General features: G+C 35.2%; 2 protein-coding genes and 1 pseudogene across 2 annotated transcripts; 1 reads left to right on the forward strand and 2 right to left on the reverse strand.

The window, feature by feature from the left end:
- Window positions 1–20944: 20944 nt before the first annotated feature.
- On the reverse strand, window positions 20945–21517 carry LOC149212116 (RAF-like serine/threonine-protein kinase PRAF). The gene has a single exon (XM_089388565.1). The coding sequence runs from the start codon at window positions 21515–21517 to the stop codon at window positions 20945–20947; it is 573 nt and encodes a 190-aa protein (XP_089244691.1).
- A 579-nt stretch (window positions 21518–22096) lies between these two features.
- On the forward strand, window positions 22097–22664 carry LOC149212117 (uncharacterized; annotated as a pseudogene).
- A 24470-nt stretch (window positions 22665–47134) lies between these two features.
- On the reverse strand, window positions 47135–48430 carry LOC149212118 (pathogenesis-related protein PR-4-like). Its single transcript, XM_089390568.1, has 2 exons — window positions 48108–48430; window positions 47135–47473 (listed from the first exon to the last, which is right to left on the reverse strand). The coding sequence occupies exons 1-2, from the start codon at window positions 48372–48374 to the stop codon at window positions 47309–47311; spliced, it is 432 nt and encodes a 143-aa protein (XP_089246694.1). The 5' UTR covers window positions 48375–48430; the 3' UTR covers window positions 47135–47308.
- Window positions 48431–72089: the final 23659 nt, after the last annotated feature.

The raw sequence follows: 72089 nt of genomic DNA on the forward strand, positions 1-72089 counted from the left end.
TGAAGGCCCTCTGTTTATTAGATAAACAACAGTATCTACAGCATCTGCCCAAAATTGTAAAGGCAATCCTGCATGCAATCTCATGCACCTTGCATGCTCCATGATTGTCCTGTTCATCATTTCTAACACACCATTTTCTTGTGGTGTTCCTGGAACTGTCTTCTCTCTGTGAATTCCATTCTCTGAACAGTACCTATCAAACTGTTTGCTACAATATTCACCTCCTTTATCTGATCTAAGACACTTCAACCTTTTCCCTATCTCATTTTCAACCAAAGCTTTCCATTTCTTCAAAGTATCAAGTACATCAGATTTATTTCGAATACAATAAATCCAGGTTCTTCTGGTTGCATCATCAATAAAAGTAACATAATAATGAGAGCCACCAAGAGATGATACCTGAGCAGGTCCCCATACATCTGTATGCACAAGCTCTAATTTTTCGCTCTTCTTTTCTTTCCCAACTCTAAGGAATCTGATTCTCTTCTGTTTTCCATAAACACAATTCTCACAGAATTTTAAATCAACATGATTCAAACCTGGCAACAAATTTCTTGAGTGAAGAATCTACATCCCCTTCTCACTCATGTGCCCGAGCCTATGATGCCACAATGTCGTATCTTCTCCTGTAGAGGTTAAAGCATTAACATAATTAGAAATACCATTGCATAAATACAATGTACCAACCTTTTCTCCTTTTGCTATTACCAGGGATCCTTCAATGACCTTCCAGGTTTTATTTGTGAAAGTAGTTATGCAACCTTCACCTCCCAACTGCCTCATTGAAATTAGATTTTTCTTCAGATTTGGAACATGCCTTACCTTCTTTAATAGCCACTGATTTCCATTTTTCTGTTTTATGAAAACTATACCCATTCCAATGATTTTACAGGGTTTATCATCACCCAATTGAACTTGTCCAAAATCTCCTTGAACATAATCATGAAAATGTTTCTTATCAGTTGTGGCATGGAATGAGGCCCCTCAATCTATCACCCAGGCATCAATAATATTTTCTAATGAAAGAATCAAAGCATCTTGCAACACATCACCTGTTACATTTGCTTCATGATTAGTTTCTTGCTGCACATCTCCTTCTTTTCCCTTTTGAGACTTGCAGTCTTTCTTCAGGTGTCCTTTCTTTCCACATTACCAGCACACTATCCTCGATCTGGACTTGGATCTGCCTTCTCTTGACTTCCTGCGATATCCTGGGCTCTTTCCTCTTTCCATTTTTCTTCCCCTAGTCTCTGCAGTCAAAGCATTACCCGATGTCTCATCGAAGCTTTTCTATCGCATTTCCTCGCTAAGGATTGCATCGACAACATCATGAAACTTTAAAGTACTAGATCCAGAGATAGAGTTACTAACGGCCATAACTAAACCATTCTATCTTTCTGGCAATGAGCACAGAAATAATAGAGCCCTAACTTCATCATCAAAATTTACCCCTACAGAACGTAACTGACTTGTAACACTATTAAAATCATTTAAATGATCTGCAACAGATCCACCTTCTGACATCTTCATATTAAATAAATGATTCATAAGAAATACCTTATTTGAGGCAGAGGGTTTTTCATATAGTTTGGCCAATGCCGACATTAAACCCTGTGTTGTCATTTCCTTTGAAATATTAAACTCTACCGACGCCGCTAGGCATAGAAGTATTGTTCCAAGTGCCTTTCTATCTAGAATATCCCATTCTGTGTCTGTCATACTCGTCGGCTTCTTTGTCTTTCCGCTCAATGGTAGGTACAGATCTCTCTGATACAGATAATCTCGCATCTGCATCTTCCACAACTAGTAGTTTTGGCTGTTGAATTTTTTGACCGTAAACCTACCATCTTCTGCCATTGCTCCCACTCGAACCATGACCCTTCTCTACTGTGAGTTTATTAGCCAAATAGACCTTTGGCTCTGATACCAATTGTTAGAAAATTATATATTATGGAGCAATGGAACACATAAAATATTGCAGAAATATAAACACAGAAAATGCATAAAACAAGAGAGACACAGATATATGTGGTTCACCCAGTTTGGGCTACGTCCAAAGAGAAACAACTAGTCCTTCCTTTTATATTATCCAGCAAACTGAAGAGATACAACCTACAGCAGATCCGCCGTAACACCCTCTTCGCTCTCAATCTCCTCTCTCTTCCTCACTCAGAATACAGATATATATAGATGCAATAAGATTCCCTCATATATAGTGAGGGGTTGCCTTCTAGGGAAAAAAACCCTAAATTAAACAAAACTTCTACCTTCAGATCATCCGCCTAATGAACGGCCCAGATTGACTAGAAATTACTCGAAGCCCCGCCAGGGGACTGCTGGCCCCCGAACCCCCCAGTTGGGGGGGGGGGGGTATTTGCCACCCTGGACCCCGCAGGGGGACAAGTCCGCCCTGCACCCCCCCACGTGGAGGGGTGTACAGTCTTCTTGGGGTATACATCCAACTGAAACCTTTGAATACAAAAGATAATCAGGCTCCACACCCAACACTAGAATGAGTTCTTCTTACCTTTTCTTGTACATTTTCCCCTCTTGCTTCAAAGTATGTAGCTTGAACATAGACCTCATCAATATTCGTGGGATTAAACATAAGAGTGATATGTCGAAGATAGCTATGAAAACCTCCTATATATTTCAACAGAGTATCTTCTGTCTGTAAGTCTACTCCTAGCATAAGAGCTCTTCTCCTAAACTATTGAGTATACTCTTACACATTTTGACCCTTTAACTGTCTGAAATTTTGCCAATTCATGATAGCTTTTTGCATATGGGCTAAAGGGTAGAATTTCCTTTTTATAGCAGTAATGAAATGAGACCAAGTAATAGAGATCTTACCATGTTTTTTGATTTCGTATTTCGTCCTTGATTCCCACCATACAAGTGCTACACCCTTCATTCTCAAGGAAGCCAACTAAATCTTGATATCATCCTCTTGAAGGTTCTGAATTCTACAATACAGCTCCAACTGATGAATCCAGTTATCCAGCTTCTCTGCATTCACTTCACCATTGTACATAGGCAACTCAAATTTAACATCAAGTTTTAGAAAATGTGATTTACAAGTTTGTTTTGAATAATGATGATGAGTATGAGTAAGGGTTGTATTAGTGGAAGAGTGTGAAGATGCTTGTGAAGTAGAAGCTGAAGAAGATAGTGGATATGGTGGAGGCTTATCTCCATTCCCATTACCTCATTTTCCATCACCTCCTCCTGAAGAGCCTTATCCTTTGGGAGTTTTGGAACTTTCTTCTTGCAATCTGCTATTCCTCTCTTCATAAAGGACCTTCACCATCATTGTCATATCAAAGAAAGCCTTTCTAAAGGTCTTCTCATCCTCTATCATGGTAGGTTCTCCTTCATGAGACATAATCTCTGAAGACTCAACTGGAACTTCTGCAACTTGATGATGTACTGGTGTAGAAGACTTTGAAAACCTTGCTCTTCTTCCACTTGACCCAACTTCAGGGCGTCCAACCAACTTTCCTTCTCTTTTGAGCTTCGACCTTGTAAGCATGACATAAACTTGCAAACAATTAAATCCTTCTCTCACAAAGAAAATCTAGTAAGTAGAAACCATTGCTCTGATAGCAACTTGATCTCAAATGGAGCAAATTAATAATGTTGTGCTAATTTCCCATTCAGAATAAAACCAAAGGTGCTTATCATTTTCTTATCAAGTGCTTAAGGATTCAATATTTTTGCTTAATTAACTGATTCCCATGAAAGTTTCTTATGTAAATGCTAGAAACAATTTAACATAAAACATATGCTGAACATTAGCCAAATAACAACAAAGAACATCAAAATACAACACACATCAAGCACATGATAAAGGAGCTCACCCCTCTTGGGCTACGTCTCCTTGGTCCAACTTCCAATGGCTTGGGCTTATCTATTATGCTCAAATTACAATAAAAGTGTGTTTTCAATGTTCATATGCCTATGAAACTTGTCTCAATGAGTTTAGAAACCTCAAAAATGGATATCTAGCCTCTTTTTTCATCCAATTTGGATAAGAACTAAAGAATTTATGACTTCTCCTAGTTCTCCCACTATTTATTCACAAAATTCTTCAAAACCGACATAATCCCACAAATTCGCTCCAAAATCTGCTAACTAAGTGAGAATTGGCTGCGCCACAGGCCATAACCTGTCGGACATATCGAAAATCGCAATCGGCATTTTCCAACTGCAGATACCAAATCCCATATCACTGCGGACCCACCGGGATTATCAAACCTAGTCCATAAAATATCGGGTCCGGAGCCCCATCGCAAATCGCAATTGACATTTAAAGTCGGCTGATATTAAAGTCCATATAACTGTGATATCAACAAACCCATTGGGCTATGAAATATATTGTATAACATATCATGTCCGAGGACCTTTCGAAATCAGCGGACTACCAGGGCTAACATAAATATTTGTGGGGTTTTGGTGTGATATGCGATTGCGATTATCGCAAATCGCAACCCAACTTGCCAAAAGCTTATTCTTAACTCACGTCCTCTATTTTTCCCTGATATACGACATGTAGGACCTAGTAGCAACCTTCCACTTGACACTTCCCAATTTGCTGGGACCTTTGTGTTGACACCTAATCATCAGGATTGGGTGAATATAATGTAAATAAATAATAAGTAATATGAACAGTCATTGGGAGATGAAGTGAACGGTCTCTCCCTCATGTATATAATAAAGACCAACCTGAAGGAATGTAATATACAAATCAATTTGTGTTGAGGAGTTACTGCCTAGTCTGACATGGTATTAGAGCTAGCTCCCAAAATTAGCTTTTGTGTTGTAACTCCTTGTATCAGTTTTCTTCCATATTCTATCCCTCTATTCTCTGCACTCCTGGGCTCTCTGCCATACTGTCCATGTGGTATTTTTTATAACCACTACATAATTGTATTGCTGCATAATTGTATTGCTGCATAATTGTTCTGCGCTCACTGCATAATTGTATTGATGCATAACTGTTCTGAGCGGACTGAAGGCCATCTCTGCCATGTGTCATGATGGAGTGCTGAGCCTTTTCTCATTCCAAGCTACTAGAGGTACGCTCATTCCATGCTGCTGCGTTGAGAGCATTACTAAATTATTGCGTGAATGGTGTGGCTGCTACGTTGAGAGCATGGTGTAGTTCTTGCGTTGAGAGCATGGTGTAGCTGCTGCATTGAGAGCATGGTGTATTTTTTGCGTTGAGAGAATGGTGTAGCTGTTGTGTTGAGAGCATGGTGTGGCTGCGGCATTGAGATCATTGTTGCTGGTATCCTGGACATCGTCTGAGGCTTGGGTTTGTTCTTGGACAAATCCGTATTACCAGATTTCTCATATATGCATGCGGTGAAGAGATTTATTTAATAGAGATTTATTTTTTGAAGATTTATTTCATGAAGATTTATTTAAGAGTGTGATTATAAAGTATGATCAGCACACCTGTGTGCGGTGAAAAGTGAATGCTTTGATACCATTCATTTATGAGAAAAGCATCCGTCCATTTTTTTTGACAAATTCCAATTACATAAGAATTCAAGTTATGATAGGCGTTTGAGCAGTTGACATTCTATATAGAATACAATTTTACTCTTTGTATATCAAATAAAATTCTTACCTAATCAAGAAGGAATAATAAGATTGTATTATTCTGAAGCTCATTTTTGCCAGTAGAAGTATAGTTTTTACATAGTACACAATTTTTTTTTACAGTATAAGATTTTACAATGCATTCAATCATATCCATTGTGGGAATAGTTCTCACTGGCAAGGCGAACTATCCTGAGTGGTCCCAGATGATAAAACACACCCTTATTTTCAATGAGTTGTGGAAAGGAGTGTGTGTTGGAGATGGAGACAAAGAGCCAGAACAGCCTACCTCAGACAAAGAGCTCGTCATTTTGGAAAACAAGAACATCAAAGCTTATGCATTAATCACAGCATTTGTAAATGAAGAGGCGAGTTGCCATATTTCACCATTTTAAACTTCTTTTAAAGCCTTAGAAAAGCTGAAAGAACTCTATGACTCACATTCTGCACTTGAAGTTGTTCAACTCATGATAAAACTCTTCACTCTTGAACTGCAAAATAATGATCCTCTTGCTCTTGCATCTGAAGTAAATTCTATAATGCATGATATTAAATCCACTAAGGTTGAATTGGATATTCCTCTTATCGCTTTTCTCAAGGCACTTTATCCTACTTACTCCAATTATCTTCAGTCATTGCAATCAAATGGAAATCTCAAAGATATCACCTTTGACTCTCTTGTGAAAAAGTTTGGTAAAAGAGAGAAATCTTTTGGAAAGAAGACAGTCCCTGAATCTTCTGAAGAGGCTGTGTGCCTTGCTCATAAAGAAAAGCATCCTGCTCAAGATTCTTCAAGAGGAAGAGGTGGTCGAAGAGGAAGAGGAAGATAGGGGGGGCAGACATTCTCAAGGAGAAAAGGTAGTTTTGCACTGCATACGCTGCAAAAGAAATGGATCACATGATGCCTCTACATGCAAGTTACCATGGGACAAAATTGAGCAGCAAAGAAACCAACAGAAAGGTAAAATTGATGATACAGACAAAGATAAAGCACCTGAATCCGCTCACTATGTTGTGGTACAATGTAATATTGGAGTAAATGAATATTTATTTAATGCTTCACTTGCTTCTCGAAAAAATGATTGGTTGCTTGATTCAGGAGCAACTTGCCACATGACTCATAGAAAAGGTTTTTTTGAAGAATTTACTGACAATGTTGATGGAGTAGTATAGTTTGCAGACCAATAAAAAATCAAGCCATCAGGGCTTGGCACAATCAGGCTTCAATTGCCTGGTCTTCCAGACTTTCTTCTGCATCATGTTCTCTATCTCCCACAACTGAAGAGAAACTTGTTGTCCTTGGTCCACATCCACCAGCAAGGTCACTCCATTCATATGTTTGATGGTAAGCTTGAGGTGAGAAAAGCATCTGACCACTCACTTGTCATGAGGGGAATAGAAGAAGAAAGGCTTCTCAAGCTGCAAGGTACCTCTGCTCGTGCACAACATTTCTCATACAATTCTCATCATGAAGAAGGTACACTTCCATCAAGTTTATTATGCCATGCTAGACTTGGAAATTTGAAGTATGACAACCTCCTCTTGTTGAAGAAAAATTGTGTTGTCGGTTTGCCTACAATTCCTAGGAAATTTAAGCAATGTGATGCTTGCATTCTAGGAAAGCATAACAAACAGTCTTTTCATGATTCACATTCAAGAGCACATAGAAAACTTGAACTCATTCATTCAGATTTATGTGGTCTAATGCATGTTCCTTCTACAAATGGAAATAAATATATGATGACATTTATTGATGACTACACCAGAATGTGTTGGGTTTATTTACTGAAGAACAAATCTGATGCTTTTCAAACATTCAAGAACTGTCATAAATGGATTGAAAATTATGCACAATCTCATATTGGGTCTATTTGCACTGATAATGGAAAAGAATACACATCAAATGAATTTGAAAACTTTCTTTGCCAGCATGGGATCAAACATCAAACAACTGTGCCTTATAATCCCCAACAGAATGGTGTAGCTGAAAGAATGAATAGGACAATCTTAAATATGGTACGATCCATGCTCTTCTTCAAAAATGTAAAGATAATGTTTTGGGATGATGTTGTTCTATTTGCTGCATATATAAATAATAGATGTCCATCTAATGCTATTAGAAACAAGACTCCATATGAAATGTGGTATGGACATGTTCCTTCGGTAAAGCATCTCAGGGTCTTTGGTTCCACCTGTTATACCTTGATACCAAAGGTACATAGAAACAAACTTGGTGCTAGAAGTCGTAAATGTATCTTCCTGGGTATTCAAAAACCTCCAAAGCATACCGTCTCTATGATGAAGTAAATAAAAAGTTTGTTGTATTTAGAGATGTAATTTTTCTTGAATCATCCAAAACTGACAATGTTGTTGAGCAGCAATTTGATCGCTTGGATAGATTTGCAAAAGAAAAATCATTTCAAGAATTTGATAATCAGATTCCACATCTTTAAGGGGGGATTCCTATACTAGATCAAAATGTGGAATATTCTTCTGAAGAACACTCTCCCCTGCATGAAACTCCAACAATAGATGATGCTCTAAGTGATGTGATTGATAGAATTGGGAGACTCAATCTTGATTCAGTCCCAACTCAATCAACGGAGCAGCCTGGACCATTTAAAAAAGGTTCCCCAAAGTGGTTGACAAAGACACTTGAAAGTGTTCATTCTGATGAGATTGGAAATACATGAACTAGAAATTCAAACCGGCAAAATGGAGGTGATGTAGATGACTCTAATTCCCCTGTTGTTATGGATGTTTCTTATGATTGTGAATTGAACTTGTCTACAGATTTTGAACCAACTTCCTTCAAAGAATCCGCTTCTCATGATGAATGGAAAGAAGCAATGTAAAAGGAGTATGATGCCCTTATAAAGAATGGCACTTGGAAGTTGGTTGATCCTCCATTAGTAATCAAACCAATTGGCTGCAAGTGGGTCTACAAGAACAAGTATACAGCTGATGGCTCACTTGACAAGCACAAAGCTAGGCTTGTGGAAAAAGGTTTTGCACAGAAGGAAGGGGTCGATTATGAGGAGACTTTTGCCCCCACAACAAAATGGGCTACCATCCGTACACTCTTTTCCCTAGCAGCTCGGAACGGTTGGAAAGTCCATCAAATGGATGTACAAACTACTTTCTTAAATGAAGATCTAAAAGAGAATGTTTTTATGTCCCAGCCTGAAGGATTTGTTGTGAAAGGACATGAACATAAAGCATGCAAACTAGTGAAGTCCTTGTATGGCTTCAAACAAAGCACCGCGAGCCTGGTATGAAAAACTAACTGAGCATCTTCTGAAACTCAATTTCAAACATTATGATCTTAATGATGTAACTTTATTTGTCAAGAAAGTTGGCAAAACAATTGTATATCTTCTGGTATATGTAGATGATCTTTTGATGACAGGGAACAATGAAAGCTACATTGCATCCATAAAGAAGGAATTGGGTAAAGTTTGAAATGACTGATTTGGGCTATGTTCATTACTATCTTATTATTGAAGTAACCCAACATCCGAAGTCCATATTTCTTTCTCAAAAGAAGTACATTCGAGATTTGTTGAATAGGTTTGGCATTATAGAATGTAATCCTCTTACCACTCCAATGGAACAAAACTTAAAGCTCACATCTATTGAAGGAAAAGAATTTGAGGATGCAACAAAGTATAGTCAGCTTGTAGGATGTCTCAACTACCTAACTACTACCAGACCAGACATTTCGTTTGCTATTGGAATCCTTTCCAAGTTTATGCAAAGGCCTTGTGAGGGACATTAGTTTGCTACAAAAGGAGTTCTAAGGTACTTGAAGGGAACTCAAGACTTTGGAATCAAGTATACACACGTGGACGACTTCAGCTTGATTGGATACTCTGATTTAGACTTCAATGGAGACAAAGAAACTGGGGTATCTCATTCAGGATATGCTATGAGTCTTGGATCAGGAGTTGTCTCTTGGAGATCACACAAACCATCAGTTCCACCAAATTCCATAACAGAAGCAGAATACGTGGCAGCAGCAGAACCAACAAAAGAAATTGTGTGGCTCAGGAAAAGTCTTGAATATTTGCAGGTAAAACAAGTACAATAAACTCTACTCATGATTGATAATACCTCTGCAATAAAGTTGGCGAAGAACCCAAAGTTCCATGATCGAATGAAGCACATCAATACTAAATATCATCTGATTCGACATCATGTTGAGGCCAAAACAATCCATCTCCATCATTGTTCCACTAATGAGCAGATTGTAGACATCTTCACCCAAGCGCTTGGAAGAGAAAAGCTTGAATGATTCAGAATGATGCTTGGACTCACCAACATCCCTTCAGATTAAGGGGGGGAATGTTGACACCTAATCATCAGGATTGGGGGAATATAATGTAAATAAATAATAAGTAATATGAACAGTCATCGGGAGATGAAGTGAATAGTCTCTCCCTCATGTATATAATAAATACCAACCTAAAGGAATGTAATATACAAATCCATTTGTGTTGAGGAGTTATTACCTGGTTTGACACTTTTCCATGTCATCCAATCCTACCACATGTTCAAGTCAAACCTGAACTTTGACTTGTTCTAACTTCTGCATATGAGCTCAAATTGGAGTGCCGTTTGCACCATTGGATTCACAATGACGAGTTGTTCGATCTAAATTTCAGTTTGAAAAAATTATGACACTTTGATTTTTGAGTATAAACTTAAGCACCTGATCATCTGCTTATAGATAATTAATAGAAAAAGGAAGTACTACCAAACTTACACAAAAAATATAGTTATATAATTAAATTTTCTATAATTTTTAATAAATATAAAATTATATGTTCCATAATATACCCCACAAACACATGCGCACTCTCTCTCTCTCTCTCTCTCTCTCTCTCTCTCTCTATATATATATATATATATATATATATATATATATTATATATATATATATATATATATATATATATATATATATATATATATATATATTCCCAATTAAACACACACACATATAATATATGTAAGAAGATTTCTAATCATGAAGATTCACACTATTTTTTATGAGGATATTTAATTTGTAAATAAGTTTTGATACAATGTCATAGTTTACTAATAACACATGGCCAAAAAACCATAATTCATGTCTATATGAAATATGTTCATATGTAATACCTTTTTAATTAATTCATTTAATTACAAGGGTAAAAGGTACAAACTGCTTTTGAGACTACTAAGAATATTCTAGAATATTTTGTGGAGGTTGAATCCCTATTATCTACCTAATAATTATTGATAATTAAATTAAAATATTGAAAATCATATTCCAAAATAAATATGTTGATGATAGAAATATATTATTGAAATAAATAACATAATTAATAAAAATAATTAAAATTTTCAAAAAATATTATTTTAATTTTAGCATTGATACTGTTGGACACCTAATCCTCTGTGGGTTAGTGTCGAAGCGGAATAGACTAAGGAAGTCCAAGAGACCTTGTGATGTGGAACCCAATGGTCAAACCATGTACTATAAATGTATATCATTTGTTAATAAAAAATATACTCTCATGTTTTATCTTTCATACTCTTTCTGCCATGTGTGTGTTTAACATGGTATTAGAGCAGGCGTATTCCTGCCCTGCATAATTACTTTGAGCCATTTGTTTTATGGCCTTTTTGTGCAAGTCATTTTTTCCATTAGTTCTACATTTCATGAATATTTTCTCAGCTAAATTCTAGCTGCAACCTCTGTCATTTCTCCAGTGCCATTTTTGGCTTCCCTCTGCTTTGTAACTCCCTATTCTGCCTACATTCTATCTTTCATAAAATCACTGCTCCTCCTAGTTCTGACAGTCTAATAGCATTGCTCTCTAGCGCTCCCGGTGAGAATATTGCATTGACGTGAGCTAATAGTGCTCCTCTCTCATACCTGCGATTTAGGGTAACAATCTTCACTGCTATGGTCAGTCATTCCATCTTGCACATTGTAGCCCACACGCAGGCAATTTTTTAGAATCCGCATACCTCCCCTTCATAACGCCCACCACCATCACTACATATTTTGGCGATCTCATCTCTCTCCACTCCTGCTATCACACCCAAAGCGATTTGCTGCATAATAGGGAGATCGAGTACGCAGAGGTATTCAAGAATTCTTCCAAAGAAGTGTTTGAGGAGGAAGAGCATGGCTTCTTCACGCTTACGCCCTACTCTCCGGCCTTTGGACGGATAATGGAATGTATCATTCTTTTTGTGAAATCGTAGCCAAAGCGAGAATCATACCACTAGACATACACTGGTACATTGAGCACTGGTTAATACCGCACTACCTCTGTCTCATCTCGTCCCACAGATTCCGTAAAGCTTCTGGCCAAAACCGAGACCTTGTTCTCATGATGGTGCTGCTCAGAATGGTACTTTTGGGTGCGGAATGTTATTCAATTGAAAGAGGCCACAACAGATACATTAGCAAGTGCACTTGGAATTGAATCGTCATGCGTATTTGCTAAAACATCCTCCAGATGTGGGCAGGAACACACATGGATATTTGAGGCACTTGCTAGCTATGTTATGCCATGGGAGAATCGATGAACGCGTGACCAGGCTCTTGGCTCGAAGTGTGGCTACTATTTTCATACATACGCTGCCATATATAACGTTGCATCCACCAGCATATACATGTATCCACCATATCCCTCTGTCATATATAAAGCTACCTTCATATCAAGTTGGGACCCGAATCGACCTTTCTGTCATGTATAACAACGCCTCTATTTAATTTTGTTATTGAGTTGGGCATAAGAGCATGACAACCCTTGGTTCCAAGTGACAGAAGCCTTGCTTCTTCGCCAAAGGCCATTCCATATTTCAGTGTATAAACCTTGGGCTTCACATATGCTATCGTATCTACAATAACATCGCCTTTGCATATACGTGGGATATAACACTGTGTGGCCACTACCGCTCGACCATGGTGATTATTGCCCAGCTCTATAATAGCTTTGAGAAACGCCAGCTCATATCAATTCACTTGAGTGCTTACAATAATTCTCAATCCTTGCCTACACTCAGTCCTTTCATTTCTCATGTTTTCTATTACCTCATAATGCTCCACTAATTTGGCTTCTCTCAAGAAATATGTTTGTTTCCTCTCTATGCGACTGAGATAGGGATAGCGAAAATCGATTTTTAGTCCTCATTCTCTATGCTTCGATTCATATCCTCTGTGCAAAGTTTTTATCTATTCATTGAATTTCGTTGAGTACACTATATTCATTAAATGCTTTCGGGCTTTAAAGAATGTAGTGTCAGCGTGACAATGGTCCCTGAATAAATTACAAAATCACAACATTTTCAAGTTGGTGCTTTTGTAATGGTAAATTTTGTTGCACATGCAGATTTTTTGGATCAAATATCGGCAAGTTTTCATGACAAAAAATTTACAGTGAAACATATGAAGTGAACCGTATCCGATTAGAGAAAATGATGTTTGATTTGAATTGGTTTCAGCATGAACTGTAGATGGAATTCGATAATTCAGTATGTAAAGGGATTGTTAATTCTGTAGAAATTGACATCAAATGGAAAAGTGTAAGAAAACCCTCAAGCTAGCTAAAGAAAGTACATGTTGATTTTTATTAGATTTAGTGAAAATTTGATCTCATTATGTAACATTATGCGTAACGAGTTGTGTGTGTTTGTATTGCAAGGCGAATGGAATTTTGCTCAAATCAGTTCTGTTACAAACGTTGGTCGAAATCCGAAGAATCAACCTATTAAGATGTGTAGTTATAGTCGGTAGGTTTTGTTTTGAGGACTCATTGCTTCGGGAAGTAAAGCCCTAGACAATTTTGGATATTTATTTTGTGCATATGTGGAATGCCTCCTCGCTGTTTGCCAATTTATGTCAGTAGAAGAGTCACAGTTGTACGAGTGGCTCTGAGTTTGAACAAATTTATGCCATTCAAAGAGTGAAGTCAGCAAATAAAAAAGATATTCCAGTGGGAACACATATTGGTATTTTCACATTCTTTTATTTTTTTGTTTGCAGCAGGTGTTGAGATATAAAAGTTTTCAAGAAGAACTAATCTGCATTGTCTAGTTTGTTGGCTCCTTGCAAATTTTGAGAAATAAAGAATTATAGTGTTGAATGAATACTTAAGCTGCTTCTTGGTATGCTTCAAGACTCTATTGGACTCCTGTGAAAACAATTCAAGTTGATCCTGTTGTAGCATATTTAAATTCTACCTGTTGCTTCTTGTTGCACACTGGTCAATTGGTGCACATTTATAGAGGATATTGCTATGTCTTTGTACTATGAGTAGGTGTTACTTTTCCACATTGGGTCATAGTTGTGATCAATTTTTAAACTGTAATTTTGACATTGGAGAAAATAACTCAAATTGGTGAAGTATTAGAGTTTTTGAAAACTCTTATACAATCTATTGTTGATGACACATTCCAAATTAGAAGAGGTTCTCTCTCAGAAATTCAGACATGTCTACAATATGCACAAGAACAGATTGAATTTTTGCAGCTTGAATATCAACTACAGTAGGAAGAATTACAGCAGTGGAGTCATCATTCTGAACCTATTTCTGTTCAGAAGATTGAAACAGACTCCCATAAAGAACAAGACAATAATGTTACAGTTCATTCAGATTTAGTACCCAATAAAGCAGCAAGGTTACATGCAGATGTAGAAGTTCAGTCTGCACTTCCTACGTCAGTCATCAGACCTTGGGAAGAGCTTGTCCACAACAAGCATAGAACTGGTCTTGGATATGAAAAGGACGTGTCCTTTCATATTCCAGACTACTAAAAAACAATCCAATTTCAAAGTGTTGGATTTCTTCAGGACGTTCATCTTCACCTGCTCCTCATGACAGTTCACCTCCAGCTGTTCTAGATTCTGCTCCTCTTCCACAGCAACATCAACAACAACAGATTGTGAAATGCCAACACTGTGACCGAGTTGGCCATCTGAAAGATCATTGTTTTGATTTTCATCCATGTAAGCACTCTCATAAAACCAGTCATTCTTCAAACAGATGCTTCAGAAAAAAAACTCTTGCAAGAACAAAGATTCATCTTGGATGGATCTCTTCTTGACAATGGGCATCAACAACCAAGAAGATATTCTAGTCACACGTCAGAACTTGTTCTAGAGTATTGAACAGTCTTGCAGTTGAGTTTTCTCCATCATCTCACCTTGTATCTGATAGGGGGGAAATGATGGTCATCTACAAGCTTCAAAGCCACATCAAGCGAGCCTGAGCCACAACCTGCCACACCCATGTCAGAGTTGTAGCCAGAGACAAAGATGCCCCTGAACATGCCTTTAGTTGGTAATTTGGGACAATTCCTCTAGCAGAAGACTTCAACTTCTTGCCAGTTTCAGAAGAGTTCTAGGAATAGAATTGGGGACACTTCCTCTAGTAGAAGACTTTAGCTTCTTGCTAGTTCTGGAAGAGTTCCAGGAATTGCATTCAACATTATAGAGTTTTTGGTCATCCTTAAACCATCATAAGTTGAGACCTCCCTTTTCAGGTTGAGGTTCTCCTTTTATGCGAGGTGAGACCTCCATTTCATGGTTGAAGGTTTCCCTCTTCAAAACAATAGGAACACTTCCTCTAGCAGAAGACTTTAGCTTCTTGCTAGTTTTGGAAGAGTTCTAGGAATTGTACTAAGCATTCCAGTGTTGGTGGTCATCCTTAAACCATCGCTCTTTGTACCAACATTTCAGAGAGCATATTTAGCGTAGTGCTGCCGTGCATTTTTTGCACATTTTCTATTACAACTCTCTTCTTGGACTCATACATAATCCTTCGGATTCAGGAGGGGAATGTTGGACTCCTAATCCTCTATGGGTTAGTGTGGAAGCGGAATAGACTAAGGAAGTCCAAGAGACCTTGGGATGTGGAACCCAACGGTCAAACCATGTACTATAAATGTATATCATTTGTTAATAAAAAATGTACTCTCATGTTTTATCTTTCATACTCTTTCTTCCATGTGTGTGTTTAACAAATACTTCTATGATGGGAATTAATTTAAGTTTCATCTTGTAAATCTATCATATTTAGAAATTTATGTGTCAATGTTTTGAACCATCAAATATGATTCATCATCATAACACAAATATAGGTAGAAACATTAACTCTAAAAAGTCTAAATATAATAAATAAGAAAATGATAATAAAATGAATCTCAAAATATTATTTGAAATTTGAAAATTTAAATTAATTATCAAATTTAAATTATCTAAAAAAAATTAATTAATATTTCATTAAATAATCGAAAATCACCTATATACTTTATTAAAATTCATCATATCTTTTTAAGCCATTTCTTTTTGATAGAAGAATCCCCACCTTAAAAATGAATGTCAAATATAAAACCAACTTAGAAAAATTGCATCTGCATGATGATGTGAACCTGCGCATCCAAAAAGGGCTTGCCCCTCATGTATTCTTTTGAGAACACTCTATGATAGAGACGAATCAAATTTTAGCGAAATTAGGTCGAATAAAAGTGTAAAATTTCAATTTTTTTTTTAATAAATTTAATTGAATGTGATAATATATTAAGATAATTTTATTATTATTATAGTCAAATCCCATGTTACACAATTTCTAAAATATTTCAAGTTTATAAAATATAAAAAAATTAATTGACAATATAATATATTAAGATACTTTTACTATTATTATAGTCAAATCTCATGTTACACAATTTCTAAAATATTTTGAGTTGATAAAATATATCTTGTAATATTAATTATTTTAAAGAGTTTATAATAATTTTTAATTTAAATTTTTTATAATAAAATTTAAAGTAAATTAAATAATTTTTAGATTTTCTTTAATTTATATTAAGCCATAATTATTAATAATTATAGTAATGGTAATTATTAAATATAACTATCATCATCCTAAAATATGAGTAATATTATTATTATTATCAAAATTTCTATTAAAAAACATATTAGAAAAATTAACTCCAACATTTAAGAAAATTTAAATATATATTTCCCTACACTATGTGATAGAACATTAAATTATTATTATTTTCTTCTATTTCAAAATATATCTTCTCAATTTCTCTTGACACATTATTAATGTTATTCGTCATACAAAAATAACAAACTAAACCAACAAAATAAAGAATCATGCAATGATATCATATTAAATAATTAAAATGAAATGAATTTATTTTCATTCATAATAATAAAGGGTAAAATTATTATTAAATTGTACATTTTTTTTTAAGCTTGGTAAATCTTTCCATTTTCATTATATATAAACAAGTTACAACCACACATAATTGGTTAGGTGACCTCAACCGCATGGGGGAAACCAAGTTTGTTGGCCACCTAACCACATGATAAGCCATGAGTAGCAAAGGATTATCTTTCTATCCAAGCTATATAAGTTTGTATATCATGACCATGTCAATACTCTATTTTCCTATAAACATATAAAGCATCACGCTGTAAAGTAAAACTATATGCATATGTACTAAACAAAAATAAAACCAGCTAACAACCTACTCATCTCCCTTAGCAGAAGCAGATTCGACTAGGGCCATGTCCTTAACATTGGAACCAGGCATCACTGTTTGTGAGAGAAGACAAGAGAGGTGATCCTCAATTTGGCAGAGTCGCCCATCTTGTTTTTGCAATTGGAATTACAGTTTCTCGAAGTCTTGCTTATAATTAGGGAAGTCTTGAACTATTGTTACCATGCTCACTAAAATATGCTCAAAGGCCTTGCGCAGGAGGCTTTGCATAGTCCAATACAAATAGAAAGTCTATTTGAACTAGGTCACTCGCCCGCGAGTATGCCCAGGATCCGACACCATCGCTCCCCAGTCATCCATCTCGATATCTGTCGCGCTCGCCTGATGGTTCAGATCTGCTTCCAACTCCTCGATAAATCTCATGATTTCTTCACCGGTCCCTTCCCGGTATGCATTGGCCGCATCATTAATAATTTTGGCAATCGGCTTCTAGCCTCTTCTTCCACTTGAGGAACTGGGTTGTTCCTCCTGCACTATCGCCCAAGCCCTCCTACCACGGCCCCTAACATTCGAAACCCTTGCCATCACAACCTGGTCATGTTGCTTGGTGGGAAAATGGGTGATGCCACATACCTGTACTAGTGGTGGCCTAGGACCAGAAGTGTTGTGCTCCAAGGTGAGCCTACCAACCTGCAAACCTGCCATGGGAATATGAAACCATAATTGGCATATCTTAAAACAGTGCGTCTCAGCCAATCTCATCCCATGCATCCAATCGTGGTCCTGCAACCCACACCGGAATTCATTTTCCTTACACTAAGACCAATTTGCAGAGTAACCAGAGAGAGGGCTTAGGAGCCTGCCATAACCAACGCCAACAACAATATAATGAATCGCCACCCCAGAGCGATGCTGACCCTCAATTGCGACACTTCATAAGCTTTCACAAGGGTTGTAGGTGCGAGGCGAAGCAAGCCAAACAAATCAATATTTACAATGCAGAAATCATCGGTTATGCAGGAGGAAAGGATTCCCTTCAACCCCATAAAAACAGTAAAACAGACCCTATAGGTAAAGTTGAAAGTGACCCATTCCCAAGCCCTAGGGTCTTCGAACCAAACTAGACAGTAGTATTCCCCAAGGCTGGCTCTACTATCTCACATCCCATATAGACCCATGCGAGAAAGAAGTATTTCAAAGCAAATCGACACAAACACCAGGCCAGTGAGAATAAGATACTGCTTCCAGACTACCAGCGCCAGAGGCTTCTAGCATCTCAATTTACTCCCACCCGCAAACAATTCAGCACCATGCACAATTCAATCCCATAACTAAACACTCAAATACATAGAAGATGGAGAGAGAAAACAATTAACATACCAGATTATCCTTGCCCGAAAACAAATAATCCATCAAACTTGTAATGTTAAAACTATTGTTTTATACAAAATCATCACAAACACAATGTTGGGACTCAGAAATGTCATATTTTCATCCACCTTTTTCTTCACTATTCCTTACATTTCATCATCCCATTAACCTTTTATATATCATTTTCATACATACATTTGTGTTTCACCTTCTTATTTTCCATTTTATTCATTTTTGTATTACAAGTGAATTTATGATTAATTATTAGAAAATACACATATTTTTATATATATCTCAAGAATATGTGAGTTTTGTGATGTGTAGGAAATCTGTGAAGAATTAATTCCAAGAGAGTTATCCATATCTCCTCCACCATATTAAGGAGAAAATCATGGAGGATTTGGTTGGCATATCTTATCCAATTCCTAAGGAGAAAATCATGGAGGATTTGGTTTGTATATCTTATCCAATTCCTAAGGAGAAGATCATGGAGGATTTGGTTGGCATATCTTATCCAAGATATGTGAGAGATTTGTGGGATCATATTTTGTAATAATGGGAAAATTGTTGAAAATGCTTGAGAGATTTGTGGGATCATATTTTGTAATAATGGGAAAATTGTTGAAAATGCTTGAGAGATTTGTGGGATCATATCTTGTAATAATGAGAAATTAGTTGAGAGTGCTTGAGAGAATCCTCATGTATATAAGAGAGTGCTCTCTCTTCATTTTAATAAGGAAGGAATGAATAATGAATAATGGAAAGAATTCTTAATTTTTCATCTTTTATTGTTATGCTTTCATGATTTGTAATTTGATTCTTGTAATATAATTTGAGATAGTTTTATTGTTGTGAGCTCACATATGTTATTTGTCATTCAATTCTTCACATGTTGTATTGCTTTTCCTTTATGCAATTTCCTGCTTTCCTAGTTAGTGTTTCAATGCTTTTCTACATTAATTTGATTTCAGTAATTTAGATTAGATTAGATTAGTTCCACTTCAGTCCTGCATATATAGTGCATGTGTCTCGTAAGTCTACGGACCTCGGATTGACAAATTAAATATTTGGGCAAGTACTACAATAGAATTAAACGAACATAGTTTCACCCAACATTTTGGCGCCGTTGCCAGGGAGGCATGATGGATTGAAGTTTAGTTTGATTTTTCATGCAAGTGTGTTTAGACATGTTCCTAACTCCGAGGTGTTAAGGCGGTAAGACGTGGGGAACAGCTTACGCATCGCATTCGAGATACCGTAACGGGCTCGACCTCTTATGGATCAGGGCATGTAGGGTGTGTTTACATTTATGCAAGTGTGAATTTCAATTTCTGCAGGTGTGTTTGATTTTCGCAACTGTGAAGAATGTTTGATGAATTCATGGTTCATGGTTATAATTGAAGCATTCGATTACTCAATTAATGAGCAGTCCTTGTAAGAGGGTTTAATTGAGTATTGAATTCAAGATTATTTATGTGGTCCTTTTGTTTTTAATTCAATTTTTAGTGTGCTGATTTTTTTGTTTTTTTCAACATGATTTAACAATGAGTTTCAGCTTGGAACTACTCACTCAGATCCTAGTAGAAGTCGGGATCTCTTCTTCCTTGGAAGAGGAGATCTTGACAAGAATTAAAGGTTCAACTACTCCCCAAGAAATAAATGAAGATTCAACATCTGAAGAATCCTGCATATCTGATGGCGAACAATCATTTGAATAGGAGATCGAGGAAGAAGAGCAGCAGATCCGAGAAGAAGAACAGGAGTTACAACATGATCTGAGTGAGAGAAACTATGCTTATCAAAGCTTTATCGAACAATGGTTCCAAGTAAGTACTATATTAGATTCATCTTTTTATTTTTATTTAGTTGATTTACAGATACAACCACTAGACTCATTCACTTTCGAATATTTTCATTTTTCATTTGAAATCTTGCTACTGAATCTATTGTTGTCACTGCTACGTGAATGGCTTCATTGGAAGTTTACCTACACGTAACTAATTTGTAAATTCTAATTAGTATAGAGTAGCTAGGCTTTCATTTTCAGCGTTTGCTTTCATTTTCAGTTTTGCTTTTAACTAGAATAAGTATGCTCTCCTCCTGCGTCTTTGTACGATCTCGAGGATCAAAAAATAGGGATGATTTAGACTAATTTCAAGAATAAATTCATGTTTTGCAATATGCTTCATCACCAACATCTTTCGATATGCAAATTATTATGTCCATTTGCTAAAAAAAATGAAGAGAAAGTTTAGTTTCTTTCTCAACTTTAGTTTTTCATTGATTAAAATAATAATAAATAAATCAAATAAAAAAAATAATTAATTTTAACAACTAACCAACCAGCGCACTCATAAAAACAGAAACATAAAACATAAACCAAAAAAAAAAAAATCTATTAAACGCATCGCCGAAAAAAAACGGAATTTGGCTGATCAGGCACAAAATTTCTCTAAGCTGAGCTCTGATCGTTGTCCACTGCATTGCCTTCAAGCCAAAACAAGTAGTTGGGCATATTATTCATCCCAGGTCCACCCTGCGGGATAGTCTCGGATCTACTAACCAGTCCCCCATTCAGGGCATCCACAAACCAATTCTCTCGCTTCATTTCCTCCATTAGAGACCCCATGCTGCTCTGCGATGAAGCTCCATCGGGCTTATTAGCAAACACAAAGAGCCTTAGCCTCGAAAACCTGTAACCCATTTTCTGCAATCTATCATACTCCGCCATCATGTTCTCCATATCTTCATCATTGGTAACAGAAACCAGAGCATCTAGATCCTCATTGGGCAACTGATACTTGAACGAAACACTGCTTCCCCAAATATTGGAAAGCTTGCCAATCATGTTGGAGAATCTGATGTTGCGATCCACAACCAGAATCTGGGTATCTCCGCCTACATATGAAAGCTGATTTTCATGGGGGCGGCGAAGGATTTTGTCGCCATAACTGCACATCAGTCGGACCTGGGCACCACCGGTCGAACCGGTGGCAACCCATAGGTTTCGGAACCGATGGCGCATGTCTTCTTTTCCATTTTTTTAACTGATGAATGCACACTTCTTGTTCATGAGAACAGAGGCTTTGCTGTTTCTTTTTACACCATTGTAGAGAATGCCAAGCATTCTCTGAGGCCATTCTGTGATCAATGTCGATGCACTGGTAAGGCTCGAATTCTATTCTCACTGATTGTTTGATTTTTCAATTGGGTTTCTGTTCCTAGTCTTTTGGATCAGTTTATGAGTGCGGGCGTGCCAGAGTCACAGTGGACTCGAGTGTACTGGATTATATGCAAGACTAAGGACCAAATTCCCTTGAATTGAGATTGGGCGACCTCAGATGTTCAATTAATTGCACCACGACCTCAATCTAACTTCTAATCAAGCTTGTAGAAAAGCAAGGGTCCCTAAACTGGATTCCACAAGTAAGAAAAGAACTTAAACGTAAATTTCATTCAAATGGAATAAGAGCTGGAAGAGCCCGGCTACCCTGTCTCCATCTCATCAGGATTCATGTCCATTCTCCTTATGTGAATTTGTGAATCGTATTGTGAATTTGTGCATTAGGTTCTCTGTCGTTAGTGCTTTCACTGTGCCAACGCCATGCCTCCATTGTCATCGACGGCCATGCCTCTCGGATCCGCAACACCTAATTTTGACCCGCTGGAACCTCTCACTGGCACGGTTTGGAAGTTGGCTGACTTTGAAGGACATCCCGCACTGCTGGTGACGTTCATCTGCAATCACTGCCCATTTGTTGTGTGTTGTCAAGCTTGCAAATGATTACATACCAATGGGGCTTGCAATTTCAGCAATCTCTTCTCATTCTGCTATCACACACCCCCAGGATGGTCCAGATTTCATGGCTGAAGACGCTAGGACATTTGAGTATACGTTCCCATATCCTTATGATGAGACACAAGAAGTTGCACGGGCTTATGGAGCTGTTTGCACTCCTGAATTTTACTTGTTCAAGAAGAATGGAAATCAGCTATTTAAGCTTGCTTATCATGGACAATTCGACGATTCCCAACCAAATAACAACAAACCTATTACAGGAAGTGACTTCGGGCAAGCTTTGAATTGTGTCCTGAGCGACCAACCAATAAATTTTGCACCAAATCCAAATGATGGATGCAGCATTAAGTGGCACTCGAGTGAACACGTGTAATGTTGTCTTCCTCACGACTCCGGTTAATAACTATTCTCAACCAAAATTGTCTATGGTTTAGACTTATATATGATGATGTTAGTAGTATTGGTTGGTTTTGTTGAACTTTGCACTATCTTATTTCAATCACCATGAAAGTGCGATTTTTGTTGTTAATATATATATATATATATATATATATATATAATAGACAAAAAAAATAAAAACAAAAATAAAAAATAAAAAATTTTGCCCTCATTCATAACACCAACTACTTCCCCAAAAAGATACAAAAGCCTTTTCAAATGTTTTAAATCAATTTTCCTGCAAACCAATAAAAACATTTTGAACAAGTATTGCACAATCAATGAGTACATTGCATGGGGACATGCAATATTTCTAGTTGGGGGGAAATAAAAGTATGTTGGATTTTTGGTGAATTTGTGGGCAAAAGTTAGGATGCATATACTAACAAGTGAAATGAGATTGGTGTTATATGTAGGACAATGAGAAGCTTATGCAAAAAGCTCAACATTACGAGGCGACACCTTTTTCATCCACAATTAGAGTAATTTCGGAAAATAATTAAAAAATGGACATTTCATAAATTCTTGAAAATGAGCTAATTTGTTTTTGAGTTACTCCATACAGGAATGATCGATGGAGATGGCACACAAAGGTGACAATTTTTATGCAGGCATGGTGCTAAGAGTTGAAGACAATCTAATGCAAAAGTGATTTTTCGAAATCACTATGAAACATGCATCATTGGATGCTTGAAGGAACTAATTCTTCACTGCACATATCATGACATTTTCCACTACACAAAAATCCTTTTGCGTCATGATTACTTCCCTTTTTCCTTCCAAATGCCTAGACCATCCTTGTGTTGCAGCCCATCTTCCATTTCCTTATCTTTCACGACTTCATGCACGCCTATTTTTCTGAATCGCATACATCCCTTTATCCTTTCCAGTTTATTTTTTCCTTCTAGTTTTCCTTCTGAATAAAACTCATTCCCTTTCCATGATTACATTGCCTTGATTTCATAGCCATGTTGATCCACACTGCTTGTCCGTGGTTTCTTTCCATTTATAGTCCTACCAAATCTTTTTGTACAAACTCGCGTTGACTGATGTGGGATTCCTTAAGGCCCACCTTTCAACAAGTCTTGCCCCATCGACATCAGCACCTTATCTGGGAAATAGACTAGAGTTCCTTTTGAGTACCTAGAGGCTTGCATGCCTTAATGGCAAGTTCTCTCGCTGGCGATCATGGGAATACATCAATGTCCCTTGATCTCCAGATCTTGCAAATGGCTCGATCTCGACACATCCATTCGCACTTCGCAAGATGTACTCCAGTACCTTGGCACTCATTGACATCAATGGTGAGTTGCCTCACATTGGTTAACGACATACATCAATGGCCGATAATCCAATGATTTCTATTCATGCTCGACATCGACACATTCATTCACATGTTTAGAATTGTACCATCGGGTTTGTAGCGAGTGAAGACTATACACTTTTTCACGACTCCCTCAGCAGTTACAGCAGTATGCATTCTGATCTATGAGAGTACCACAGTTCCACTTTCAGCATTTATCTTTTCCATGATTCACCATCAGCAGTTCAGATTCCTTCATTTCCCAGGATCCAGTTACAACAAAATCAGTCACATTTTCCTGATCCAACAGCAGCAGCAGCTACATTCATATTGCATAGATCATCATTCTTGGGTAAGTAGAGGTATGTTGTTTTCTAATCTTTAATCATGCAATTCCTTATATGCTAAATTGAATATTGTGGAAAATTCCCTCACCATGCTACATTTCCTTTCATGAGCCATGCAACCAATTCAGTTGGTGGGGGGGGGGAGAACTATATTCACTACCATGATTCCATTTCTTCACCACTATCACTCCATTTACCATTCACCAACATTTATTTTCCAATGATACTTTGTTGCACTTTGCTTCATACACAATATTGGCATGCTTCATTAATATTACAAAAGGGCTTTCTTATGCACATTATGATTTCCAGTGAGTGTTTACATTATTATTGAAGAAAAGAGAATAGAAAATGAAATGAATGTTGTTAACACAAGAACCAACATTCTTTGTATTCATGGTTGTCACACAAGAACCAACCATAAGAAAATGTAAATTGTTACTCATGTCTTTCACATATCCTGGAAACATTCAATATTAAAAGACATCATCATGTAAAGCCAAAGTTCAAGATGCCAAATGTTCTTAAAAGATACCCATGCAGGGTTGCATGAGGACATGCAACTAGTTCAGTTGAGGAGGATGTTGGGACTCAGAAATGTCATATTTTCATCCACCTTTTTCTTCACTATTCTTTACATTTCATCATCCCATTAACCTTTTATCATATCATTTTCATACATACATTTGGGTTTCACCTTCTTATTTTCCATTTTATTCATTTTTGTATTACAAGTGAATTTACGATTAATTATTAGAAAATACACATATTTTTATATATATCTCAAGAATATGTGAGTTTTGTGATGTGTAGGAAATATGTGAAAAATTAATTCCAGGAGAGTTATCCATATCTCCTCCACCATATTAAGGAGAAAATCATGGAGGATTTGGTTGGCATATCTTATCCAATTCCTAAGGAGAAAATCATGGAGGATTTGGTTGGCATATCTTATCCAATTCCTAAGGAGAAGATCATGGAGGATTTGTTTGGCATATCTTGTCCAAGATATGTGAGAGATTTGTGGGATCATATTTTGTAATAATGAGAAAATTGTTGAAAATGCTTGAGAGATTTGTGGGATCATATTTTTTAATAATGGGGAAATTGCTGAAAATGCTTGAGAGATTTGTGGGATCATATCTTGTAATAATGGGAAATTAGTTGAGAGTGCTTGAGAGAATATTGGATATGTAATTATAAGAAGGTTATCTTCCTCATGTATATAAGAGAGTGCTCTCTCCTCATTTGAATAAGGAAGGAATGAATAATGAATAATGGAAAGAATTCTTAGTTTTTCATCTTTTATTGTTATGCTTTCATGATTTGTAATTGGATTATTGTAATATAATTTGAGATAGTTTTATTGTTGTGAGCTCACATATGTTGTTTGTCATTCAATTCTTCACATGTTGTATTGCTTTTCCTTTATGCAATTTCCTGCTTTCCTAGTTAGTGTTTCAATGCTTTTCTAGATTAATTTGATTTCAGTAATTTAGATTAGATTAGTTTAGTTCCACTTCTGTCGTGCATATATAGTGCATGTGTCTCATAAGTCTACGGACCTCGAATTGACAAATTAAATAGTTGAACAAGTACTACAACAGAATTAAACGAACATAGTTTCACCCAACACACAATAATAGACATGTAATAATTATATAATAATTAAAATGAACTCCGTCTCACCCTACCTAATTATCCATTCCACATATTTTAACAACTTAAAAAAATAAAACCTGGAAAAACGAAAAAGACAAAAAAAACTATATAGAGGTCAAAAAGGCTATTCACTAACATATTTAATTAATAGTTTTTTGGCAAGTTAATTAGTAACGGTTATGTAGTAATTTTGGATAAACTAATAAAACAAGATGAGTGAAGCACGGACTCCGAGGCAATGACAATGCTCATCGCAAAACCATATCTCTATAAGTTGAAGGAAGTAAAGTTTTAATAATGCTCAATTAATGTTATTAAATAATGATATTGAAAAGAAGCAGGCGTAGGCAAAATAGTTCTACACAGGGAGGATTTCTCCATGAGTATAAGTGAAATATCTTATTAATGGAGAGATTGCATTTGGTCACAGGGAGTGAAGGCAGAAGAGCGTTGATCAACTATATTTGACTGTTACCATGAATGAAGAAAAGTAGATTAAGCGAGAATTTCAGCGTTTATCCTTTCGAATTGTTTTGAGGGGTGGGAATCCTGTAAAACAATATTTTTGCTCTGTCAAAGCAAAGACCCAGTTCAGGAATAAGGTATCAGGCATGCATGTGCATAATGCTATTCATGTTATTGCATTCTGGAAGAATATAAACGTTTTGGTTGCCACATGACATGAAAGTGGAATAATTGACCACTCATGCATTTAGAGCACCCTTTTTCAGAGATAAACAAATCGTTTGTTTTGTTGTTAGAAGAAAAAGTGCTCGACAGGTGTTCCGACAAATGCAGGAATAGTTGTCAGCTCATATTGGCTCATTGCGATGATGGGAATATATTTATATACTCTGTGTATATACTCCATTAAACAAGCCAAGATCATTGGCCGGGGCTTCCGAATTATAAATGTTGGTAGGTCCATTCACAAAGGATCCCCAGTTATAGTAAACGAATATAAATCGCAAAATATGTGAAGCAAATATTTTGTGACCGAATGCACCGTAAAAATAATTCCACCATCTTAATGATAACTGTAATGCGGCTATTTTTATTTGGTTGGTTGATTTTCTGAATATTTGGTAATGAGATAGTCAATTATTTGACTTATTGCCCAATATTCAACAAATCAGCAATCTCATGGCGGGCCAAAACCAAAAGTGCTTTTAAAAAAATGACAACAGAACGGCTATATCATTCATCTTTTATGCATGGCATATTCATGGCTGTAATGGCGAAACCAAATCAGCAATCTAGATAAGCTCATGGCTGGCCGAAACCAAAAGTGCTTTTAAAAAATTGACAACCGAACGGCTATATCATTCATCTTTTATGCACGGCATATTTTTATTTTTTTGCACCAATCATGGCTGTAATGGCAAAACCAAATCAGCAATCTAGATAAGCTCATGGCTGGCCAAAAGCAGAAGTGCTTTTAAAAAATTGACAACAGAACGGCTATATCATTCATCTTTTATGCATGGCATATTTTTGTTTTTTTGGGCCAATCATGGCTGTAATGGCAAAACCAAATCAGCAATCTAGATAAGCTCATGGCTGGCCAAAACCAAAAGTGCTTTTAAAAAATTGACAACAGAACGGCTATATCATTCTTCTTTTATCCATGGCATATTTTTGTTCTTTTGCACCAATCATGGCTGTAATGCCAAAACCAAAAGTGCTTTTAAAAAATTCACAACAGAACGGTTTGGTCCTGGTAAAATGCTATATCATTTATCTTTTATGCATGGCATATTTTTGTTTTTTTGCACCAACGTTGCCTTTCACTTACCCAAGGCCATCTTCCTCAGAATCTCCGTACATATGTTGAGTAATCCACCGACACAACCGTTGACCATTAACTTCCAGGACCGTTGGATCTTTGAGTTGCTTGCCTTTTATCTTTACATTGGAGTTTATATCTCAAATTATTTGTCCTTTTCGCGAACGAATGGTCGCCATTATGTGTCATTGGTGCATATTTATGGACATTACGTTTATTTGGATATGGATGGCTTTAATCAAATTAAAAATTTTGGTCAATCTATATTGAAAGCTAGATCAATGGTCGCACCCTTTTGTATAAGTTAAGTGTTTAGGATCCAAACATGTAGGATGAGTCAATATTGGTGCTATGTAAGGTTTTGGTGATTCAATTTTGAATTTTGATCCATAGCTCAATATGGAGGAAGGTCGAGTACATAGGTGGTTTCTATTGTTACTCAAAGTATGGTATACGAATTATATATGAGAGAATTTTGTTTTCAAATAGGTATCCTTTAGTGTTCATTTAAACATTGTAGCATCAATTTGGTTAGGATGAGGGGTGTAATTTACAATAAAGGTTTATTTATACTTATTACGTTGGTATGTTAAATATTGTTGAACTTGTCACGATTTTTGAAAATAAATATTTTTTAGTGTTCATTTAGGCATCGTAACTAGACTTTATCATCAATTTTGTTATGATGAGGGGCTTAATTTACATTATGGATTTTTATTTTTATTTTACTTTTCATGTTGACATGTTAAAAATGGTTGAACTCATTATTATTATTATTATTTTTTGTTGAATACACTCTCGAAACATTTCTTTGTTGTTGAATACACTCTAGAAACATTTGTGCTTTATTTGATTCCTCACTTGCATGATGAAATTAGGAGTCATGAGTGTATGGAGAGAAATGTGTAGCTATATCTAAAGACACATTTGGAGTGGAATGCACCCATGTGCACTATGAAGAACTGTGTTGTAAGGGTGTTAGATGTAAAGGAATATTCTCATCCCTTATGTGAAGGTGTATGCTTTTGTACATGCATAGAAATTGCGTAAGTGTGGAATTGATATTTTTTCTCTAATCAAGGGTTAAATGCTTTTGATTGGTCTTTATATGTTCAATATTTCCCATGAAGCTATGTGGTTAGCCATAGGAGAGGTTTCATATAAGATATACAAATATTGAACATCTTAGATGCTTTCGTTGGCCATCGAATAAATACTATGATCAAATTTAACAATTTTCATTCCTATGATGTATTGTGTAGGTCCTAGCTTTATTACCATAAGGCTAGAGGGGAAAATGGACAAATAATCACCATACATTACTAGACAATGGATAAATGGATTTTATGCTAAAGATATTATCAAGGAAAGTAACAATGCCATTAAAAGTTCCTTGCAAATTTATTTTAGATATCTATCATGAGGTACAAATATTTCTCCAAATTAAATTACCACTGATAATATTTTTAATGAGTTCATGAATTGGTTTGTGATGGATTTTAACACTAAAAATATCTTAGGTTACTTTGTAACTATTTGAAAAAATAAGGTATTTCTATATAGGTCAAAGAGTTTAAGCGAACATTCACAAAAACAATTAAGTGATCAATACGCTAGTGTCTTACATGCTTAAAACCATCAAAAGGAAAACAATTCATGGATATAATCAACATGGCTACTCGAGGCAATATATTAATGTAAAAGGGATTTTTTTTACATAAGTTTTCCACAATTGATCTTTAGGAAATGACTCTCCATGCTCTTTAAATAGAGATTATGTGATGGAAAGAGAAATAGGGGTATAGCCAATTTCCCCTTTCATTTAAAAAATTGATCCTGAGGCCTATGGGTTATGGGCCCACAAGTCTATCGGAAGCATTATTGAGGCCCTTAAGCCTTAAAACCACGGACCACACATGTATCGCAATACAAAGGAGTATATGGGAAAACCCCACTCTGATCACATACATCAGACTTCAAAATACATAGACTCGTATTCGTAAGTCTCCTTGGGTCCGCTCCTTCATATGCCTTTCCTTTAAAAACCCAAAACATCAACGTTATCACAATACACAGAACCACGGGAAAACAAATAAAAACCCCGCTTGAACAATCGGGCTGGAGTTAAAAAACATTACACTCGTGACTATAAATATCAACGGGTCTGCCTCTTCAATTCGACCCTTTCTGCTGCTCTGATTTCCTCGACCTCTGATCTCTGATCGACGATATCGCGTAATTTCATATCAAACATTGGGATTCCATTGCACTGTCTGCTCTAAGGCCTTTGACCTTCCCGAAATGCGATTAGCGATCCCATTGGTACCGTCAATCTGGCTTTTGATCTGACGGTTGTGATTAAATTGCATATTGCTATCGCTATATTTAAAAGGTTAGTTCCAATATCACTTAAAGGGTTTCGCTGATCTCATGTTTCGTTCTACTCCTCAACGACTAGATCTAAACCATTGATCTCTGAGATCCAAAAGTCGCTGTGCATTCTTGCCACTTCCTCCTTACCTTAATCTCGCTTGCCTTTTGATGGATTTATGTGTAAAACACAGTTCTCTGCCATGTTCTGCTATGACACGCACAATATTCATTAATATATATATTTGGATCGCCATCGATCCTTTAGTGATCGATGGTGAATTAACACACTCATAATTGGGTTCAAGCTCTCAACGCATATATACATAACATAATTGGAAAAGGCATAATTACATAACGCACATGCGCACACTTATCCACAAACTTTCTATTATAGACGACATAGTTACATGCTAAGGAATTTCAACCTTAGTAATAATTCTCCTCTCGACTACATTGTGGATACCCTGTTTTCACAGGTTTTTGTTTATTCCTCTCTATCTCTATCACACACACATACTTCTCTTTTTATAAGAGATTACAACAGCCGTGGATCATTTAAGATGCACGATTTCTCCCCACAATTACTCAACTACCCTTAATTCTCCTTGTACTCATACATGAATATATGGCAAATTACAAGTCTTCAAGAGACTTTATTCGCTCCATCATTTTCTCTGTTTTAAACAGAATTGTCCCCTGTTTTGTTCAATGGTCCATATCTCCTCCTTCTCCGCTTCGGATTCCTCCTTTAATTAAGGGGAGGTCAGATGCTCCTGTATCATTATGGGGGAATCGATTGTTAACCCATAGATCAACATAGTTCTCAGTATCGAGGAGAATGTGAACCATTGGATCAATTTATGTGTAGAAAAATTGTGACCATAGAATTATATAATTATATATGCATTCTAATGCTTACTAAAGAAATGCAATTTACCTAAATACACATTAGATAAAGTGTGTCTTAGCAGATTTCTAGGTGTTTAAAAATCCTAACATCCCGCCTTAAGAATAACTTGTGATAGGATTGAATTTTTTACAAAGGTAACAAAATAAGAGAAGCAAGGAGGCATTAGAGCTCATCGCCCCTTAATTGAAAACTTCTTGAACTCCTAAAATAGCTCAATGTTGGAAAACTTTCACTTCTATAAGAGACTTTGTAAAAATTTCTACAACTCAATCATTATATGCCAAAAGAGCACTTTGAGATTCCAATCTTGAATACGATTTTGTTGGGTGTGTGGTATATTCTTTCCATGACTAGCTTCAGGCGTCGTATGTTACACTGGGCACAACAGGGTACCGCCCCCCTAAACAAGGTTTGGTGCAATACCCCAAGAATTTATTTCTAAATGCAAACACAACCATCCTTGGGGAACCCAAGGATGGGGGGAAATCCTTCCCATGGTTTTGTGCATGGGTTTTGCACATGGTTTTGGGCATGGTGATTTTCTGCCCATGGTATTTTGTAGATTCGGTCAAGGGAACTACGATTATGTTCTAATCCAAGGTTATGGATTTGGGTTTATGAATTCTTTGATGTGTATATATATGTATTGTAACATTGAAAGGAATATAATGAAAACTCAATCCGGTAGTCCCAATTTTAGGATCGAGGGGAAAATCTTTGTGTATATTTATTTTATTTTTAGGAATTAGTTTGTAGGTAATTTTTGTATAGGGTTAAAACTGACAAGTTTTTGGTGATGTGCATGTGTATCTCAATATATTTTCTATGGTGATGTTGAACTATGTCTTTGGTGACCTTGATGGCACTCTAATTGTCGCACTAGAGTATGGTCAAATGATGTTGCTAGAACCCAAACTATGAAAGGATATCTCAAAATGGCAAGGAATATTGACTTTCATTAACTATAGGGGTAGAAGGATGGAAATGGGTTACAATTTTTGGCGAGAGAGGGTGCGTTTGGGAAGAAAAAATGATGGCTTGATCGATCCATTTAAGCGCTCTATCAAGTTTTTTTAAGGGCTCGATCGATCTCCTCGAGCGCTAAAAAAATAACCCGATCAAGCATTAAAATTAACTCTCGATTGATCTCATGTGTAACCCCAGGGTAGGAGCTCAATCGAGCCATAAAGCTCCATCGATCCTTAAAGATGGAAAATTTAAAACTTAGGTAAATATCAATAATGATATGCAAACTTTAAAATTTTAAGGACTTGATAGTTTAAAAGAAAACCAATTTAATTATTAATTAAATTTGAATAGGTAATAAAAGCGGGTCTTTCTCCTATTGAGAGCCTAGCTATGCTCAGGTTTCTGTTGTACAAGCACAAGCTCAATAACATAGACAATCATAGACTTCCTAAGCTAGCTTTAAATTCCAGCCAAAACCACCTAAGGCTTAACCGAGGATGGCATAAGGACACAAGGGCCTGGTTAAACTATTGGGAGATCAATGAGAATGATGCTTTGCAAAACATAAATAACATTAAAGATATTGTTACTTCTAAATTCAAAGAAAAATTGTGGTGTGAGAAAGATTTAGGGTCTAAAAGAAAATTAAGTTATTATAAGAAGGTCATCAACCCCACCCTTGAAGATCAAAAGTATCTCTCTATTCTAACTAGCTCAAAGAAGAAAATTAATATAGCAAAGATTAGAACGAATTCTCATGAGCTCCATAGTGAAACTGGCCGCTGGGCAGTTCCTAAAACGCCATGGATGGAAAGGATCTGCCATATTTGTGAGAATAGGAGCATCGAGGATGAAAACCACTTCCTCTTAGAGTGCCCTGCATACAACCACATTAGATCTCAATTTCACAACCTTTGTTACAATACTGACCTTCCTAGCCTTTTACAATGCCAAAATTATAGTGAACTCGGGAGGCTTCTCTCCAAGCTTTTTGAGCATAGGAATAAAATCTTAAATCAAAATAAATAATTTGTCTTTTTAGGTCCGATAGATCATTATTTGGTCTCAGCGGACGGTAACCATCATCATCATCATCATCAAAAAATGGTGTTGATAATTCCTCATTGCATTTTCAATGTTATAGTTTAAATACTAAATTTATTATAAATATAATTTAAATAATAAATTGATTAAAGATAAGAAAATTTATCAATTTGATTTAATAAATATTATAATTTTTTATATCAATAAGTGTATTTCAAAAATGTGAATTTGATTATTGCTGAAAATCTATATTTAATCATATCTATTAAAATCACACACACACACATAACACATATTGAGTTATTTAGGAAAATAAATGAGTGCAATAATAATTAATGTAGTTGTAATAGTTCTAAGTTATAATTGATATAGGTGTAATGGATGAAATGGCATGTCGTTATAAATCTCTCCCAATTTGTAAAATGTGATTGCACTCAATTATGTCTTTAGTCTACACAAGTGCGAAGTATATATAGAAATTTTTACTCCACACTCAAATTTGGAATATATATATTTAAAATAATAAAAACATAAGGAAATCATAAATTTTAAAATATTATTTGAATAATTTGAATTGGAGTAATTTAGATTTAAATGTGTGTATGGAATTATTTTTAAAATAATAATATTATAAAATTTAGTTTAGTTTAGTTTGTTGTTTTATTTATTTATTATAATTTGATTTATTTTTATTGAAAATAGAAAAATATATAAAATGATTAAGTATAAAAATATGTTATATTTAAAATCAAAACAATAAAGAAATTATTATTTTTAAAAATTTCAAAACTTAAACATTTATCTATATATTATTATAATTATTTTCTTGGTAAAATAAAACAAAAGTTGGATTTATAATTATGGAAAATTAGAGTTTGGAATATATTTAAATATTTATAAAAAAATTGCTGAATCAAAAAATTATTATTTGCCCCTTCTTTCGATTTTTTTTTTTTTTCTTTTTTTTTTCAAGATAATTATGATAGGTTGATTGAGTCTCTGTTTAACCACGATCCAAGGTTTCTTAAACCCTCGATCGAACTATTTTAAATTTGAATTTCAAACACTCGGTCGAGAATTTTAAGTGCTCGATTGAGCTGTTGAGGGCCTAAAAATAAAGTTTTAGCTCCTCTTTTGTAGTTTTTTTTGCAACACCATTTTGTAGCCTAGCAGACTCCAAGCAAAAAATTTCTTTAAGTGGCGAAGTTGATCATGATGGATTTTGGAAAGAACCCTCTATCAAATGACATATGAGTTTGACATTTTCGAATTGATATGATATTTTTTATCTAATTTATTTTAAACATAATTCTTGAATTTGTTTGGAACAATTTTAAAGAGGTTGAATAAAAAATCAATATCATAAAATATACACAACTAAAACAATTCAAAAATACCACTATCTTCGTTTACAAGTGCTATTCAAAAGGGTACTATTATTTTGTCAATTTTTTAAATAGTTGAAAAAAAGGCTACACACGTGTCTGCAAAATGCAATTGAAATATTACTTTTCCAACTTCGAAAAATAATAAAAATTATAATTTTGCATAAAAAAAAATTAATTTGAAAAGCTTCTTCGTGTAGAATATGCTCATATATAAATTTAAAAATTAAATATTTTATACTAAGTTATGCTATGTGAACACATGAATACCTCTTAATATGTGTGAAATTTTGCAAGGACAAGCATTTTATTTAATGGAAAATTGACATATTATATGACACTAAATATTTTTGCAAAAAATATCATTAGGACAACAACATGATTCTCCACAAATTTTCTTTTTATTCTAAATCAAAAGTCACAATGTTTATATGAATTTTGAGGACTTTAATTCGATAAAAGAGGAAATACTTGAAATTTCATCACCACATTTGGCCCAAAAGTGTATCCCATCTTTATGATTTCGCCCATAGATAAATACTTTTCTTCTATTTAAGAAATAAATGGTTAAATAAATGACTAATTAAAACTAGAGAAGAGTAGGTAAGGTAATTCCTCTTTAATCAATACTTAGTCACCAAAATGAAAATTAGATAAAGAACATGAATAATGGTACTAAAGGCAAAAGGGGAAGTAAGGGAGATCTGTTGGGGGGGGGAATATCTAGTATCTTTGGCATATGATATTATTTTAATATTATACATAATGATGGATGAAGTTGCAAACTAGGGCTATCAAATGAAAAGATAAACATGCCTGGTTTCTTTCTTTTTGATGTATTTTTTTTTTCTCCTCTCTATTCAAAAGAGAAACCATCTTGGTTTGCAATATTAAAACTGACTAGAATAATTTCTTTTCACAATCACATGATTTCATGTGTGACATCAACAGATATCAACACTGGACCTTATGTATTTTAACACTTCCATCTGATGTGTACTTAATTATATACACCCATTTACATTTGATAAGTTTCATTTGTTTCCAAAGAGGTACAATATCCCAAGTATTGTTCTCCATTAAAGAGAAATGCCATTCACTCATTATGTTGTTCCAATTTCTATGGCTATAAGCTTTTACAAATGTCTTTAGATCACTAGTCTTTGAAACTTGAGATAGAAGAGAAGAGGCTTGTTGAAACTATGAATGGATATGACATTGATCTGTAAGATCACTAGTTTCTCTTATTATTGTATGGAAATATCTAGGATGTTTTGGTGCTATTGTAAGCTCATGTTCAATGAAATCAATTGGAGAAAGGTTTGTAGGGTTACATCCTCATTGTCATTGTTTGAAGAAGAAAAGTAGTACGGTCATTAAAAAAGGGTTAGGAATAGAATACAACACATATACCAAATATTGTTTGTAGGCCAAAGATGATTCAAACATTGAATTAGGCTCACAAGCTGAGTGATTTCAATAAAGAATCACACATCTACGAATAATAATTTTATTGGGATGATGTTGAAGAAGTCTCTAGCCTTTTAAATATTTATAATAGTGAACAAAAATACACTTCTTACCTTTAGGCTATAATGTCTTCATTTTCTCGTTAGGAATGTGAGCCCATGCTTCTATGCCAAATGCATAGAAGTGGCATACATATGATTTTTGTTTGCTTCACACTTCTAGTGTTATATTTTTATTAAAGATTTTGTATGAGTGTTAATGAATAAGTAATTGGCATAGTTAGCGGCTTCCACATAGCCTTAATCCCTTAGAATGGATCATACAATTTTCAATTTTCTTTAATGAACATTTCTTTCTCTTGGAAACACCATTTTGTTGTGGTGTAAATGGATCAATGTGTTGCATATGAATGCCCTCTATAGTGCACTAAGTTGTAAATTTTTTTTTATCATGCCTTCATTATTTGTTCTCAACTTCTGAATTTAATATCCAAATTATTTACACAAGGGCCTTGTAGGCTAAACCATGCAAACAAATTCACTCTAAGTTTTAATAAATAAACCAAGTACATTTGAAGAAGTAATCAATGAAATTCAAGAGATACATAAAACTAAAGAAAGAATGAGAAGGAAGTGGATGACACAAATCACTATGAACAAGATGTAAGGGCCATGTGCATGCTAAAAGGCACATTTTTCAAAGTTGTCACAATGATGTTTTCTAAGAACACATCTATCAAGAACGCCATCTTTGTAAGAAATGAGAGGAAAAAAATCTCTTTATTTTGATTATAGCTCCTTCAATGAGTGATAATATAAATGAAAAAATCATGCATGTTAAATTTCTCTCATTTGACTTCTATGAGCAATAAGAATTGATACAATAGATTATGATCTAAACTTGTCAAATCTATATAACCTGGTAATATTATCAACAATTTTATTTGTAAGAACAGTCTTAAAATATTTTAAATCCTTGATTACAACTTGGTGAGATAAAACTCTATTATTTTACCTGTACATAAATGAGATATTTGGGATATTCATAGAATATTTCAGAAGAGGTTCGGAACACATAATATGTCATTAAATTTACCATAATGTAATTAACCTATTATAGGTATTACAACAATAAGAGATCTATTATCAAAAATAAACATTTGTTCAATATTACATTCATTTAGAGTAGAAAGATGGCTATATCCTTATCCATATGATAAGATACACTAAAATTTAGAAGAAGAATTCGAGATTTCATTAAAGGAAAGACTATAGGTAGAAATTTCATGTGCATGAGAAGAAAAAATAGAAGAATAGGAATCAAGGTTCATGCTATGCTTCTTGATCATATATTTTGTAGTAAACATTGAAAGAAATGAGAGAGAATAAACCCTAAAGCTTCCAAAACAAATCCTCAACTCAAAATATGGAAAAACATTCACCATAAACAACACATGGTTTAAAGAGAGAACCGTAGAAGTATGGTAACACCATCAAATACTCCATATGGGAGGATTCACTCCATAATCCATAGTTTCTACAACACAATACAATCCAACATACATCCAATACAATGATACCTCTTAGTGTCCTATATCTACGGATCTTGGTCTTGTCAGTCTTTCTATGTATCTAAAGTCAAAATTGTAAATATTAGTCATGAATCAATTGGCTATTAATGTTTAAAAAGTTTTAGGTCTAGATTGGGTATCATGTAAAGCTTTTCATTTTGATTAAGAGGCCAATGTCTAAAGTTATGTTTTTCCTTACAAAGGGAAATCATGGAAAGTCTTTGGTCACTTGAAAAGGGTACAAAAATCATGTTACAAGTCCTTAGTGTGAGTTGGGTAGTCCCATTTTAAGTCATAGTTAGTAGGCCACCTAAGTTTAGAAATAATGTCTTCATGAAAGAAATAATGTAATGATTTAGACACATTTTTGAAGTCTTTTTAATATTAGTTTGGATGTCATTTCAAAAGGACAGCCTATGATTTTAGTAGGGGATAACGATCAGAGGATAGTCAATACTTTTCCCAATGTGCCACTTTTTCATAAACAACGCTGTGCATTCATGATGGTCTCTCGAAATCATGATCAACATGTTAACTCTCGCTCCAAGCCATTCAAGGTGATCATTTGAAAATGATTTATTATCCCTTATCACTCATCTCTTCATTATCGACATCGAAAAGCTCGAGAGGTCCATTTATTTCATTGTGAAAGGGAGGAAAGGGTGCTACATGTCCACATAGTGCTCAATTTCTCACATCTCAATGGTCAAAATCCCCTCACAGGTGCAATTTTGGTTTTTTATTTTCCGTTTAGTCATGATAGAACTCTACAATTGCATTTAAAAGCTAGCGCAAACCGTTTAGATCTTGAAAAAAGAATAAACTTGTTGTCACTGCTTTTCTGGAATTCGTTGCATTTTTTCTTTCTCGGTGTTGCATTTTCATCCCAACCTACTGGGAATCCACATAGTGGGACATTTCGCTCTTTTCTCACTGCCAATTTTCCTTTTCGCTGTGTGAGCCTCTCCATGCAAATTGTTGCCTTGGTCTAAAGGCTGTAACAATTTTTTTCCCTTAACATTTATGCTTAGATGTGTTTTAGAGTTCAAATGTTTTTTTCACCGCATTTCTTGCTTGTGTGATGTGATTGTCCCTAGTTTAATCTTTTTCCAACAATTACAAAATTCTGAGGTATTTAGGGTTTGCCTGAGAAGTGTGCAGTTTTCAGTCTTGGTGTAATTGTTGGGTTGTGTCTTAAGACATTGTCACAAGATTTAAAATCCATAACACCTCCATTGTTGCCCAAACGAGTTCTTATTAAATTCAAAATATCCATTGCTACAAAAGTGAAATTATGTCAACTCTAGAAGACAAAAAACACAAAGGGGAGCCATTGTACATTTTGAATCACATGACATCGCAACCACCAATGCATATCCAACCATTTGGATGGATTTTGAACAAGTAGGGTGTATGACATTCCATGAGAGAATTCAAGGATATCATTTGTAGTTGAGAAAAGAATTTGCTAGGGGTTTTGATGGTGTACAAGAAAAGGTGGGAAGTATGACTTTTCTAGTCTTATATCAATCAATAATTGAGTCCACTAAGATACCTTTGAGTGAAGAGGAATGGTTCAAAGGAATGGACTTTTATTTGGTTAATTTCAAGGAATTTCTCAAGCCAAAACATAGGAAATAATATGGATCATCTCTTCCAAGGAGTTATTTACAAGATCATCATATAAAATTGTTGGAGGTCATTCAAATGTACTTCACATGTGAGGGGAGACTCAATAGGGTGTCTCACTATCACATTAGGCTCTTAATGGATTTTACTGGCAAGAAAACTTTGAATCTTCCCTATTATTTTTAATTTAGGAGTTTATGTAAGACAGTTGACCGTGTTCAAAAAAAAGGAAGTCAAGTTGAGGTCAGTTTGTTTCATTTTTCATTAACTAAAGTGTTGGTAATGAAGGAGCTTGAGAAGAAGGAGTAGACATGACAGGATTTCTTAGTTTATTCAAGGTGGGCAACACAATCTTCAAATATTCAAAAGACTAAGAAAGACACTCATTTAGTTGTGGCTAGAGAAGCTTCACTTGTAGCAATAAGCTCAGTAAAGAAACCTTTGAATAAAAGAAAATTGGTTAGTAAGAAAAGTTCTAAGAAGCTACAATTTTCCCCTAAGGTAGAAAAGGTGGTAAGGGTTCCAAGAACAAGAGCTGCAACCAAGAGATTACTTGTGAGTTGTCCATATTCACCTATTCAAATTATGTAATCAGAAAGCACACAAAGGGAAGTGGAAATTGATGAAAATGACCAAAAAATTGGGTAGTTACAAGATCAGTTGGACAAGGCCCATGTGACAATATCATACTTGCGATCGGGGAATAGGGAGCTTAGGCATAAAGTGTCTCAAGAAACTATCCAACCTAGAGGAGAAGAGCCATCAAAGGAAACATTGGTTCATGTTGCTAAAGGCAAAGGTAAAATGGTCATTGATGTCAAAGAGTTAAAGGAGTCTGTTGAGCATTCAAGGAGACCTAGGACTAGGTCTGATGCCTAGGGCCTAATGATTTGGGATTGGATTACATTAAAGCCTCAGAGACATGGAGACGAAAAAATCCTCAAGGATAGTGATGGATTCTGGATGGCATTCCAAGTCTGGTTATGTTATGATCGGAGCACCAATTTGGGTGTGATTGCAGTTTGGCTCAGGGTAGAGGTGGTTTAACCTCTGGATTACCTTGGTTATTTTTGGATTGGTCTACCTATAAGATTCCACATTCATGCTTGGAATATGGCACGGGGTGACTCGTTAAAAGAAAGATTTGGTTCAACCATGTCTACGGTCACCTGGTATATGGAAGTCTCGAACCTGGTTAGATTTTCCTATGATTAATGAAAGCTAAGTTCTCTTGCTTTTGCACTTTTTTATATGTGGATTTAATGGTTGTTATATATCTGTTATTTACATGGTTTTATGTTGGTTATAATCTTGGTTAATTAACTAGTTCATGTCATGGTTATCTCATGTATTTGCTTGTAATTGTTAAATTGATGGATGAAAGACCTAATTGATGTTATAAAAGTTCAATGGAGAAGGTGGTCATCCTTATTGTCATGTTTCATAAGTGTTCTCAGTCATTCATGCTCTGTCTTGTATCTTATACTTGTAGGTTGCATTAATGCTAAGTATCTGACGAAATATCAGTCTCGGTTGGGGATGGTGAGGACTAGTTTTGAGGTTGATTTTTGGTTTAGTAGTCTTGTCATCATGTCTTTGATGGATTCTAAAAGTTATTACAAGTTCTGGGCAGTCGCCGGAATTATGGGCTAGAAATGTTCCTTGATTTCCACAGACACTCGCAAAGGTCTACTGGGAAAAGGCCCTTGATGCTGGTTTGCAAGCCTGTGAGAGTGTCCAGAGGTCCCTAAATGAGGGCATGCCTATAACATGAGAGAGTCCAGAGGTCAAGAGGTCTAAAATATCAGTGGAACCCAAGGGTAAGATGTTTGAGTGGCTGAGATTTCTCTTAGGGGTGTTTTTTATGTTGTGGAAGGTATGGTTTATGTGTTCTGTCGATTCCATTTCCTTAAGGTCATGAAGGAGGTTGAATCCCTACATAGTGGTATGTGTCGTTGCATATTTACCTTGGTTGGCTAGTTACTTGGGTAGATGTGGGAGGAGCGTGGTTACAACATTCACATTTGAAGTTTGAATAGCTCAGTAGACGTTTCCACTTGTAGTTTGAACATCTCAATAGACATTTACACTTTGAATTTTATAGGTACATAACACTTACCTCGTATTGTACATCGATTCTCATTGTTGAACTTGTTGTTATGATACTACCATTTATAATTGCATTGAGCTACTAAGCATGATCATGTGTACTTCATCTCAAAAGGACAAATTGACATCTTTCCACTTCGTTGGACCCAACATCAATCACACCTAGGTGTGTTCCACATAGCAAGATCTTGTTAATGTAACATGACATAGTATCAAATGGCCTGCTCTAGAACATGTAGAAGGGAAAGCATGTGAATGGTAAATATTTGTCACAAATTTCATCTACTGACTACAATTGTTATGGTCAATTTAAAATCATGAAATTTAGAAATAGGTTGGCCCAGGGATGACTTAAATTCTCCTTGTAGGACTTCTCCCATAGAAAAAAAAATCTAGGGGTAAATTTTCTGATGGAAAACAACACTCACAATTTTATCTCACACTGATGCCTTTTTACTCTTATTTCTTGTTGGCTTGAGTAGCATACATTAAATTTGCACTTGACATGCCTCGCTAGAAGCTTGACTTATTATTGGCTTGATTAACATTAATTAAATATGAGATAAACTATATGGAGTCTTACTCAAAACTATATGTTGAGATAAACTTGAAAAGAGAGAAACCATAGTTTTGAGTTTCAATTGCGTGGTTCATGACTCATAAAGGGAAATGACATTGTTGTTTCGATATGACAACATTGATAAGTTACGTTTGGTGACATTTTACATGATATTGAGCTGTGAATATTGAATATCATCTTAGAATTCTTGAATTTCAATAAGTGTTATAGTAATAGGGTAAATAACATTCTTAATACTTTAACACATTGTACAGTTTTGGCTAATTGGATGGTGAATAAATATTTGTTATCTAATTACAATATTTGAGCTCACAACACTTAGAATTGAGCTTACGTGGAATGAAATATCTCATGTTTCATCAATATTTTAAGTTCCATGTGGTTATACTCATTAAAAATGGTAAAATAAATCCATGTCCTTCATCACCCAAGTGTAACAACCCTAGTAAAAAATTCCATTTAACAAAAGTTAAAAATAATAACCACGGATGATGGGACACTTATTCCAAGCTAAATGTTGGGAATATGCCTAGTGATGGGGATCACTTACGATTGTTTATGGCTAAGGAAAATGACAAAAGAAATGGCTAAGGCTTTAGAAAGGAAAAATTGCATTTTTTGCACATTTATTTATGAAAATAATGGAAATTAGGAGAGAATGGAGGTGAAAGGTCATAGGTTTCATGTGAGGAGTAAATTGAAGTAAAATAATGGAAAATGAAGAAATAGAGGCTTCATTCATAAAAAGGCTTATGAGCATCAATTGGTAACCTCTTGTCAGTTCAATGTTGGAGCTGTCTTTTATTCTCTCTCTCTCATACTCTTGGATACTTAGAGTTTTCTTGGAGCACTCTTTGTGGGTGTGGCATACTTGGATTTTTGGAGCAAGAAGGAAAAGGAAGAGCAGGAAAGCGTAAGAAGGAATCAAGATCAACAACTACATAATATTTTTTTGCAGGTACTGATTTGCATGTATGTTTCCTTCACTAGTTTTTGCATGCATGACATATGCATGTGGGTTGTTCTTTGTGATCTGTCATTGGCATTGAGGATGGTCGAGATTGACAGTGGATTTCCTACCCTTTCTATTTCCTGAATAGCCATGGTGATTGTGGGTTTATTTCCTTGTTGTTTTTTTGGTTGGTTCTCATGTTTCCTTAGTTTGGGTTGAGTTATTAGTCCTGTAGCCTTGATTGGACAAATGATCTGCAGGCTTGGAACAACTTAGGTTGTGTTACTGGCCTTGTAGCTTGGGTTGGACAAATCCTCTGGAGCCCTTGGAGGGTTGAGTTCCCGTAGCCTTGGTTGGACAAATGCTTTAGAGCCCCGTAAAAGGTGTGGGTTGAGTTACTAGTCCTGTAGCTAGGTTGGAAAAACACTTTGGAACCCTAGATGGATGGGATAGAGACTGATCTGATGATGTTTTTTTTAAGTTCGACCATGAGGTGGAATCACTATTTGATGGGTTGAGGTGGATGGCCTTTGGAAACCTCAGATGGATTTTTATTGATGTGTTCTATGAGAGTCCACATTGATGCTTGGAATATGGCACGAGGGTGAATGGATGAAGAGAGATTTGGCTTGACCATTCTATGTTTGGGTGGAATGTGGAAGTCCCATCCCAAGTTTGGATTTTGCATCATTAACGAAATGGTATTTATCCTTGTATTTCTATGAGAATTTTTAAGGATTATAAGTGGTCTATATGGTTGTACTTTCGTGAGTATTTTTTCTACTATTAAGCTGGGTATGTATGACAGTAGCCATGTGTGGCTCTCATAATGTTTTTACATATAAATGAATGAATGTATCTATGACCCAATGGATGGAATGAGAGTTGACGTGTTGAGGGATCAATGGTTCTTAGTGATTCTCAGCTAAGTATGAGACCCCTATGCTCAGAACTGTTAATTACACCTGTAGATTACACATTTATAAATGTTTGATGAAATGCCTCTCATGACTAGTAGGGGTCCAGTGAAGGTCTTGAACAAGAATTTTATTTAGTACTGGTATTTCCATGTTATTTTACCGATCTAAAGAGATGGTTCAATTCTAGGAAGTGACCTAGGCTCTGGGCCTTAAAAAGTGCCTCAAATCTTGGAGTTGCTGGCATAACACTGATAGTTTAGTTTTAGTCTCTGGTCACTGGTAGGCAAGCCTATGAGAGCGACTTTGACTTCGTGGTGGCACTCATGCCTATAACATGGGAGTGGCTAAGCCTTAAATTGTCCAAAAGCTCAGTGGGACCCCAAGGCAAGCTGTCTAAACTATTGGATTGGTTCCTGAGGGTCCTGTCGCTGATAATTAATTTCTGAATGGTGTATTTTCGTTAGTTCCACTTCCTTAATGTGACTTAGGAGGTCAAATCATATCGTAGTGGCCTCTTGTTGCATGTTTACCTCGACTAATGGGTTGCATGGGTAGATGTGGGAGGAGGGTATTACACTAAGGGGGAAATGGTAGATCATATGTTTTCCATTGTGCATCACACTTGTCCACATGTACAATCAGGTCAAAATTTACATAATCACAACACCATGTACTAATGTGTGGACTTCTAATAACCACCATTGTGCTATTGATTAGGAAAAACTCAATCCCCTTCCTCTTAATCACCCATAGGAACAAGCCTCAGGAAGGTTGGTTCATAAATTCAATTCCGATGGCTTGCTTGATATTTTCCTTCAGTTTAATTGGATTTACCCTTGGGGTTAGTCAATTCTATTCGAGTCCCACTCCCTCTGATTTGGAACCATCGAACTTGGGTGTCAAAAATAAGCTCTACATCTTCCATGTTATTGTTTCTAGTTTCTTATTGAGGCAAGCAACAAAACAAGCAAATTTAGGCTCTGTGTTTTTCTGCTTGTATACATGAAGAAATGGGATTGACTATTTCAAAATCAAATTCATTTTCTCTGATTATGCATATCTTCATATAATCGATCGGATAAGTTTTGCATGCCACACTACTTAGAATTTAAACACAAGCTCCTCAAGATGCTGGAAGGCACAATCGTGGTCTCTGCCATTTAAATATACCATGTACCTTTGAGCACATCTTGTGCTCAACATAGAATGCAAACTCAAATTTGTTCTACAGTTAAAATTTGTTTCATCATCAAATGCTCATTCAAAATGAGGACTTGGTTCCCGGCATTTCTGTATTTCTCTTTTAATTATATATAATTACGATTAATAATAATTTTGAGAAAAAATGTTTTTTTTTATTTTTTATTAATAACTTTATTATTCTTAATAAAATGATAATAATTAAAAAAGTTGAAATGTTTTAAAAAACATATATACTAATAAAATAATATGATATTAATTCTATAGTTCTTTTCACCTCCCTTAATCAATACATCCATATCATTAATATAATTTCTTTCATGAGAACATGTTATGAAATAGTTAGATATCTTTGTAATTTGTTATCTTTATAATTTGTGCAATCTTTCATATGATTTAAAGATATATTTCTCATAAAGTTTAACATAAAAACTTTTATATAGGTTATAAAATGATTATCTTAAAAATTTTAACACTTTCATTTTTATGTTGTTGAATTTTTATTTTAAAATATTATTATTTAATAAATTACTATTAATAATTATAAAAATTATATAAATATTAGCTTAAAATAGTTATAGTCTCTATTCTTCAAAATATTGAATAAAAAAATAATAAAAAAATATTGAATAAAAAGAATAATAATAAAATAGGATGTGATTTAAATTATTAATAATAATAAATAGATACAATTCAATATATTATAAAAACATAATTTTTTATTAATAAATTATAAATAAATTTTTTTATAATATATATCTTACATTAGAATAAAATTAAAATAATAATTAATTATATTAATTAAAATAATAATTAATAATATTAATTAAAATAACAATTAATTATATTCTTAACTATAATATTTTAGAATATATATTTATTAAATATATAAAATTTTAATAAATATAATTAAATTTTTTATTTAAAATTATGAAATTTATATAAAATATAAATAATAGATGATATACTTTACTATATAAATTAAGAATAACGATTCATATATGTAATTATTATATTTGTAAATTTCAATTTTATATATATATATATATATATATTTCATTTAAATTTAATTAATAAATATATAAAACATTAATATTTAGATGAACAGGTGGTTGGGTAGTTCCTAAAACATCATGGATGGAAAGGATCTACTATCTTTGTGAGAATATGAACATTGAGGATGAAAATCACTTCTTCTTAGAGTGCCCCACTTATAACCACATTAGATTTCAGTTTTATAATCTTTGTTGCAATACTGACCTTCCTAGCCTTCTTCGATGTCAAAATTAGCGAGCTCAGGAGGCTTCTCTCCAATCTTTTTGAGCATAGGAATAAAATCTTAAATCAAACTAAATAATTCATTTTCTTTAGGTCCAATAAACCAAAATTTGTTCTCAATGGACCTTAACCACCACCATCATCATCAATAAAAACTAAGATATCTTAATTTTAATTTTAGATCTATCAAATATTAAAACTAATGAAATCTTTAGACTCCTAAAACTTTTTCAAATTTTGCATTTTTAAAAATTTAATTCAATTAACAATGTGTAGATATAAAATTAAAAAGAATTTATACTCATAATATTATAATACTAAATAAACAATACTAAAATATAATAAATTTTTAAATTATAAATTTTTCAAATTTATCATATATATTTTAAATATCTTTTTATTAAATAATTTTAAATAAATATATATCACATCATTATTTTGTATATTAATATAATAATTTATATTAATATTACATATTAACATTATATTGTTCTCTGATATAAACAAAAAAATATATATATATATATATATAAATAATTTTTGTAAGTTAATATTTGTAAGGAGTCCTATGACAGTACACCAACTTATGAGTAACCCAAACCAAAACTGTATATTTATAGATTTATTTTCATTGCAACATCCCAAAATAAATAGACAATGTCATGTTAAAAGTATTTATATATATATAACCTTAGTGTTTTGATGCGATTCTTCCACATCTCAATATGTATCTGAATATGGGGCAAGCTTCATAGACTATTACAACAATATTTAATGTTGAAGATCAATCACAGGCTTACTTTTAGAATCGGCTGTCTTCTCAAAACCTTAACGCTAAGTCTTTCACTTTTTATACGTGACAAATTCAATGAGGATGTGCGAATTCAATGGACGTTGATGTTATCAGGATTTCTGGAATAGGAAAAATGTATTTTGTTTTATAACTCATTCATTCCCAGTTCCAAATTTCAAATGGACTCTTAACTCAAAGTAAGCCCTTATTGCTCACCATAATGTTGACCTGGCTATAGGACATCAGCCCTTTATTATAATTTCATATACTTTCTTTTAGGAACATTGCAGCATGTTCGCTTAACAACCCACGAATTGATAGTCAACCATGAGATGACCGGCGTTGCGTCCTTTGCCATCGGTGTCGATTTGGTTGAAAACACTCGCATCCAAATCCAGTCCACCATTGGAGCACTGATCAACAATTCTCGCTATCACAGATGCGCCAGTGTCTCTGTTAGTAACCTGTGTCAACAAATATAAATCAGATATTTGGTTGATAAGGAAAGATCATTTCTGAATATTTCAGAATTAATAAATATTTAGTTGTTGAAATAGGGTCATTCTTGTCCGGGTATTAGATTATTTAGTGGTTGGTATAATGAGAGGTTATTCTTGTCTGGGTATTAGACTATTTAGTGGTTGGCATAATGAGAGGTTATTCCCTTCACTCAGTTTTAAATTACTGGTAATTTTTGGAGTAGGCTCTTCCACCTGGCCGAATGGGTTCTTGCTAAATCAATAAATTCATGGTATATCTAACTTAAGGGCTGTTGGCTATAATTTTGGGGTTGGTGTTATAGTGGCAGCTGCTAGGTTTGATCTTGCCTTGCCCAGATTACTCCAATTTGTTATCCATTCAACATAATAAAAAAAATAAAAAATAAATAAATAATTATTCTTATCTAGATTGAATATCTGAAAATTATTCCAAAATTTGATAAACAATAAAACTAGAACATTCCTCTATCAAATTCCAAAATATCCCTAAAACCTACCGTCATGAACCATAAAAATTTAACATTCTAAATTTGTCGAACATGCACATAAATATATATTGAACATATACGAGTCTACAAAATGAAATGCATATACATACCTTCAAGCATTTTCCACAGGATGCCTGGCCATGGGGGCCAACAGGGCCACAGAAGGCAGTCCACCCATATTTCTTCCTCCATTCCAGAGGCTTGCTGGCATCCCAGGTAGCACAGTATGCAGAGGCCTTACCCAAATCCCAGCCAATGCTTTGTGGGTTATAGTAATTATAAGTTGCCCTCACATTGGACGCTTGCTGCGCCTCACATGAGCTCATGACAATTGCCAGGACCACAACGGCCATTATCACAACACCTGCAATCTTCATTCTCACAGACAGACAGAATGCCACAAACAGTTTTTTGATGTAACTGAGAGATGGAGGAGAAGTGAATGGAAGTGAGTATTTATAACAAGCCAGAGGGGCTATGTGGGCACTGTTCAAAACCATTAGAGTCGTGCTAAAACAGCTTACATGAATGTACTCGAGTCATCCTAGGCGGCTGTTCAACGCTAAATGGAACTCGAGTCATCCTAGGCGGCTGTCCAACGCTAAATGGAGGGACCCTGGAATAATTGCTAATCCAATATTTTTACTTGGGTCTGTTCAAGGCATTGAAATATTCCAATGGATTTGCATGCTCGGTTTTGGATATCACGTCACCCTCTAGATGATTGAGAAATTTTGTGCAAAATCGTTCCCGTCGGTTACCCACAAAGGGTTTTTTTATTGATCGCTTGCTACATGGTCAAGGATGTGTTGCACCAGTCTCGTGTCGAATTTGTCTGGTAGATGAGCATCCGAGATATTGGAGTTTAGCGTTTCAGATAATGACCAAGTTTTCCTCTGATACGACTTATTTTTCATGGATATTGTTCTTTTCTCTGGAGCACTAAGAATCTAACTAAATTAACATTAAAAGTCAAATTTTCTGTCGTTATTTTTCGCCCACTAAGATGAAAAGTCACTTTGAGATACCCGAAGTCCGAGCTAACGTCAATTTATTCAACTATATACATATTTTTTTTTAATTATAAATGAAAACTATATACATCATTCGTGGGTATCATTTTAATAGACTTTATTTAGACTACAAGTATAATGTTGGTTTGTTCCATGTTCTAGTGGCTTTCTTTATTTTTTTTCAAAGTTTATTCCTAGATAATTCAACGACTTTCATTATCCACTTAAATATTGTGACCCACATAACATTATCCACTTAAATATTGTGACCCACATATCAGATTGTGTAAACCCATGTTTATGTCATTTTCTCCCACTCCAAGGTTTAGAGTCTACGGTTGGACGTAAACCAAAACTTTGGCATTGGTGGTGAACGATTGACTATCATGCATTTTTACTTAACTTACAATTATCTGGAGGCTATCTTATTTCCCTTTCACCACAGTGTATTCAACTGACAAATGGGTATCGGTTTCTTTCTTGGTGGAATACATGTATAAACTAAGGGTTCGCTACCTCATTTCTTGTATTTCCGGGCTCCAACAGGAACCCGCCACGCCTAAGCCTCCAGGATCCATGTGATCCCCACGTGTGCCTCAATACTCGGATATCATGGACGGCAAGGTTTCGTTTAGCATGATCTAGCGCTGGAGGTGGCAATGGCTCTCCCCTATCCTAACTTAGGGTTTGAGTTCTTCTCACTCACTAGGGTTCTTTTCGTTGTTTCCGAGGTTAGTGGCGTGCTAGTAGAGCACTGTCGTGATGTTTACTGGTATACTAGCAACTGTATGTGCATTTCCCAGTTCGTGGCTAGTACACATCCTTTCCAAACCCGAATTATTCGTAAATACAACTGCCACGTAAGGTTTAAATTCTGTTTTCTTTAGTTTTTATTGGTACATCCTGATTAGAATTCTCGGTCTTTTCATGATTGTCGGTGTATTCAGTTTCTGGGACTATGCTTTTGAGCTTTTATATTCTATGTAACGGATTATAATTGATCACAAAAAATTTATTGGTACATCTTGATTAGAATGCTCTGTGTTTTCATAACTATTTGTGTATTCAGTTTATGGGACTATGCTTTTGAGCTTTCATATATTTTGTAACGGATTATAATCGATGACAATGAAAATGAACGTTTAGTAAGGTCTCTATTCTATTTGTAATATTTATACACATATTTATTTTAATCATAGTTAGAGTGATTAACATTTGAATATGAATACAATTGTTGTTACTGTAGTTGTTTTAGTTATTTTAGTTACTATTCAGGGTTTCTCAAGGGCAAATATTGATTACTTTGTTCGAGTTCTCTTTATTTATGAATGCATGTACAAAAATTAGAGTTGTGGCGATCAATGTTTCATTTAGCAAAACTTTCATTGTCTCGGGCTTCGAATGAAAGATTTCATTTTGCAGAAGTAGGCTTCTTTCACATAGTGAAAGCTTTGGACAAGGAAAGTTTTGCACTATAAAACATTTACTATGACTAAATCAGATTTTTATAATAATAAATTTTATCAATTTGTATAAAAAAAAATAGACTTATGAGACAATATTTTTTTTGCTCAAGTTGAAAGCAATATTTCATAATAATACATTAAACTATGGGTTTTATTTTCAAAGAATTGTGAAAAAAATCCATATTCCATTTTGCAATAGTCAATGATAGGTTAATCTTTGTTAGTAATTTAGTTATACATGTGTACATTTTCTTTTCTTAAAGCAAATAAAAATTTAAAGACATCGTTGGTGCTAGAGTATAAGTCCATTTTATTGTGAATCGCGGACATTAAAGCTTTCATTATGTAGAAGAGGTTTCCTTCCCACAATGAAATCATTCATTAAAAAGATATAAAGTTAACATCATAAATATAAACTAAATTAATTTAACTTTATGACAAAATTAAATCTATTTAATAATAAATTTTATCAATTGCCAAAAAACAATTATTAATATTATTATAAAGGCAAATTCATTCATTTTTGAATGCATGTAGCAAAGCTTCACTGAGAAAACTGAGAACCATAATTGTAACAACTTGTTTTAGTGTTGTAGGGAAGTCAAGGGTTGATATCCTTTTGAGGAAAAAAGTGAATTGGTTGAAAAGGAATTGATTCAACAAGTAGATCTAGGAAGAATTGTGGAAGATGAGATCTTGTTATAGATCTTATAAAAGTGAATGTGATGTTTATGCTAACTTGGTCATTAAAAATAATTTTGTTTGCACGACTGAATTAGTAGCAACTGCCACAACAAGTATGCTATGTCAGAGAAGAAGGACCAACTAAAGATCTTAGATGAAAAATGGAGATAGAACCCAACAACAAACTATGAATAGTGAGCAGCTCAAGATGCAACAAACAACAATTTGAAATATGAGGAGAAAGAGTGCTCAAGAATAGGTTCCACTTCAGAGAAGTTAGAGAAGAGAAGATACAAGGAGGATGACTTAGTATGGGTGACAAGTAGCATATTTATTAAAGAGAAAATAAGGGCTTGTTGCACCTCACTAATAGACAAGGAGATTTCACAAGAGGAAGAGATGAAGATGATTGTTATTAGTCATAACAGGGGTTCAGAGGAAAGGTACAAGCATAAGAAGAAAAGTGTCGAAGCAGTTAGAATCAAAGGATGCATGATGATGAATTTTATAAGGAGATGGTTGAGTTAACCATAGAACTCAATCATGTGAAACAATTGTTACAAGAAATTCAAGATGACAAGAGTTATGGTTGGATAATGAACAAAAAGGAGGTGAGATGGTATTCCTTGCAAAGGAAGATGAGACAAAGGATATATTTTTGGAAAAAGAACTCACAACAATAGTTTTCAAGTGAAGATTGAACCAAGAGGTAATGGTCTTTTATTTTAAGTCGATTTGGATTAGTTATTGATTACAAGTAGAAATGATGAATGTTTTTAGATGAGGATGATGACAAGAAACCTTGTAGTAGAAAGTGAGGATGAACAACAAAGTTCTCAGTGGAAGAAGGTGAGTAAAATGCATGAAAAATCCAAAAGAGAAAAGAATGTTCAGATGAAGATTCCAGAGGAAAGGAAGGAGTCAACAAAAATATTGGAAGAAGACTAGGCATGGCAGAATCTTAGTTTGGTATTTACAAACAGGTTGATGAAGTCATTTTGTTACAGTAGCTTGTGTTCAACTCACCGTGAGCAGGGAAAAGCTCATGGAAGAAGGATATTTTTGACTACTAAGAGTCATAGTAAAGGTTCATAGAGAAGCCATAGTAGATGAAGCTAGGAGAACCTTGATAGAGAAGTAGCTAGAATCAAATTACAACTAGAGATGATGAGAGGACAACTACAAAAGTATGAGGAAGCTTGCGGTTAGAGATGAAATCTACGGAAGAAAGTGTAATGGAATTTTTTGTAGGTGAGTTTGGAACAGAGGTCAAATGCTCAGTGGAGGAGAAGATCAATGGGGTTGAGTTGCAACCATGGAATAATAGCTTAAGGGTGATGGACACATGTGATGAAGTAGATGAAGATTTAATGAGTAGCCTGAAGTAATCAAATTTTATCCAAAGCCCCAATTAGAAAATGAAATTGACAAAAGGAAAGTAGGAAGGTATAATTGGTTGTGTGAGAGACAACCTATGTTTTTGAGGAAATGTATTGGAAACTTTGAATAGTTTGACAATAAGTAAAGGTCAGAGTTCATAGTAGAAGTAATAGAAGAAGGTACAAGTTGATTAAAGATACAGTGAGAGATTCTTTTTATTACGCAGGTGTAGAGGAAAGTGAGGATATTTATAGCAGCTTAGAGCAACAAGTGCTCGATCGGATCTAGAGAAGAGAACTAGGAAAATTCCAAAAGCTCAAACTTAGGAGAAGGTTTGGTGAAGTATGGTGTAGCAAGGTGGAGACTTGTTATTACAGGGGTGTATTGCAACTCATGAGTTGAAATTTCTATGAAAATACCACATGCATATGACAAGGAGGTCATACATTTTCGTACCTCGGGAGTCTAATCCATGTGCATAGATGGAGCACAAGATTCAATGAAGATAGGAAAAAATAATGTCAATGTGATGGGATGGTCACATGATGATGGTGGGAGAAATTTAAATGTTTTTGTAGGAAATTGTAAATATCTACATTAGGGAGTGAGTATGGATTTTAGAATAAATTAGAGGAATTATTCCTTAATTTAAATATATTTTTAGTTTCCCTTATTTTGTGGAGAAGGGGAAACGATTCATCTTTTGACTCTTGGTTGTCCCATGTTTATCTTTCTTTTTTAAAGAGGAAGAGTGTTTGAGAAGAACAATGCAATGGAGCAGTGGAGAAGAAGAGAGGAGGAGGTCCAAAATGAAGGGAATACACAGAGGTTGAAAGAGGCATGGGTTGAATTGTATATCTAAATAGTTTAATATATGTTTGAATTTGAATAATGAGAAATTTGTTTATGTGCCTCTATGTGTGTTGACCTCTCTGTCTATAAATGGTTAATGAAGTTGTTGGTCTTTGGGCATATCGATTTCTGTCTATAAACGGTTACAATCGCCTTTTATTCCTATGCATTGTTGTCTTTAGAAATATGCAGTTGTAAAGTTGATTTGTATAAATACTATAAATGCGTCTAGAAGTGTGCTGATTGTATGCTTTAGGAACAAGTTGATTTATTATTCAAGAGAAATTTGGAGTTGAAATATTTACCCCTCTATGTATGAAGCTATAACTTCATATTGTTTCCATTGTTATCTATTTATGGATTGTGTGTAATTGTGGGTTGATTTCTATGTATTTCTTATCTTTGAAAGTTATTTCTTAATCCATTGAGTTATATTAATAATTTGTTCTTTGAAGCCTCCATCGTTGTGTTGTGTCCCTTTGTGTCTTGACTCTTGTTGTGTTAGCTTAAAGCTTGAGAAATAAAGTGTCTATGCATTCTCGAGGTTAGTGAGTATGTGGGGAATTTGCAATGTGGAACCCATTGTAAAACATAGCACCATTGTTTAGATTCAGTCAAGCCCTTTTGACCAAAATGTTATATGATTTATTTGGTTCCCCTGAGGGTAGAAATAATGTGCTCAAGAGTTGAGAAACTGTTCCTGTAGCTTATAGTTGTGCTAGCCTTGTTTGAGTTGTTGTGTTCATAGAGTGCCTGCATATAGAGAAAACAAAGCACCCTGTTTTGTTTAATGTTGTCCAAACCTTTCAAATTTGTTACTACTTGGTAAGTTCAAGTTAGAGCTGTAAATCCCCATGAAGGAGGGTGTATTAAGTCATGTGTAATGTTAGGAAGAAAATTTGGGCCATGTAGAATTTATTGGTAGCAAGGTTGAGTCGTTTCACCTTCCAGGAATTTAAAAAGACAATTTTTTTGAAGAGTTATGAAATTAGTAACACCTACAAGTTTTTACAATGGATCTACGAAATTAACTCATAGCACCTATAGCTAACAGTTTTCAGGGTTGCGCGTTAGGTTTCAAATGCCCGTTTTAGCCTGCCTATCACACCAATTGATAAGTTGAATCGAATGGAGTTGGATGAGGTTAAATAAAAAGGATTGGAAGGTGAGAGAGGTTATGATTTGACTTAATATTTTAAATAGTTCTTGAAATTTCATAATTGGGTTTAAAGAAACTGTTGTGGGTGTCTGTGGAGTATCCTGGGTTATTGGTCACTAGGGTAACACATCTCGGTCTGTCATCACTATTAGACAAGTAACTATGAATAATTCATCTCACATTGCAGAGCTTGCAAACTCTTAAATTGTTTTAATTTAAAATAAGTTGAATCCTAAGGAGGTTTTGATCCAAAAGGTGTATTTACTGCACATCTATGTTTTTTTTAATATGAGCACTTATTTATAAGAGTTGTAGAGAAAATCGAAAAGAGTCACAATGCTCCAAGAAAAAAATCAAGAACTAGAAATGAGTACTAGAAAAAATGATGAAGAAGAAAACACTAAAAAAAGTATAAGAAAAGAGGCACAAATCCTCCAAAACAATCTTCACCTTGCATATCCGGAACTTGTTTGACTCCATCTTTGAGTCAAAGAAAGAGAAAATATATTACAAGTGAAAAGTTGATTCATAGTAAGCTATCAGCTGGTAGAGATGTTGAAGAGCCTCATTGGACATTCATCCCAAACAAAACACACATCATTGAATCACCCAAATCCAAAAGTCTCCTGAAACCTAGAAGCATAGAACAGGATATGAACATGGAAATTGAAATATCTATGCTATCTAATTGGGTTAGTACTTGTTTAGAAGAAAATAAGAAAATAATGGAGCAAATTTCTAAAAATATTCTACTTTCAATGATCATCCTATCACTTTTCAAGATGAAAACTATAACTAGGAAAGTAAAACATTGAAAATTTAAAAAGTAAAGGTGCATAATAAAAAAGTCATTACAGTCAACAAACTCATGAGATTCCATCAAGCTACTAGTCACACACTTACATTTCTATTGACCAATAGGAAGCAAAGAACCTGATACTAGAAGTAAGAATAAAAGAGCTAGAAAATTCTCTAAATCCAGGTCCTTTGTTGATGACTCCACTCACAATATGGACACTACCATCAACAATTTTAACTGCCAGCACATCCCCTGGACCTATTAAATATATAAAACTCCTTAATGTATTCAATTATCATATTATCATTAATATATGCCAAAGATTAGAAATCATTGAGCATGCATGGAAAACAACTTTTGATCTACTACATTTAGCGTAGGAAATCAACTCATTTGCCAATTTTCTTAAAAGTAATGTTAACAAGGAAAAACATTTTATTAATAATTACTTACTTATTTTTAGTCAAAGACTTGAATTTTTGTCTAATCTCGACAAAAAAAAATAAAAAGGAGCTAACAAATTCTAATTGATTGAAGAAAATGGAAGTTGGATGGTCTAAAAGAATCAGTCCACTAGAAAATATTATTTCTGAATGTGAAAGCGTAAATAATAGAAGAGGTGATCAATTTCTGGAGGTAGTGAAATTTTTTAAAGACCTAAATGGTCCATGCATCATAGGTGATTATGAATTGATCACAAAAGAGACACTAATAGATGAATTGGAAAGGTTAGAAGAGTTGATGGAAAAATAGTTTGATGGTATAATTGATTTTACTATAGAAGAATTTTTGTTACTATTGAAGAAGAGAAGTGTTGGTACTATTTTATTGCCATTCTTTTCTTCTAAAAATCCATCATTTATCTATCATTTTCCTCCATAAACTGCTCATAGTCCATTGAAATTGATTAATGAAGCATTATAATTGTTATTTTACATTAAATTTAATTTATGGATTTTTATGTTAAAAATTGAAAATTTTCAACAAAATTACGGGATGTCATGACTTCCTGTAATTGGTTTATGTTGTGACACATGGCATGGCAAGAAGATCAAAACAGAGGATAAGGACGTGATTCTAGGATGTACATACATGGTGAAAGATCTATTCAGCATCGAATCTGGAGCTCTTGAATATATGGTCAATGCTGGTCAAACCCAGACTTTTTGGTTGTAAAAGTAGCAAAAATCTGAAGTTACCTAAACTGATTTCGTTTTGTTTTAGAAATCAGTTAGGATTAGAAAAAACAAACCTAGCCTTTTGATTGTAAAAGCAGAAACATCTGAAGCGATAATGCATGTACATTTGGATGTTAATGGTAATAACTAGGAGGAGACAAGAGCAAGCTTAAGGCTGTGTATTGCAGAACTCTGTTCTAGTATGTAATTAATTTTACAGAACTTAATCACAGGCAGCGTTTCATCAATTATATTGTTTATGTGTTAAATTTTTCATCACCTGAAGTTTTCTAAGTATGCCATCGAAGCGTGGAAGGGACCTACATGAAGATTGGTACACTGTCGTTTCATTTTCATAGGATTTAGCCTTCAAATCTAAATAGTGTTTGATGTTATTTCCTTGTTTGTGAGTTTATTAATTCAATTAGAAGTTCTAGCGAGTGTTATTGTATGATTCATGGTGATAGCTTTAAAAATTCAATTGCTAAATTATTGAACAAGACCTTGTAAAAGGTTTAATTGAACATTGAATTTCAAAGTATCTCTATGGACTCTGTTTTCATGAATTTGAGTTTTAGTATGCTTAAAAGAGTTCTTGGTTTTCATGAATGCTTAGTGTGTTAGCTGGAAAGAGTTTTTGTGAATGATATCGTTGTAAGAGGATTGAAGACTCAGACTAGTAACACTCTGTTTTAGAAAAGCTAATTAAATTAGAGGATATAGGTGTTTAAATTGTGAAAGGAAACATATTCCAATCTCTTGTAAAAGAGTGATATAGCCTGTCACAGTAGACACTTATCTAGGTAGATGAGATCCTTTTAGGTCTAAAAATTTTAGACACGTGCCTCTAAGTTTACTTGCCTTGGTTGACATTAAATTTAGTCTAATCTGGACCCCTGGATTGGTCACTACATTTTGGCGTCGTTGTCGTGGAGGCGTAACTAGAGGATTTCTATAAAAAAAAGACATAAACAAAAACAAACAAAAACATAGATTTAATTCTAATTCATCATTTTAGAAGTCATGTTTACTTATGTCTAGATCTAGAGATGATAAAGGTAGATTCATAAAAACCCCCCATCCAAAAACTAATTCACCACTAGGAGCAGACCCTTTAGGAAAAGTTGAATACACAACACCAGCTGGGAAAGTCACCATACAAAAATTAGAGGATAAACTGAAATCAGGGCGAAGACTCACACTCATTGAGAAGAAAATTCTATTGGCACACGAAACACAGAAGAAACATCTCCCTGAATCCTCTATAAAAAGAGAAAGTAGCACAATAACTCAACAATCTCTCCTTGAACCTACTGATTTTGAAAAATCTCAAGAAGGAGAAAAATCACTAGAACAACTTTTCTTTGAAACAAGTGACACTAAACAAGAAATTAAATCAACAGAGGAACCTATCAAAATGGTTGAGGAAGGAGATGGATCAGCAAGAGGAACACAAAATCAAGGTCGAAGAGAGGAGGAAGAGTCAACCTTTAAATTTCCTATTCAAGAACCAGGAGAAGATGAGGAAATAAAAATGAAAAACATACCTCCATCTGTGTTACCAAACTTTTATGGCATGGATTCAGAAGATCTAGATTCGTTCTTGTTTGAATTTGACATAGTATGCTGCACATATGGTTACACAGATGATGCCCATAGGCTTAGAATCTTCCCAGCAACATTAAAGGCATCAGCATTAAAATGGTTCATGGGACTTGGTGAACATGCAATAACTGATTGGGATGGCATGAGAAGAATATTCCTAAAGAAATACCAACCTTATTGTAGATCAAAAGATTCTAAATATGATATCTTTAGAATGAATCAACAAGAGGATGAAAGTTTAGAGGAGTACTTGGAATGATTTGCTTACAATTTACAAAAATCAAAACATAGAACCATGTCTCTTGATTTGATTCGAACAATATTTTTGAAGGGCATTCGAGAGGAATACTTAGATGATCTTAATTTGATGGGCAAAGGTGATATTTCCACTTTACCTTTCGAATAAATTGCTGATTTATGTGAAAAGTATTCAAGGAGCAAAGCCATATATGGAAAAAGAGCTCTATCATCTAAAGCCACAAAATCTGCTTCAGCAAGTGTCACAAGGGCTGAAATAGGAAACCTGTTAGAAGAATTCAAAACAGATCTATTAAGTACCTTAGGAACTCAAATTGACACTCTGAAGGAAAAGAAAAGACAAGAAGAGGAAGATCAATTAATGGCTGTCTTTTGTCCAAAATGCCGGAAGAAACATGCCTTGAAAGACTGCCCATTAGAAAACGTTCAAGTTTGCGCCTTTTGTACTGAAAATCATGATATATTTCATTGATCTAAAGTCAAGATTTTGCAGAATTGTAATGTGGAAGCAGCTAACATAGATATGGAGAATGTGTATTTCATGGGCGCTAAGAGACTGTGGCAACCTAGACCTCCACCTCTAGGTATGTTTCCAAACCAAAATTTGCAATTTCCTGCACAAGATCAAATGTATGCTTAGAATTCTTGGAATGTACCCATGCCATGGCAACACCAAAATTACCCACAGCAACAATGGAAACCATCTCAGCAATACTCTCAACAATATCAACCATATCCTCAACCATACCAACCATATTCTCAGCCATATCAATAGTATCATTAGCCATATCCGCAATATCCTCAAACATATCAGCAATATCCTCAGTAGAAAGTTGTTTATCAACACCAAAACACTCAACAAGCATTGCCTGCTTCTCCACCAATAAATCCACCTCACTTACAACTCCCATCTAACCAACAACCTCCTAGACCCACTTAGATTCCTGCTCAACCTGTACCAAATCCAAATAACAGAGCAGAGAGACCAGCTTATAATGTAGATGAGGGACCATCATATCCCACATTACCTTTACAAAATATCGCGCTGAGGTCTGGTAAGGTACCTCAAAAAGAACCTCCAATAGCTAAAAAACAAGAAGAAAACGAAGAAAATGAAAACGAAACTCCAACTCAAAGGAAACAAAATGATGACATCAAAAATAAACAAATGCAACCGTTGCATCCACCACGTTTTCCAGAACGATTGGTCCAAGCAAAACTTCCCATGTCTATACCACAGTTTGATGTTTTAGATGAGCTAAAGAATGTCTATATAAAAATTCCACTATTGCAAGCCATAAAAGACATTCCCATATATACTAAAGAAATCAAAGAACTATGCCTCAAGAAGCCTACCAGAAAAAGAGTTGATCCACAAACTATTCATGTTATTGGACATGTAGCTGGCCTTATGACCAACACCATTTCAATGAAAAAGTATGTTGATCCTGGTATTCCGAGAGTCACTACAATCATTAACAACATACATATTCCAAACACCTTAAGTGACCTTGGGGCCGCAATAAATGTGACGACTCTTGAAACAATGAAAACACTGCAGCTCACAAACTTGCAGCACACAACAATTGTTCTAGAACTAGCTGATAGGTCTAAAGTGATTCCTGAAGGGATTTTGGAGGACATAATTGTTTCACTAGACTCTTGGGAGTATCCAGTGGACTTTTTAGTTCTTCATCCAAAATCTAATTTAGGAGGACACCCTATCATCCTTGGTACACCATGGTTAGCAACTGTTGATGCATTCATAGGATGTAGATTGGGTAATATGATTATTTCATGAGGAACTGAAAGAAAACAACTCACTCTTTACCCATCAGCACAATCACCAGCAATAGCACACAATTTATGGCTTGATGATAAATACAATGATAAGGAAGAAGTTCAATCTGTTTTTAACATCAATCAAATCTATGATTTTCAAGAACATAATAATGATGATTTGGTAGAATTCTTCCTTTCTCAACCTGATATTTCTGAAGAATTAAGAAATGACCAATACCATGTTGCAGATGAACTTTTAGCAAAAAATTTTCAAGAAACATGTACCATTCATTCTTTGCAAACAACATTTCAGAACATTTTTCCCATTCAATCTATCACAAACACACAGAGCAAGACCATAGACATTAGTCCAGGAAAAACTTTGAATATTAGCACTCACCTAGACTCATCTCAGGAGGAAAAATTGATTCAATTACTGAGTAAATATCAGAAAGCATTTGCTTGGGACTACACTGATATGCACGGAATTCACCCTAAAACATGCACTCACCATATTTACATGGATAGTAATATCAAACTAGTGAGGCAACCACAGAGAAGAATGAACCCCATGCTTCAAGATATTGTTAGAGATGAATTACAAAAGCTATTGAAATTCAACTTTATTTATCCTATCTCTAACAGTCAGTGGGTATCCCCATTGGTAGTAGTGCCCAAGAAAAATGGCAAGTGGAGGATTTGTGTTCATTACAGACAATTGAACAAAGCAACCCTCAAAGATTATTTCCCACTACCATTTATTGACCAAGTGCTAGACACATTAGCTGGGAAATCATCATTCTCTTTTCTTGATGGTTTCAGTGGCTATAACCAGATCAGGATAGCCTTAGAGGATCAGGACAAAACCACTTTTACTTGTCCCTGGGGCACTTATCCCTATAATGTTTTACCATTTGGACTTTGCAATGCTCCAGCTACATTTTAGAGAGATGTATTAGCTATTTTTGCTTATTTATTTCATGAATGTATTGAAGTTTATATGGACGATTTTTCAGTGTATGGTAATTCATTCGAGCATTCATTAGAAAATCTTGAAAAAGTTTTGAAGAGATGTATTGAAGCTAATCTGTCCCTGAGCAATGAAAAGTGTTTTATGATGTTAAATGAAGGGATAGTATTAGGTCACTATATTTCTTCTCAAGGCATTAAAGTTGATCCATCAAAAATCCAGATCATTGTCAATTTGCCAATTCTGAAGACTCAAAAAGAGGTAAGAAGTTTTCTTGGGTATGCAAGCTATTATAGAAGGTTTATTGAACATTTTAGTACAATAGCTTCACCTCTGTTTAAGCTTCTAGCAAAAGATACACTTTCAACTGGAATGAGAATTGTCAGCAAGCTTTTGAAACACTCAAAGAAAAGTTATCAACCACACCAGTCTTAAAAGGACCTAACTGGGCCCTACCATTTCACATCTTTACAGATGCATCTGTTACTATAGTAGGTGCCTCATTAGGCCAAAAAGAAGAGTCTTTCAATTATGCCATCTATTTCATTAGTAAAAATCTAACACCTGCAGAATTAAACTACACAGTCACTGAAAAAGAAATGCTTGCAATCATACATGCTGTGAATAAATTCTGACAATATATAACGGGTTATGAGGTCTTTGTACATACTGACCACTCTTCCATTAAGTATTTAATGAATAAACCAATCACTAATGGTAGAGTTACCAGATGGCTGTTATTATTACAGGAATTTAATATTACAATGTTAGATAGACCAGGAAAGGAGAATCAAGTGGCAGATTTTCTTTCTAGATTGCAAAATTTAGGTGAGGTTGTTCCGGTTGAAGATTCTTTTCCAGATGAAAATTTATTTGTAATTTCAATAGTGAATCCTTGGTATGCTGACTTAGCCAACTATTTTTCCACAGGAAAAACACCTCCATATTTTACTCCAAAGGAAAAGAAGAGGTTGATCAAACAGAGTGCTAGATACTCATGGGTTAATGGAGATTTATTTTACACCGATTATGATATGATTATTAGAAGATGTGTAAGAAATGATGAAATAATTGATATTTTAAAATCTTGTCATGATGAACCGTGTGGTGGGAATTTTGCAGCCAAAAGAACAACATTCAAGATTCTCAGTCTTGGATATTATTGGCCATCTATTTTTAAGGATTCCAAGAAGTATGTGCAAATTTGTGATAGCTATCAAAGAATGGGTAGACCAACAACTACAGATGAAATGCCACTTCAGCCTCAAGTACATTTAGAGCCATTTGAAAAATGGGCTCTAGATTTTATAGGACCCATCAATCCAACTTGAAAAGGTAAAAAGTACATCCTAGTATGTACTGATTACATGACAAAATGGGCTGAAGCCAAAGCACTAGTCTGGGCAACTAAACAAACAGTGGTAAACTTCCTTTTTGAAGAAATTTTTGTAAGGTATGGAGTACCAAGGGAGATAGTGACGGATCAAGGTACTCACTTTACCTCAAAGCTGGTCAAAGACATCACAGAAAAATATAAAATCAAGCATAGGAAAAGTACACCTTACCATCCACAGGCTAATGGCCAGGTGGAATCTACAAATAAAAGATTGGAAGGAATTATCACTAAGACAATAGCAATGAACAGAAAGAAATAAGAAGAGAAGCTCAAAGATGCGCTCTGGGCTTACAAAATCACGTGGAAAAACACTACAGGATTTACATCATAACAATTGGTGTATGGAAAAGAGGTAATGTTTCCTATTGAATTTCAAATACATACTTATAAGATGGCTGTAGATTTAGGAATTGATCTCAATGAAGCCCAACAAGAGAGAATTTGGCAATTGAACCAGTTAGATGAAATGAGGCAGCAAGCAGAGGAGACAACAATCCTAATGCAGAAACAAAGGAAGCAGTGGCATGATGCACACATTAAAAGGAAACAATTCAAAGAAGGAGACTGGGCTTTACTCTTTGACTCTAAATTCAGAGATCATAAAGCCAAATTTACCACACATTGGATGGGCCCATATGAAATAGTTCAAGTATATGAAAATGGATCAATCAAGCTTACTAGCATTGATGGAGAAGGCAACACCTTTCTTGTCAATGGCCGTCAGTTGAAACTCTATCATAAGCCCATCAACAAGGAGGATTTTATTCACACTATATCTCAGCAAAGGGAGGTTGAGATATTGTAGCCTTCAGCTGTGATATCTCTACCTTAGTTCATTCAATTTCATTTAAATAAAATAAAATAAAAAATAAATTAATTAAAAAAATAAATAAATAAAACACAATAATAATGGTTTAGATGTGAAAACCAGACTCTGGCACACTCTAACCCAGAACTCTTACTAGAAAACCAATCATTTGGCTGGGAAGAATTCCTTGTTGTTCTTGTTTCCTGTTTTTCATCCATTCAATAATGTCTTGAGGACAAGTCAAAGCTTTAGTGGGGGAGAAGAATCAGCAAGAATCAACATTTTGTTTTCCCTATCTCATCTCCTCATTTTTATATCTTCAAGGAATTTGTTTCAGTAATTTAGTATTTCAATAAAAGAGTTATTTTTGTTCTAATCAGAGGGACTTGTTCAAGCAATATGTAGTGGGACTTGTTCAGAAGACTATGTCAACATTGAAGAAACAGTGAGGGACCTGTTCAAGCAATGAGATATGCAGTGGGACCTGTTCAGAAGACTATGTCAACATTATCAATATCAGAGGGACCTGTTCAGAAGACTATATCAACATCACCAATATCAGAGAGACCTGTTAAAGATTGCATTCAAGATACATTAGGCTACTTCAGCAAAGTTTTCAAAGGTTGCTTATCATCAAAATTATAATCAAGGCTACATCAACACCAAGGATAAAAGAAGCTTCACAAACATGGTTCTTCAGAGTTCTTAAAAGTTCTTCAAATTTTAAAGGAACCTGTTATATTCAATTTCATTTCAAAGGGACCTGTTTTGGACAGTGAAGATTAGTCATACCTGTACAAATAGATCAGTCCTACCTGTGCACGCCAAATCAACATTCTATCAACCAACAAGTGTAATGTATTGTTGAAATTTTATTTTTAACATTTAACATTCTTAAATTATTTTAGTGTTAAAAATGATACTTATTATTGCTTGTTATCAATTTCAGAAACCCCTATACCCATCACCCTTGTAATATTCCTAACTACTCATCTCATTATCACTCTACTATCATTTCCTATCACACCGTATCCTATTGCCATATTCCTACTACGATTTTCAAACCTTTTCCTACACCGCTCTTTAAACCTTGTCATTAACTCATCATTTTTAAATTGGCCTTCTGCCAATCATGTACCAACAATTGGGATACTCAATGTACAAGTCCGCGCAATGGAAAGACAAGTGTTAAACCGTCTATCCTCAAATGAGTTCATTCATTTCGACTGCTGTAGTTATAAAACAATCTTTTGACCCAAGTATGCTCATGAAATATACATATCCGTTACCATCATACGATTTTTATATGGTGTTCTCATGATTATACCTCTGCAAATTAGTACTGCTCCTCTGTCTTCATGATGTGAATGCGCCTTCCAACTCTGCATTGTCATCATAGAAATTGGATGAAGGTCGGCTGTTGAGTTTTCCTTTTATAAAACTTTGAGTTCATAAAGTGCGTTACCGTGTTAGTGTTCAGACTCTGAGTTTCTCAAAGAGGGCCGAGAGAGAATAGCAGACAAGCTTACCCCAAGTTTTTACTTCCACCCATAAATTGAGGACATTAACCAGGTCGCTCGCTCAATCAATTGAAGAAGTAAACTCAGAGAATCGAAGACGTTACCAGGTCAGCTCAATGGAATGCAGGAAAAGAGGTAACAAATTGAAAAACCCTGATTAAATTTTTGAGCATAAACAAAAGGGTTAGAACAGAGATTTTTAATAAAATGACCAATAGAGCAGAGCTCGAAAAATTTGATAGTTCACAATATCATGAAGACTGTGTCACGATTTGAAGGGAAAAACAATGGTTGTCGTTTCTAGAGAAATCCAATGGAAACAATGAAGAAGTTACAAAGCGATTTTCATTTTCCTTCAATGGAGAGAAAGCTTTAATAGAAAACTTCTCTTTTAGAATTTCAGAGGATACCATAGCACAAACATTGGGAATCAGTCCAGAAGGGGAAAAATATTTCAAAACCAAACAATTTAAGGAAAAATCATGGACTCAGTTTATGTCTAGGTCAAGGGTTTCCTCTGTCAATTGTAAAAAGGGTGTTCCTAGAAGCTGGCTAATTCACCCTTGGGACGAAATGGTATACATTATTTAGAAATTTGTTACATGTGAAGGACATTACAGTATAGTATACCTATATCATATAAAACTTTTGTTGCACTTAAAAGGTCAATGCATTATCAGTTTACCCTACTTCCTCTTACAGAGTTTGACTAAAATGTCGAAGACCATTCAGAAAAAAAAAGGTAATGAAGATAGGAGTTTGTATTATTTTGGGTTGATCAAAATTCTAATTGAATTTGAGTTGCAGAGGAGAGGAAAAACATGGAAAGAGTTTTTGATTGCCAATCAAATTAAAGAAGATGAACAGGAACAACAGCAAAATGCATAGAGTTTATGCTTCATATTGATGAGGAAATCCCTGAGTGTAAGTCAAGCAATGTTTTTCAACCCAGCAGTGGTGTAAGGACAAGAAGGATGAGGCAAGAAACTACCAAGAGAATTGAAAAAGATAAAATCTTCACTACTTATAAGCGAAGATCAAGGAGAATAAAAAGGAATCAAACACAAGATGATCAACCAGAGCCAAATGCAAATGCACCAATGGACATTGAAAGCAATACTAATTCACAGCCAGAACAGGAAGCAGAAATGGAAATTGAGAGTAACAAGGAAGAAAGGAAAGAGCCAGTACCTACAAACAAGAAACAGAGAAGGTTAGAGAAACAAATTGAAGAGCTAAAAGAGGAATTGATGGAAGCAAACATGTTGGAGAAGGTCATAAAGAAAGAAAATGAAATGTTGAGATCTCAGAGCAAGAAGATTTAGTAAAAAAATGAGAAACTAAAGAAGCAAATTAAAGAACTTAAGACTGATCAAACGGAAACGTGCAAATGGGCGACAAATGGTACACTCAGAAAAAAGCTCTCAAAGAAAAATATATGAATTTGAAACATGAGTTCCAAGTTCAGAAGAATGCCCAAGTTCAGAAGAGTATATATGTCTTGCTACAAGCGGCAGAGGCACAAGTAGGAACATAATATAAAGGGAGCGCATCAGGATTAGCATGAGGACATGCTAAATCATTGAGCTTGGGCTAGATGTTGGTACTATTTTATTGACATTCTTTTCTTCTAAAAATCCATCATTTATCTATCATTTTCCTCCATAAACCCCTCATAGTCCATTGAAATTGATTAATTAAGCATTATAATTGTTATTTTACATCAAATTTAGTTTATGGATTTTTATGTTAAAAATTGGAAATTTTCAACAAAATTACGGGATGTCATGACTTCCTGTAATTGGTTTATGTTGTGACACGTGGCATGGCAGGAAAATCGAAACAGAGGATAAGGACGTGATCTAGGATGTACATACATGGTGAAAGATCTATTCAGCATCGAATCTGGAGCTCCTGAATACATGGTCAATGCTGGTCAAACCCAGCCTTTTTGGTTGTAAAAGCAGCAAAAATCTGAAGTTACCTAAACTGATTTCGTTTTGTTTTAGAAATCAGTTAGGATTAGAAAAAACGAACCTAGCCTTTTGATTGTAAAAGCAGAAACATCTAAAGCGATAATGCATGTACTTTTGGATGTAAATGGTAATAACTAGGAGGAGACAAGTGAAGGTTTAAGGCTGCGTATTCCAGAAGTCTGTTCTAGTATGTAATTAATTTTCCAGAACTTAATCACAGGCAGTGTTTCATCCATTGTAGTGTTTATGTGTTAACATTTTCATCACCTGAAGTTTTCTAAGTGTGCCATCGAAGCGTGGAAGGGCCCTACGTGAAGATTGGTACATTGTCGTTTCATTTTCATAGGATTTAGCCTTCAGATCTGAATAGTGTTTGATGTTATTTCCTTGTTTGTGAGTTTATTAATTCAATTAGAAGTTCTGGCGAGTGTTATTGTATGATTCATGGTGATAGCTTGAAAATTCAATTGCTAAATTATTGAACAAGATCTTGTAAAAGGTTTAATTGAACATTGAATTTCAAAGTATCTCTATGGACTCTATTTTCATGAATTTGAGTTTTAGTATGCTTGAAAGAGTTCTTGGTTTTCATGAATGATTAGTGTGTTAGCTAGAAAGAGTTTTTGTGAGTCATATCCTTGTAAGAGGATTGAAGACTCAGACTAGTAACACTCTGTTTTAGAACAGCTAATTAAATTAGAGGATATAGGTGTTTAAATTGTGAAAGGAAACATATTCCAATCTCTTGTAAAAGAGTGTTGTAGCCTGTCACAGTAGACACTTATCTAGGTAGATGAGATCCTTTTAGGTCTATAAATTTTAGACACATGCCTCTAAGTTTACTTACCTTGGTTGACATTAAATTTAGTCTAATCTGGACCCCTGGATTGGTCACTACAAGAAGTTGGTCTTAACTTCTCAACTACAAAAAGAGGAAATGGATATCAAGAGGTAGATATTCAATCAACATGTTAAACTAGATATTACAATTAGTCCAATGAAAGATTTTATTAAACCTACGTTGAAGAAATTTGTTAGAGGCATCATGAACCTGAAAGAAAACTAATAGTGAAACAATTACTATATATGATTACATATTGTAAGTTTCCTTAAATCTTCACACATTTGTTTTATATTTATTAGTATTTAATTATTGAGATTTGTTAATTTTGGTAATGTGACCTAGTCAAATTACCCAATCCAGTTCTTTATTTTCTTTTTCTAGTTGCCTATTGATCTAAAAATCACCCTATGAGTGACCTCAGTTGAAGATTTATCAAACAAAAGGTATTACAGACCCATGTGTTGGTGTGTGTGTTCTATGTTATTGAAACAACGGATCAATCAGATTGCCAATACACAGAAAATAAATGGAAAGACAACAGAGAAATACAGTAAGCAAAAAAAAGACACAAACAATTTTTAATAAGGATTTCACCCTATTCTCCAGGGCTATGTCTCCGGTCCAGCTTTAGTGGTGGCCTTGTTTTATTGTGTCTTTCAGCAGATAAATTACAATGCAGGGACTCAATATGAGTTCTCCTAAAGCAGAGTTTGCTTGGCAGGGTGGTTCGTGGATTCCCTAAGCCACTTGGAGTACACAGACTCATGTTCTTCCTACTAGCTCTGTGACCCTCGGTCCACAGTGGAAAGAGCCAACTGTGATGCTCAATCCTGACAGATTCCTCTGTGGGAAGGCTTGATTCTTCAAGCTCTCTGGTGCTCGATGCTACCTGTGGTCAGCTCGGCCCTTTGTCTCCTCTACTTGGCTTTACTGCTCTCTGTGCTTAGTCCTCCTCTCAGGGTTCACTGTTCACTTTCTCTCTTGGTCACTTGGACTCTTCGTTCTCTCTCTTGGTCTCTGTTCAACTATCTCTGTTCATGGCTTTAGCCATTCGACCTCCATGCCTGTTCGGTTCCTCTTCCGCCTACGTCGATTCGCCTACCACCTGTTGCTTGGAGTTCTTTGTTCAGTGTCAGCATGAACGCTTGACAAGTGGCCACGTGTCCGCACTAGAATAGCGCCAGCTTATTCGTCGATTCATTTCTTTCTCCATCGTGGCAGTCAACGGATTCCAAATCCCCTTAAATCGCGGCTTAATTCCCTATCAATTACACTCTGTCTATCAGACGCAATCTTAGCCATCCGATCTGGGCTCCTCCAGATCCAACGTCATTCACATGCCAAGCGCGGTTGACTTGCTCAACCAATAACGCGTGATCACGGTGGTTTTTCTCTCACCTTCGCTACCACGCATCGATCGCTGAGTGTGATCACTCTGCTTTCTCCAAAACTGCTTACCGTTCAAGGACGCCCCAATCAATACTGCTAGTTTCCAGGGCACGGGTCCCACCTTTATACTTTAGCACCATTACCTTTTTCCACCTGCGGTCCTCTGGTTCCCCCATGCGACTGAGTGCTTAAGGCTCCTCCTTTTCGGCCCTGTTTGCCCAACGATACACGTTAGCGCTAAGCACTAACGGGCATCGAAAATCAGCTCCTTTTCCCGATACGGGGCTCCCAGGGCTATTTTGACCTCCTGCACAGTCTCCATGGGCCCCAGTCAGCGTGCTTTGACCGAGGTCCTCGTCATTCCGCGCTGGCTGCCATGGCCATTGGTTCAGGGTGTTTTCAATTGCTGTTTTGGATTCTTCAAGGATATGTTTCGTCTTGATATAGTCCTGGTTTTATGACAGTCGTTTATGGATCCGATTTGGATCACGACCTCCTAACTGAAAAGCTTTTGGACCACCAAAAGTTGGTTTTCTTCAAAGCATCGACTAAATGAGGAAACTGTTGTCTCACTTGTCCAATCTCAATCCACTTTGCACTGCTCGGCTTCGAACCTTTAAGCCCAATCTTGAGGTATTGCACCTGTCCACTACACGTCGTCCTTACCTTCCTGTCCAACATTGTATCTTCCTGCAAGTCATTAAGATATTCAGGTAGTAGGTCATCAACAGAAGGCAATTGACTCTACTCTTTAAGGTCCTCAACCATTGAAGGTTCAAACAACCTCAAGCAATCTGCGTTCACGATCGAGTAGATGTGCATGTAAGCTAGCAGATCAAGGTGAAAAGAATTCTCACCAATCTTCTCAAGTATCCTGAAGGGTCCATACCTGATAGGTTTTAGCTTCTTACCTTCACCTTGTATACTGTCCTTGCTGATATACAGCCAGACTTGGTCTCCAACTTGAAAACTATGCTCCATCTGATGCTTATCATGCCTAGCATTGTATTTGGCCTAGCTATTTTCCAGCTGTTCTTGTACTGCTTGGTGGATCTCCTGGATCTGTTCAATGAACCTAGTTGCTTTGTCCACATCACTGTGTCCATTAACCATGGTGTCTTTACCAAAGACAAAATCCAAGGGAGACCTTGGTATGAAACCAAACTAGGTCTCAAAAGGAGATATCTAGGTAGAAGAGTGTTTGACTTTGTTGTAAGCATGCTACACATAACACAAGTGTTCATCCCAAAGCTTAGGGTGTTCACTGCAATATCCTCTCAGTAACTGGATCACTGTCCTATTAACTACTTCTGTCTGGCCATCTGTTTGTGGATGAAAAGCTGTGCTTTTCTTTAATTTGGTGTCCATTAGTTCCCACATACTGGACCAAAACTTTCCCACAAATCGGGTGTCTCGATCATATATAATAGAAGTGGGTGATCAAAAATGAACCCATACATGTTCAAAGAATAATTTTGCAGTTTGTTCAGCTGTAATTTATTTACTATAGGGTATCAAGATACACATTTCGCTGAACCTATCCACAACAACATATAGATAATCATGACCTTTCCTAGATTTAGGCAGTCCTCCAACAAAATCCATGGAAATGCTTTCCCAAGGGTGAGAAGGAACTGGCAATGGAGTGTACAAGCCTAGTTTTCTGTTGCTGGGCTTGCTTTTAGCACACATAGCACACCCCTTTACATATCTCGAAACTGTCTCACTCATTCTTGGCCAATAGCAGAACCTTTGCAGCTGTGAAACTATTTTACTTACCCCAAAGTGACCTGATATCAGATAAGTGTGTGCTTCCCTAATTATCTTTTCCCTCTTAGTTTGTGGAATGCAGAGTTTCCCACAAAAGTATAAGAGTCGGTCTTTCACATGATAGTCAAATTCTTCTACTCTTTTGCCTTGACACAAAGTTGCATATACATCTCTAAAGTCCATATCCTAAGGATACTGTTCTATGTAGCTTTCATGTAGCACAAAATTATTCTTAAGTATGGTAGATGCATTTATAATGGGTCTAGATAACATGTCTGCAACCTTGTTATGTATGCCCTTTTTATATCTGATGACTAAATGAAACTGTTGTAGAAAATCCATCCATCTATAATGTGACTCTTGATTGTTGCAACTTAGTTTGGGAGTGTAGATATTGAAGTGGCTGATGATCAATATGTATTACTGTTTCTTTGCCCATTAAGTAATGTTTCCACTTTTTCACACTCTGAACTAATGCATACAATTCTTTATCATAGGTAGGATAGTTGACTACTGCAGAATTAAAAGTCTCAGAATGATAACATATGGGTTTATGGTGCTATGTCAACACTGCTCCCATGGCATAGTCACTGGCATCAGTTTGGATCTCAAATGGTCTTTTTAGATTTTGCAGTGCTAGTACAGGTGCTGTACTAATTTTTTCTTTCAAGGTGTTTAAGGCTTTCTACTATTTTCCTCCCCACTGAAACACCTTGTTAAATCTTGTCAAAGAATGTAAGGGAGATGCAATTGAGGAGAAATTTGAAATGAACTTCCTCCAATACTGTGATGCTCCTAAGAAGCTTCTCACTTCTGTAGCAGACTTGGTTTAGGCCAGTTTACAATGACGGCCACTTTAGAGGGATCTATTTTCAATTCACCTCCCCCTACTATATGACCCAAATAATTTAGAGAGGTTTTGCCAAATTCACATTTGGAGAGTTTAACATAAATTTTTTCTCTTTTCAAAACATCTAATGTCTGCTTAACATGCTTTAAATGTTCTTCCCACGTTTTACTAAAAATCAGAATGTCATCCAAATACACAATAACAAAATCATCAAGAAAAGGTCTGAGTACATCATTCATTAATCTCATGAAAGTAGCAGGGGCATTGGTCAAGCCAAAAGGCATAACCAGCCATTCATACAATCCCTGCTTTGTTTTGAAAGCAGTCTTCCATGCATCTTTCTCTGCAACTCTGATCTGATGGTATCCACTGTGCAAATCCAACTTCGTGAAA

This window comes from Pinus tabuliformis, chromosome 1_1 (genome assembly GCF_031772625.1).
Source record: "Pinus tabuliformis cultivar Carrire ecotype Pingquan chromosome 1_1, CPIR1, whole genome shotgun sequence".
NCBI classification, from domain to species: domain Eukaryota; kingdom Viridiplantae; phylum Streptophyta; class Pinopsida; order Pinales; family Pinaceae; genus Pinus; species Pinus tabuliformis.

What these genes read in the sequence shown, in the direction of transcription:
- LOC149212118 (XM_089390568.1), bottom strand. Translation starts at nt 48,374, where the DNA reads ATGAAGATTGCAGGTGTTGTGATAATGGCCGTTGTGGTCCTGGCAATT. An exon ending in CCTGTGGAAAATGCTTGAAG is followed by an intron (nt 47,474 to 48,107) that starts GTATGTATATGC and finishes TTGTTGACACAG; the next exon opens with GTTACTAACAGAGACACTGG.
- LOC149212116 (XM_089388565.1), bottom strand. Translation starts at nt 21,517, where the DNA reads ATGCGCCATCGGTTCCGAAACCTATGGGTTGCCACCGGTTCGACCGGT.